A 72,089-nucleotide genomic window follows, 5' to 3' on the forward strand; every position below is an offset into this window, starting at 1 on the left:
GCTCCCTCGGGGAATCCTTTACTTGCTGCTATCTCAAAACTTTGCAGGACAACCTATGGTTTCTCTTGGCATCATTTTGGACTACATGCCACTTTTTCATCGTTTTTTATGATATTTTTTTTTTGGGGGGGGAATTGAATGACCCAAAAAGTACAATTCTGACATTTTGGCTTTTTTCTGACAACATAAATGATGCTGATTTTTTGAGAGTTCAAATTGTTATGGACACGAAGATACCAAATAGATTTTAGATGTTCTTATTTCATCACCAGTGCTCAGGAAAGATGTTACAGTATTGGAGGGGGTTCAAAGAAGAGCGACTAAACTAATACAGGGGACTCAGGCTAGCTGTGGTCCAGTTGCAAGGGCTGTGAAAAACCCTGTGGTAGACCCGGAGAGCTTGCCTTAGCTTGCTCGATGGGCCTGCCTTGATCTGGGAGGTCGAGGAGGGTCAACCGTTGAGGGCTGCGGGGTAGTGTAGGGACAGTTAGTAAAACAGACAGTTTCATTACTGCTAACCGTCATCAGAATATGCAGCATGATAGAAACACACGCTCATCATAACCTCAGGACACATTTTACCTGCACATAACCCTCAGGCGTCATTTGACGACACATTGCTCATTCTCGCCCCTGCCCTCTCCATCAAACTCAGAGAGATGGCGCTGATTTTGTACCTGAAACCACGTGATGTCGGACGTCCATGACTACAGCAACTCACGCAGGACCGGATGGAAAAAGACCATATTTGGACTACTCAATCCCATGCTTTGATTCCCAACCACGTATTGAATCTTCCTGCTGCCCATAAAGGGCAATTAACTCATCATGCTATATAAGATGCTATACGCCTACTAATAAACAGTCAGGAAGACTTTCTACACTGACAGTCTTGTCTCCGTGTGATCTCTTACATTGTGCGCACAATCTCTGAACATAAATCTGGAAGGGTACAAACATTCCTATTGATTACGCCGTAGACCCCAAAATAAATCCACATCATTGAGAAGCTCCACTGAAATCAATGGAGGTGTTTTACAGTGTTTACCGTGGCTTTTCAAACGCAGAGCTAAACGCTGTTAAAACTGTCTGTGTGAGAGTGGCCCTAGTGACGAAGTCTGTTTGCTCCTTAACCCCTTAGTGACTTCCTGCCTAAGTGGGCTTTAATCTCCAGGGCCGTAAAAAGACACTTGCTCTGGGGATTAAAGCCCTGGGGGCTGTGGACATGACAGCTCCCTGCTGTTGGCGCGACCACCAGTCACCCTTAAAAGTAAACAGAAAGTTAAAAAATGGTAAAATGTAATCTTCGCTCATATTCGTGAGGGGAGATGTAATTACATACCTAAGGCCCCCGGATTTACCCTTGGACCTCACCTCGGCTTCTGCGCACGCGCCCGTCGTCAACGTTGGCCGATGCAAGAGCCGCAGTTTGCCTGAGTAATTTAAGATATCCCTGCTCCTGGCTACCAAACATAGCCGAGAGCCTGGAGATTTCATGGTGGGCCGCAGTACATGGTCCCCAGTCACGTGATTGCCGTTAGCCAATGGATATCTATTCCGTAACGAATCCAATCCGTAAAGGAAGGTGAAAATATTTCTATAGGCCTCCGGCGATGTCCCCCGGGATCCTTATCCTCGGTTGGATAACGGCAATCATGTAAAAGTTAAGAAAAAGTTGAAGTTTAATCTCCCCTCTTCGATCGGTGAGAGGAGATGAAACTTCTTACCGGAGGCCTCCGTATTTGAACCTCAATGTGATCCTCCTCCGTGGACCTTCTCAGCAGCAGCAGCAGCTGGGGAGCCCGGTAAATTTTAAATCTCTGTGCTCCCGGCTACCAAAGGTCACCGAGAGCCTGGAGCAGTGATCGGTGGTCTCGTTGAGCTGTCCCTGGTCACGTGATAAAAAGGTAGTGATCTACCGAAGGCCGTTCTCACACGACTGGATATGTTATACAGCCAGCTGCGGCGAAGGGAAGATCCGGAGCAGGTGAGTAAATTCCGATTTTGTCTAGTAGTTTTATATTTAAGTTAGCTATCTATGAGTGGCAGGATATACTTGAAAAAGGCTTCCAACAGCCGAAACGCGTTGTATGTATATGCCGGGTCCCCTCAAAAAGGGACCTATTTGTGTTTGTTTAATAATAAAAACTATTTCCTGATATTGGATCGTGAGGAAGCAACTTTCGATTCTGGTGGAGGTAGTCTTCGGAGTTAACAATTGTTTAGAGCCATCTCGGACTCCTGAGGGGGGAGGCTGACACTCCCCTCTCCTAAGTGAGTATACATCATCTATCCTGTGTGTTCGCAGCGCAGCTTTATTGTGATCGTTACATGACTGGATATGTTATACAGCCAGCCGCGGCGAAGGGAAGATCCGGAGCAGGTGAGTAAATTCCGATCTTGGTCTCCCGCATGAAAATGGAGCATGGTCCATGTGAGCGCATGTGCCCATCAGCAAGATGGTGGACGCAAGCGCAGAAGCTGCAGAGGGCCTGGTAAATTTAAAGTCTCCTTGCTCATGGCTACTAAAAGGTAGCCGAGAGCCTGGAGCAGTGACTGAGGGCCGCAGTGAGCGGTCCCCGGTCATGTGATCGCCGTTATCCGATGGATAATGGCGATTACGTAAAAGTTAAGACACAGTTGACGTTTGATGCGCCTTTCGGTTTGGGCCCTGTTGTGCATACGGTCATAATATTAGGGCCACAATGGGTAGGTTTCTGAACACGGGACAAACGGGGATCCATTTTGGAGTGAAAGTCTTCATTCCTATGTACACTGTACAAAAAAATGCTTTTAAAATGACACAATTGCCCAAAAAATTAAAATTGTAATTTTTTTCCTTTTGCTTTGCTCAGATTCATTCAAATACTGTGGGTCAAAATACGCAGCACAGCCCTAGAAGAATTCGTTAAGGGGTCTAGTTTTTTTAACCCCTTAGTGACCAAGCCTGTTTGCGCCTTAATGACCAGGCCAAATTTTGCAAATCTGACACGTGTCATTTTAGCATGGAAAAACACCAGAAAGGATTTCCAAGCGATTCTGACATTGTTTTTTCGCCACATGTTGTACTTCATTTAGGTGGGAAAAAAAGACCGATAGAATTTGTGTTTATTTATTAAAAGCGTCAAAATTGGGAACATTTTGAAAAAAATCGTCATTTTTTCACATTTCCAACTGCAATATCTCAAATATGTGCAAACATAATATAGAAATTTTTGCTAAGATTTATATTTCCATCCGTTTACTTTATTTTGGGCGCACATTGGAAAAACTTTTTTTTTTTTTAACCATTTAGGAGACGTACAAATGTAACATTACTTTTCAGCATTTTGAGGAACACTTTGTTTTCCTACACCAAGCCAAGATTGGAAAGGCTCATAGGAGTCAAAATGATAGATACCCCCACAAGTGACCCCATTTTAAAAACTACACCCTTTAACGTATTCACTGAGGGGTGTCAGGAGTATTTTAACCCCACAGTTTTTTTCAGGAGTCAATGCAATTTAGTGAAAATTAGGATTTGCACCCCAGAATGGATACCCCTGTTTCTCCCGTGCTCAGAAACATACCCATTGTGGCCCTAATCGTATGTCTGGGGCCCAAAATGAAAGGAGCAACCGGTGGCTTTCGGAACAGAAATTTTGCTTGAAGGAGATTTAGTCCCCATTGCCCACTTGTAGAGCCATTGAGTGACCAAAACGATGGAGAACCCCCACAAGTGACCCCATTTTGAAAAGTATACCCCCTAACGAATTTATCTAGGGGTATGATGACTTTTTTGGCTTCACAGTTTTTGAATGAATCTAAGCCAAGCAGAAGGAAAAAATTATGATTTTCAATTTTTTGGCAATTGTGTCAATTTAAAAACTGGGTTTTTTGGACAGTGTACATAGGAATGAAGACATTCACCCCAAAATGGATACCCCCGCTGTCCCGTGTTCAGAAACATACCCATTGTGGCCCTAATCTACTTAAAGGACACATGGCTAGGCCTATAATGGAAGGAGCACCCATTGGATTTCAGGGTACAACGGAATAAATTCCAGTCCCCATTGCCCACTTGTAGAGACATTGGGCGGCCAAAATGAAAAAGAACCCTCACAAATGACCCTATTTTGTAAACTAGACCCCTTAACAAATTCATCTAGGGGTGTACTGCGTATTTTGACCCCACAGTATTTGACTGAATCTAAGCAAAGCAGAAGGAAAAAATTACGATTTTCATTTGTTTGGCAATTTTGTCAATTTAAAAACTGGGGTTTTTTTTACAGCACACATAGGAATGAAGACTTTCACCCCAAAATGGATCCCCCCGTTTGTCCCGTGTTCAGAAACATACCCATTGTGGCCCTAATCTACTTACAGGACACATGGCTAGGCCTATAATGGAGGGAATGCCCGCTGGATTTCTGGGCAGAACTGAATAATTTCCAGGCCCCATTGCCCACTTATACAGAAAAAAAAATTGACATCCTAAAAATAATCCCTCCCCCCGCCATCCCCATTTTTTGGCATTCCCTAAATATTAGATAAAGGTAATAATATAAACTGCGTTTTATGTCCGAAGACAGGGATAATTACGGAGGCTCCTTGGGATGGGCACATGGGGCAAGAAAACCGGGTATCCCCCCTCCTCTCATGTATTTTGGGGGGGATTTCGTAACCTCAGCAGCGGGTATGGGGTGTAAAAAGTGGCGCTCTGTGAGGCTTTGTAATTTTGCTGCGGTGCGGCGGTCTCACAGACAAGGCGCACAACAAGCTGCTCCTGGAACTGCAGGAAGGCGAGCGTTCCCGGGGCTTCTTGTAAATTACGGATTACAGGTAGCGGTCTGAATAACGCCGGGCTCACGTAGCCGTAGGCGGAATCTGCTTGCGGAGGCCCGCAGCGGATTCCAGCTGTGAGCCCGGCTGTGACCCTGCGTACGGCCGCGTAATGTTCTGCGCATAACTGCCTACTCACACAGGCAGTTTTTTGTTTATATTTCCCGTGCCGTCGCTTAGAGATGACCCGGGTACCCGCAGCCCGTACACAATGTGTTTGCATATGGGCTGCGGGTATATCCGTGGTCATAGAGCACAATGGGCTCTAGGTTGCGGATATCCGCGGTAAAATATAGCATGCCGTGTTCTGTTTCTGCGAGTGGATTACGCAATTCCGACCCGCTAATTGGGGGGAATTGTGTAATCCAATGCATGCGATTGATCCGTGGATTACCGTTGATCAAGCGCATGCAGAACCCGTAATTCCTCTCCGGTCATGTGTGACCGGCCTAATGTTAGTTCGCTACTTTATCATGTGACCGGGGACCGCTCAACGAGGCCCCCGGTCACTGCTCCAAGCACTCAGCAACCATTGGTCGCTGGGAGCAAGGAGATTTAAAATTTCCTGGGCTCCCCAGCTCCTGCGAATGTGTCCGGCATTTTGCCGGCGGGCGCATACCCAGGAGCTGGCAGGATCCATGGAGGATAATCGCATCTGGATTCAAATGCGGAAGCCTCCGAGAAGATGTTTCATCTCCTCTCACCGATCGCTTCGGTGAGGGGAGATGAAACTGCCACTTTTTAAAGAACTTTTACGTGATCGCCATTATGCATTGGATAACGGCGATCACGTGACCAGTAACCGTATACCGCGGCTCCCCGTGACATCTCCAGGCTCTTGGCGACCTTTGGTAGCCAGCAGCAGGGAGATGTTACATTTCTTGGGCAATCTTTCACTTTTGCGCATGTGTCCGCCATCATGCTGACGGGCGCATGCGCAGAAGATGGGGTAAGGTCCACGGATCAACATCCCACCAGGGAACAAATCCGGGACCTTGGGTATGTAATTTCATCCCCCTTACGGATACGATCCGTAAGGGGAGATGAAACTTTAACTTTTTAAACTTTTAACTTTTTTTTTTTTTTACTTTTTAACTTTATATGATCACTGTTATCCCAGTCATATCTCCCTGCACTCGGCTATCTGTGACAGCCGGGTGCAGGGAGATTTTGAATTTGCCGGGCTCGCCGGCTTCTGCGCATGCGCGCCACATTATTTAGATTCCACATTTTCAGGAATTAATGCAATTTAGATTAAAAAAAAAAAAAAAGTGTTCGGGTAATGTGCTATTCTAAAATTTTTTCCCCCAAAATCATTTTCATGTGCACTGACACCCCAAAATGGATACCCCTGTTTGTATTGTTTTCAGAAATGTACCATTGTGGCCCTAATGTTATGTTAGTATGCACAAATGGGACCCAAAATGTAATTAGTACTATGTGGCTTTCTGAACAGACTGTTATGATCGTGTGGGCAGATTTAGCAGACTGCCAACACCATCGTGACCAAAGGACTAGTAGTCTAGTAGTATACATGCACACAGGAAATTCACATGGAATCCATGCCACTGACCCTGTGCTAAAAGGGGGGGAGGGGGGGGGGGTCGACAGTGGCCCAACCTAAGCGTAGACATCGCCCAAATAAGAGGGCGGCCCAGCGGTCTTCGGAACTGGGCCATAGCTGATCCTAGGAGCCACAGAACAGGACACACGCATGGCATATAACAGAGACGGAACAGAATACACAGAGATAGAAAACACTGCATACAGAAGCCAAAAATGCAACCACTACTAACAGATAGGCTGATTATAAAGAACAGGTATTACTTGACATTTTAGACAAAACGTGAAGCTAGCGGGCGAACTTCTAAGCTCCTGGTTATACCGCTATTCCCTACACTAACCATGAGTCCAGGAGACCCGGACAACGATCACACAGGAGATCTCTAATAAATCTCTAAACCGCTATAAGCTACATACTGTCCCTGCTTTTCTTCACCACAACTTTAATAGATCCAGACATCTCATTTGGACAATTAGTATGTTTTTCCGAAGCTTTGTTAGCTGTGTGCTAATTTGGTACAGTATTGTGATGGCACCTGTACGTTTGCAAGAAAATAAATAAAAGCTATTAGTGTATCCAAAAATGCCAAATAAAAAATAAAAATTCAAAAATTTTATGTAATCTGTTATCCGGCCTATAAGATGAAATTTTAACACAGCAAATTATTGTCCAAATTCGACGTACGTGTACACACGCGTACGTACATACACACGCGTACGTACACATGCGTACGTACATACATACAAGTACGTACGCGTACATACATACACGCACGTACATACATAAACGCATGTACGTACATAAATGTACATACGTACATACATACACGCACGCACATACACGCACGTACATACACGCACGCACGTACGTACATACATACATGCACGTACATACATACACGCACGTACGTACATACATACATACATACACGCACGTACGTACATACATACATACATGCACGCACGTACGTACATACATACACGCACGTACTTACATACATACACGCACGTACGTACATACATACATACACGCACGCACGTACATACACACACGCACGTACATACACGCACGCACGTACATACACACACGCAGCTGATGACGAGTGCGCACCGCTGCCACTTCAGTCTATGCCAGACGCAGCACCATACATTTCCGGCTGTACACGCCTACATAGGATTGCATTTCAATACGCAATCCTATGCAGAAGGCCGTGGTTTGTCAGAAAACAAACCGCGCCATGCTCTAATTCTGTGCGGGGTTCGCAGAGCCCAGGACATAAACGTCACTCGCTGGCTGCCGGCTCTGCGCATGCGCCGTCTGCTGGCACATGAGTCAGAGCTGCGGGAGCGGGCGAGTTCCGCACTGCTCTCTGCAGGCGCTCAGGTCGGGTCCCGTTGCGAGCAGCTGGATGCGACACGGCCGTCTGCAGGCGGCCTTAGGCCTCATGTCCACTAGAAAAATACAATCCGCGTAGAATCAGGCGTCACGCGCTCGATTGCCCATGCGCGCTGAGGCGTCATGCGGGACTCCGAAACCGGAAGTATTGGGGTCTCTTGGGGCCGCCGTGACGGGCTCCGCCCCGGAATTCCATGGCAGAGCCCGTCACAGCCATGTGCAGCCGGCTTTACAGCGTGGGTAATCAGGAGTCTGAAAACATAAATAAGGTAAAACAAAAAAACAAATTCAAATCACGTTTTATTATTTATTAAAAATGTGGATTTTACACCAAGTGTCATTCCCTGATAAACCAAAGGCCGCTGTGTTTGGGTATCTTTTCTGTTTACTCAATCGGTGTAAAATATTGCGCAGTTTTTCAGGATCCTCCGTCATATTTCTTTGAAAGAAAAAGCTTATAAAAAAAAAAAGGTGAGTCACAGGCAAAAAGCAGTCCAATAGCCCTAAACAATATTGTTAAAGGGGTGTTCGAGGCTATCGCTCTTCATGACTGCGAAAGCTTCTTCCCAGGAGCGTGGGCGCAATACACTCGGCGGCACGAAGCGCAATTGTGCCTCGAGGAGAGCGATCCCTTGGCCGGCTTTACCGATACCACGCTACACAGCAGATGAAAGATATGGTTTTTTTTCAGACAGCATTCGCTAGTTGTTACCATGTACGTCAGGCGCAAACAGAGCTGTAAGTCACGGATGAGAATAACGGAGGAAAAGATTCCTGAAAGTCGCCCAAAGAAAATATGGCGGAGCGAGAAAACCAAACTAAAACGACGCAGACAGTTCTCAGCGAGGCACAGGATTTACTGAATGTAAAACTATTCGTCTGCAATACACCCCCCCCCCCCATATGAAATAGAGGAAAATGCACAGAAAAGTTGAATATCTATATATCTCTCTATAGGGGCCACAACAGCCATGATTATACAAGAGGCTTCTGTACCGCAATGCCTCATCAGTTACAGTAGTGATCATAGGTAATGGCAAGCAGGGACACCTGTTGTCATGGCAACCAATCGGCCCGCCACGATTACAAGGGCCAGACGACATAACATAGGGAGCACGCTCCCTCGGGGAATCCTCTACTTGCTTACATCTCAACAGAATGTAGGAGTTTAATAGTAGGGATCGCTATCCTTATGTACCCCGCTGTAGCAGTGGGAAGCCCGCTATCGGATGGTGTGAGCTCAGCTTCTGATCCCACGCCATCCACATGATGTACGGCCTATAATGGAGGGAACACCCGTTGGATTTCAGTGCACAACTAAATAAATTCCAGGCCCCATTGCCCACTTGTGCGGAAAAAAAATTTGACTTTCTAAAAATAATCCCCCTCTACAACCCCCCTCCCCCTGCCATCCCCAATTTTTAGCATTCCCTAAATCTTAGATAAAAGTAATAATGTAAACTGCGTTTTATGTCCGACGGCGGGGGTAATTACAGAGGCTGGTTGAGATGGGCACATGGGGCAAGAAAATCAGGTATCGGCCCTCCTCTCATGCTTTTTTGGGGGTATTTCTTGACCTCAGCGGCGGGTATGGGGTGTAAAAAGTGGCGCTCTGTGAGGCTTTGTATGCTTGCCATGGTGCGGAAGTCTCACACAGAAGACTCTCAACAAGCTGCTCTTGGAACTGCAGGAAGGCAAGCGTTCCCGGGGCTTCTTGTAAATTATGTATTCTAGGTAGTGGTCTGAATAACGCTGGGATCACACTGCCGTATGTAGAATCCACTTGTGGAGGCCGGCGGGCACATGCACAGAAGCCGGAAGGGTCCATGGAGGATAACCGGATCTGGATTCAAATGCGGAAGCCTCCGAGAAGATGTTTCATCTCCTCTCGCTGATGGCCGGGGTAAGGTCCGCGGATCAACATCCCATCAGGGGACAAATCCGGGGACCTTAGGTACGTAATTTCATCTCCCCTTATGGATACGAAGTGGGGTGACTATCTTCACCTTCCCTCATGGATCCGATCCATGAGGGGAGGTGAAACTTATGAATGTGTGTGTGTATGAATGTGTGTGTGTGTGTATGAGTGTGTGTGTGAAAATGAATGTGTGTGTGTGTGAAAATGAATGTGTGTGTGTATATATGTGTGTGTGTATGTATGAATGTGTGTGTGTGTGTGTGTGTATGTGTGTGTGTATGTATGTGTGTGTGTATGTATGTGTGTGTGTATGTATGTGTGTGTATGTATGTATGAATGTGTGTGTGTGTATGTATGAATGTGTGTGTGTGTATGTATGAATGTGTGTGTGTGTATGTATGAATGTGTGTGTATGTATGTATGAATGTGTGTGTGTGTGTGAGAATGTGTGTGTGTATGTGTGTGTGTGTGTGTGTGTGTGTGTGTGTATGTATGAGTGTGTGTGTGTGTGTATGTATGAGTGTGTGTGTGTGTATGTATGAGTGTGTGTGTGTGTGTGTATGTATGAGTGTGTGTGTGTGTGTGTATGTATGAGTGTGTGTGTGTATGTATGAGTGTGTGTGTGTGTGTGTGTGTGTCTGATAAAGAGCTGGTATGTGAGGTTGAAACGTCGCACTCCTTTTCATGCTTACATACTGGGAAAATAAAAGCTGATTTTTCTACGAAAAAGTTATCCAATGTGCTGGTCCTCCTTCTGAAACTTTCCTACACACTCTGCTCCTCACACAGCCGCCCGCCTGCTCACCCACTTACTCAGCCACCCCCTCTCTCTCACACACACACTTGCTGTGTTCAATTTGTCTTATTGGTCGAAAAAGACATTACATTAGATTAGATTTGAGTATTTAATTCCTTTTTTTTTTTTTTTAGCAAACGTACAGGTTCCATCACAATACTGTACCAAATTTCCACTAACTGAACAAACCTTCGGAGAAACATACCAATTGTCCAAATAAGATATCTTTATCTATTAAAGTAGGAGTGAAGAAAAGCAGGAACAGTGTGTTGCCTATAGATGTTTAGAGATGTATTAGGCAATAACTATGCAAACCCACGGAACTAAGCCAATTGCAGGGAATAGAGCCTCCTGAGTGTGAACAAGCTGGTGATGCCACCAGCTGCTTCCTTTCTGTAAGTGAGTGGAGCTACTGAAGAGAGGAGCCGCTCCAATCTAGTCTTGTGGAGCTAGTGAGCGCTATATTACCTTCAGAGGGGAAGGATGGGTGGGGGGCTGCTGGATCCTGATGGGTGGGGCGCTGTTGGATCCTGGGGGTGGGGGGGGGTTGTTGGATCCTGACAGTCATCAAAGGGATGACAAACAGCTAGAACTAGAAGTAATAGATGCAATATAGACCATCCACCATAACACTGATACATATGGTTGGTGAGGAGACAAACTGCTATAGGCGTGCCGCGCGCCGGGCACATCCGCCGGGCCGAAGAAAGAAGATCCGGCCGCAAAGAAGAGGAGATCTGCCCGATCCGCTACGGGTAAGTTATTCTTATTTTAGGTCTCCCGCGGATCCGGACGGCTTCCATAGGCTTCAATAGAAGCCTGCGGGAGCCGTCCCCGCGGGAGACCCGCACCTAAATGGAGCATGTCCATTTTTTTTCATGCTCCACATTTTTTTTTATTCACTTTTATTGACCATTCGCGGGTATTTATCTACCCGCGGGTGGTCAATGCATCCCTACGGGGTGCGGATCCGCGTGCAGGTGATCCGCTGCGGATTTTAATTCTTTTCCCCGTGGACATGAGGCCTAAAGGTATGACAGGGTACCAGAGCCTTCATGCCTGCCTGTATCACATCTTGTATCCAAGCTAAAGGTGGTACAAAAGGGAACTTGAGCCTCTGTGCCTGTCTGCATCACATCTTGTATCCATTTGTTCGGCGGATGCATCATTTTGTAGTTGAACACGCTTGCTCGTAATGCCTTTTGCTTTCGTGCTTGAAATGGAAGCGACTGCCAAGGCTAAAGCCTGTGTATATTCCATAGACTATAGCTATCTCCAGGACAGGAGGACAGCTGTACAGCCTACTGGGTGCGGAGAGTGCGCAGCGTTCCTTTGTGTCATTTGGACGAGACCCTTTTGGACGTGTAAATCCTCGGACCGTCATGTATTGCAGACGAATAGTTTTACATTCATTAAATCCCATGCCTCACTGAAAACTGTCTGCGTCAGTTTAGTTTGGTTTTCTCGCTCCGCCATATTTACTTTGGGCGACTTTCAGGAATCTTTTCATCTGGATATAATGTATGTCTATAATCTACACCAGTGGTGGCGAACCTATGGCACGCGTGCCAGAGGCGGCACGCAGAGCCCTCCCTACTGGCACGCGCCCCATCGGCCGCTCACCACTTGTGAATACCAGCAGGGGCCGCGGCTCCGCTGCCGGCATTCACAAACGGCACTGCTAGCCGCGCTGATCCCAGCACACAGTGACTTCAGTGTGCAGCTGGAATCCCTCTCCCCCTGCCCCGACGTCTCCTACTACTTGGTTCCGCCGGGAGGGGGGGGGAGGCGTCCAGCAGCGTGTGTGTCAGAGTGTATGTCGGGAGCATGTTAACACTTTCTTCCCCACTTCTGCAGCAATCAGCAATTCCCAGCAACCTGATTGGTTGTTTGGGTTGGTTGATTCACCAAACAACCAATCAGGTTGCTGGGAATTACCTATTGAGGCAGAAGTGGGTAAGAAAAAGTTAATATGCATGCCAGACCATGCTGACCAGAAGAGGAGCATCAGCTTTCAGGAGGAGGAGCTAAGTATGTGGGTCTTGGGAGGGGCACTGTGCGATGTCACTACTGCACTGGGGGGCCACTGTGGGGTATCACTACTGCACTGGGGGGTGTCACTACTGTACTGGGTGGCCGCTGGGGGGTGTCACTACTGCACTGGGGGGTGTCACTACTGCGCTGGGGGGGGGGCGTCACTACTGCACTGGAGGCCGCTGGGGGGTGTCCCTAATGCACTGGGGGCCACTGGGGGGTGTCACTACTGCACTGGGTGGCCGCTGGGGGCCATCACTACTGCGCTGGGGGGCGTCACTACTGCGCTGGGGGGCGTCACTACTGCACTGGGGGGGGCGTCCCTACTGCACTGGGGGCCGCTGGGGGGTGTCCCTAATGCACTGGGGGCCGCTGGGGGGTGTCATTACTGCACTGGATGGCCGCTGGGGGGTGTCACTACTGCACTGGGGGGGTGTCACTACTGCACTGGGGGGGCGTCACTACTGCAATGGGGGCCGCTGGGGGGTGTCCCTAATGCACTGGGGGTCGCTGGGGGGTGTCCCTAATGCACTGGGGGCCGCTGGGGGGTGTCACTACTGCACTGGGGGCCGCTGGGGGGTGTCACTACTGCACTGGGGGGCTAAGTATGTGGGTCTCGGGAGGGGCACTGTGCGGTGTCACTACTGCACTGGGGGGCCACTGTGGGGGAAAAGAAACCATTCATTTGGACGGCTTAATGCACACGAGTTTTTGACACGGATTTTGACATAGTTTTTAGAAGCGGGATTCACCGTGAAAAATTTTACAGTGATTCTGCGGTGTGAACAGACCATAATGCCCATGAACGTATCCCTAAACAGCATTTCATACGCAGCCTATACAAATGTATCGGGCTTACACTGCATACCGGTAGTACATGGGGAAATAGAGCATGCTGCCATCTATTTCTCGTGCGTATCGATATGCAGTGTCTACACACACATGTGTAAGATCAGTGAAAGTCCATTGACTCCATTCAGCATGTATCACACAGCCGTGCAAAACACGTGTAAGACAGTGAAAACAGTTGTGGACATGAGCCCGTAGACCGATAGACCGAGTTCTCTGCATGGCTTATTCTTGTGCAAGAATCGGCCATTATTTTCTGTGGGAGTGTAAAAATAAACACATTGCAATCACATGTTGTGCAGTTTACATGAGTCCATGAGGGGTTTTTAATGCAGGTTGCTATGGGGACCACATGGAAAAAAAGAACCAAGGAAGTGCGAAGCAGAGAAAAACGTACGGGAAAAAAACGCAGCATGTCCTATCTTTGGGTGATCTGAGACTTATACTTCATGGTGCTGTTCCTTTAAGTTACTGACAGACACTCCCTGCATGTAACCACGCCGCCACCACACTCCCTGCACGTAACCAAGCCGTCACCACTCTCCCCGCACGTAACCCCTCCGTCACCACACTCTCTGCATGTAACCCCACCGTCACCACACTCTCTGCATGTAACCCCACCGTCACCACACTCTCTGCATGTAACCCCACCTTCTCCACACTCCCTGCATGTAACCCCACCGTCGCCACATTTCCCTCATAAAAACCCACTTCTCTCGCGTAACCATAACACCACCACACTCCCCTTATATAACTGTACCATCACCACACACCTCGTGTAACCCCACATAGGAATGTATATAAGAAAGATGGAGAGACCACACCATTCCCTGACTCACTTACACCCTAGGTGTCTCCACACACTTTTTGGGAGCTCACCTTAAGGAGATAGGACACCGCTTATAATCCACATCATAGGCCCCTCACAGACTAAGCCAGAAGCCTGCTGCACACCTCCCCACCCATCACAATTGTGGGGTGCATTAAAACCGCTTTACCATGCGTTCAAAAGTGCTGCTCAAAATTGAGGTAAAAAACCCACGATTTTAAGCTGTGTTTTCTGAACGCACGTCTTAGAGCAGCCTTAGGCCCCGTGCACACGGGCGGAAATTCCGCTGCCGGATTTCCCGCAGAATTTCCACCCATGGAAGCTGCCATAGGATTGCTCTATTTCTGTGCGGGGTTCGCACAGCCCCGCACAGAAACGTCACTCGCCGGCCGCTGGCACCGGTCTGCGCATTTAGGACGGCAACTCCCACAGCCTAGAAGTTTGTATGATCTAGAGGCTCAGTCACAGCAAATGTGGACACATAATACCATATGGAACATGTATGCCTATCTCCTTAAAGTGAGTCAGGGAATAGTGGGGTCTCTCCATCTTTCTTATATACATTCCTATGTGGGGTTACACGAGGTGTGTGGTGATGGTACGGTTATATAAGGGGAGTGTGGTAGTGTTATGCACAGGTCCTTTCCTTAGGGTACTAGTGTATCTTGACGCCACCAGGATTTACTGGAGGAGTCAAGATTGACAGTGGTTGACGCCCCCTGTATCTGATTGGCTGGAACAGCTTGCTCTGCAGCAGGTCCTGTTAGTCCAGTAAGCTGAGGCAGCCGAAATGTTGGGATTCCTTTAGCTCCGTTTATTGCTGATCAATGCATTGGGACACCTAAAACCCACTCCCCTTGCCCGGCAACAAGAACGGACCCCGCTGCTATGCAAGCCAGCTGAAACACCCTCGTCGTCGGCCCAAAAAAAGAATCCCCGCTTACATTCATGGAGGGCTGCACATATCTTTCTTGTTGGCCCCGCGCAGGAGGCGCGCATTGGTGTAGCTGAATGGGGCTCTCCGGCGGCAGGCAAGAGCAACGCACCCCGCTGTGTGTGACAGCGCTGAGCGGGGTGGCCTTCAGGGAACCCACAGGGCCGTGAAGCACGTTTCCCGGCGGCGGGGCTGAAGGGCCGCAGGTGGATTTGCCGTGGCCTAACACTGGACGGAATTTCCGCGACAAATCCGCCCTGTGTGAACCCAGCCTTCTGATCACGGGATATTTGCTAAAATTTTTTTTACTAAAGCACTGGTGAGATGCGGTGAACTAGACCGATCTGCACCAAATTCAGCACATGGGTCAATCGGGGGCTTTGGAAGGTTACAGGCTGTGTATCGGCTCTCCAGAACCAAGACTCCAAAATAACGGGAGAGACGCGGCCAAACGACTGTTACACTTGCTGCCCATTTGTGCAGAAGCTCCAATAACTCACCAGCAATGTTCTAGAAGTAGATTACTGATTAAATACTTAAAAAAACTGTCTTTGTTGCCCCTAGCAACCAGGGGGGCTTTCATTGTTGCAAACTGCTCTAGTAAAAGCAAAGTTGCCCTGTGATTGGTTGCTGCGGACAACAGAGTTTTTCTTGTAGCTAGTTCTAATAAATGAGGCCTACTGTATATCAAACCAATGCTAGGTATTAGTGTACCTTGACGCCACCGGAAGCAAGGGGTTTGACAGGAAGAGGGAGGGGAGCGGAAGAAGACCAGAGACGAGAGACACGAGGAGAAGAAGGAAGATAGGAGCCGAGAAGACGAGCAGCAGAAAGAAAGAAAGCAACAGAAGACAGAAAATTGAGCAAGATCAGCAAAAGATCAGGACAGCGAAAAGAAGGCGAAATTCAGCAAAAGATCAGGACAGCGAAAAGAAGGCGAAATTCAGCAAAAGATCAGGACAGTGAAAAGAAGGCGAAATTCGCTTCAAGCGGCGAAAGCAAGCAAGAAGAGGGAGAGTGTGCCAGAGTGGTCCGTGGAAGCAAGAAGACCCAAGACTGAGGATGGAAGATTTGCGGCTACAGATTCAAAAAGCAATCCAGCGGGATGGCGCCGAGTGGCTGGAGGAGTTAATCGCCAGCTGCAGGTCGGGATCGGAGTCGGGGAGGCCACTCGAGCCAGCAGCAAGGGAGCCGGTATCCGGAGAGGGAGCAGCACAAGAGGGGGATGCCGGGCGAGGCCGCCCCGGCGCGACTCAGCCCGAGTCCCGCTGCAAAGAGAGGCGGCCGTAAGAGCAGTCGCGGCATTGTTTGCCTGACACTCGTTTTGTGTAAAAGGAGCCTTGGACCTCCCTCACACAGGTGTTTTTGTACAGTTTTTAGTGCTGCGCTAAACGCTGTACAACGCACCCATACATTTCAATGGGGCTGCTCACACAAGGCTGAAAACGCTGTGTCTTCAACGCTGCGCTTTAACAGCGTTGCATGTTCTATTTTGGGACGTTTTCAGCCCTGTGTCACCCATTGAAATGAATGGGCAGCGGCCCGGGCTTCCCCTGCACTGACAAATGATCTATTGCTGTAAGCGAGGTTTGAGAACTCTCCTCCAGCAATAGATTGCTGTGATTGCTTCTAGGCGCTGGCTCGATGTCCAATCACAGCCATTCATGGCTGTCCCAGGCAATCAGAGCCAGCAAAGGGAAGGGGGGGCCCTGAGCTGAACTTTTGCACCCGGGCCCTTGAGCCTTTAGGTACGCCCCTGACCCTAAGGGTGTTTCTCACCTCATCTTTCTGCGTTTTACATACAAAAATGACAGGAAAGGGTTGTGACCCGGCGGCCGTCGCAGGCAGAAGATGACCATCGCCACTGTATGCCACGGAAAGGGGTGAACGCGCGTGTGAACTGGCATTTCAAGCGCAACCCGATTACTGTGGCATTACGCTGCGGATTTAAAATTCGAATTTGCCCGTGGACATGAGGCCTAAGGCGGATTTTAACTCTTCTCCTGCCCGCGGATCCGCATCCCATAGGATGCTCCCTGCTGTTGGCGCGACCAGCAGTCACCCTTAAAAGTAAACAGAAAGTTAAAAAATGGTAAAATGTAATCTTCGCTCATATTCGTGAGGGGAGATGCAATTACATACCTAAGGCCCCCGGATTTACCCTTGGACCTCACCTCGGCTTCTGCGCACGCGCCCGTCGTCAACGTTGGCCGATGCAAGAGCCGCAGATCCCTGCTCCTGGCTACCAAACATAGCCGAGAGCCTGGAGATTTCATGGTGGGCCGCAGTACGTGGTCCCCAGTCACGTGATTGCCATTAGCCAATGGATAACGGCGATCATGTGCAATAGTGACACCCTCCCCCCGCGGCCCCCCAGTGCAATACTGACACCCCCCCAGCGCAATAGTGACACCCTCCCCCAGCGGCCCCCCAGTGCAATAGTGACACCCTCCCCCAGCGGCCCCCCAGTGCAATAGTGACACCCTCCCCCAGCGGCCCCCCAGTGCAATAGTGACACCCTCCCCCAGCGGCCCCCCAGTGCAATAGTGACACCCTCCCCCAGCGGCCCCCCAGTGCAATAGTGACACCCCCCCCCCCAGCAGCCCCCCAGTGCAATAGTGACCCCCCCCAGCGGCCCCCCAGTGCAATAGTGCCCCCCCCCAGCGGCCCCCCAGTGCAATAGTGACACCCTCCCCCAGCGGCCCCCCAGTGCAATAGTGACACCCTCCCCCAGCGGCCCCCCAGTGCAATAGTGACACCCTCCCCCAGCGGCCCCCCAGTGCAATAGTGACACCCTCCCCCAGCGGCCCCCCAGTGCAATAGTGACACCCCCCCTCCCAGCGGCCCCCCAGTGCAATAGTGACACCCCCCCCTCCCAGCGGCCCCCCAGTGCAATAGTGACACCCCCCCTCCCAGCGGCCCCCCAGTGCAATAGTGACACCCCCCCCTCCCAGCGGCCCCCCAGTGCAATAGTGACACCACCCCCCCAGCGGCCCTCCAGTGCAATAGTGACACCCCCCCCAGCGGCCCCCCCAGTGCAATAGTGACACCCTCCCCCAGCGGCCCCCCAGTGCAATAGTGACACCCTCCCCCAGCGGCCCCCCAGTGCAATAGTGACACACACCCCCAGCGGCCCCCCAGTTCAATAGTGACACCCCCCCCCAGCGGCCCCCCAGTGCAATAGTGACACCCCCTCCCCCAGTGCAATAGTGACACCCCCACCCCCAGCGGCCCCCCAGTGCAATAGTGACACCCCCCCCCCCAGCGGCCCCCCAGTGCAATAGTGACACCCCCCCCCAGCGGCCCCCCTGTGCAATAGTGACACCCCCCCACCAGCGGCCCCCCAGTGCAATAGTGACACCCCCCCACCAGCGGCCCCCCAGTGCAATAGTGACACCCCCCCCAGCGGCCCCCCAGTGCAATAGTGACACCCCCCCCCAGTGCTATTGCGGCCCCCCACTGCAATAGTGACACCCCCCCACCAGCGGCCCCCCAGTGCAATAGTGACACCCTCCCCCAGCGGCCCCCCAGTGCAATAGTGACACCCTCCCCCAGCGGCCCCCCACTGCAATAGTGACACCCCCCCCAGCGGCCCCCCAGCGCAATAGTGTCACCCCCCCTCCCCCAGCGGCCCCCCAGCGCAATAGTGTCACCCCCCCCCAGCCCAATAGTGTCACCCCCCCCAGCGGCCCCCCGATGCAATAGTGACACCCCCCCCAGCGGCCCCCCAGTGCAATAGTGACACCCTCCCCCAGTGCATATACCCGGCCCTTGAGCTGAGGGGGCCCGGGGGATCGACGCTGTCGGCCGCATGATGGCTGAGGAGAGAGAAGAGAGACGGGAGGCAGCGTCGGCAAGAGCAGAGGGGAGGGGAGGGCTGTTACACGTGGAGCCGGCAGCTAATTACAGGCTGCAGACTCCCACGGCGCGGCCCTCCAACTGATAGACTGCAGCTGTGAGTGGTCACAGCTGCAGTCTATCAGTCTCTGCCGGCTAGCGATTACCAGGGGGAGGGGCTACTGCGGCTCTACTCACCTCCGGAGCGCTGTATGCACAGGACCTGTGGCTGCAGATCACATGACCAAAAGACGGGGGACTTTCCATTACAGGCTGCCCAGAGACTGCTGCAGAGGTGAGTAGAGAAGGAATTATAATTATATATGTATAGCTGGTATAAGTTATATCAGCTGTATATATATAATTATATACAGGGAATACACAGGTTACACCAGCATGGGACATGCCACTATATACAGGGGGATACACAAACACACACACATTATATATATATATATATATATATATATATATATATATATATATATATATATATATATATATATATATATATGACACACACATACATATACACACACACACACACACATATATATATATATATATATATACACACACACACACACACAAGGCTCTCACCCTGCAGCTGCTCCTCCTCAGCGATGCTCTCCTTGCTGCAGAGATCATGTTCTCTGCACTCCCCTTCCCTCCTCCGCGGCCATTGTCAGTCTGCTATCGGCACTCCTCTATTACTGTCTGCATTAGACAGAACAAGCCGAGAGCAGACTGCCTACTGACAGCAGCACGGAGGAGTGAGGGAACTTACTGCATAGGCGGCGGGCCGGATTCGGCCCGCGGGCATTGTTTGACACCTGTGCTCTAGATCATACAAACTTCTAGGCTGTGGGAGTTGCCGTCCTAAATGCGCAGACCAGTGCCCACGGCCGGCGAGTGACGTTTCTGTGCGGGGCTCTGCGATCCCCGCACAGAAATAGAGCATGCCGCGGTTTGTTTTCCACGTGTGATTTCGCGCGGACAAACCGCGGCCGTCTGCCTAGGATTGCGTTTTCTAACGCAATCCTATGGCAGCTTCCATGGGTGGAAATTCTGCGGGAAATCCGGCAGCGGAATTTCCGCCCGTGTGCACGGGGCCTAAGGCTGCTCTAAGACGTGCATTCAGAAAACACAGCTTAAAATCGTGGGTTTTTTACCTCAATTTTTAGCAGCACTTTTGAACGCATGGTAAAGCGGTTTTAATGCACCCCACAATTGTGATGGGTGGGGAGGTGCGTTAGAAAACGCAAATACAGGACAGATAGCGCTTAAAAATCACCGCTTCCGAGCTCACGTCTGAGTAATCGCATTCAAATCAATGGAAGCAGTATACCGCAATAAAAAGCACCAAGGGGCTAGATCATGTTTGTAAATTAGCACGGTTTAGGTATAGGTACGGGTACAGATGGAGGGGGGCCCAGCTGAACTTTTGCACCCGGGCCCCTTAGGCTTTAGGTACGCCCCTGCTAATGAGCAACCAGTTTTTCAGTCTTTATTTTTGTGCATTCCTGGGATCAGAACTTTTTTTTTTTGCCTACTCATTAGGGTAAATAACCATTTAAGTCAGGTTAAGGCTTGTGATAAATCACTTGGATTTGAAGCAATGCTGCATCCAATAGATGGCGCTATAGAGGTATTTTCTCATCCTTATTTGCATAGATATCCCAGAGGAGCTAGCATCACCTTATAAGTGTTCTTACTCATTTTTTAGGTTTTCAAATGCCTCTTCTGTGTGCAGTGCTTGGGTAGTGACTATACCATTCCCTGACCCATTTACCCCTTAGGTGTCTCCACATACTTTTTGGGTGCTCTCCTTAAGGAGACACAACACCGCTTCTGACCCACATAGGAATGTGAACCACAGGCCAACAAGGGCTGAGGATAGGTGCATTGTCCAGTATCGCATGTGTAGTCTAACAGAGCTTCATGAGTGTGGACAAGCTGGTGATGTCACCAGCTGCTTCCTTTGGGTAAGTGAGAGTTTTGGCCCATGTGAAAGGGGAATTACTGTATGCTAAACTGTTCACTTCATTTTCATTACCTTCTATGACATTTATGGAAATGACACGGCACAGATTATTGTTAGGGGTTCCATCACACAAGGGGGAGACAGCGGCCTACCAAAATCTACTGGGTCATATGACGTGGCTGGCGGTGGGCGGGGAAGCGGTTTTTACTCTATCTTCCGCTGTGCTACAGCGGAAGATAGCGTGACGGACGGCTTCCATTGACTAGAATGGAGGCCGGCCACGCTTACACCCACGGCAAATAAAGCATACCGCGGGTGAGGTCGGGTGATTTCACGGTGCGGAAATCCGCAATGGAATGCCGCACCATGAGCATTGAGCTATTAGGTTCAATAGAACCTAATAGCTGCGGGCAATGCAGCGGACTTACGCAGCGTATTACGCAGCGGAAATCCCTCCGTGGGAAGGAGCCCTAACTTTAGCCAGCAGAAGGCGCCATAGTATAAGGCAGAAAAAGAAAAGCCCCTAGGCAACCCCGAATCCAAAATTGGATTGCAGAGGGTTAAAGAGGCCCTGTCCTTTTTAGAACGACGGGGTAAAATCATACGTCCTGATCAGCCCCGCCCCTGACACGTTGGCACTTTGCGATAAATAAGTGGCTTCTGTGTTGCAGTTTGGGTACCCAGTCTCTAAAAGGTTCGCCATCACTGATATAGAGGAAGCCCCGACATGTTGGACATGTTGGATACACATGGGAGTGCAGCGCCAAAAACACATGGAACCGTAGTGAGAGGAAAAACAGTGTGAAAATGGCCTTATAAAGATATATTTTTACATTTAGGCTGGATTCCGACGAGCTTACGCATATTTGCACAGACAAAGAAATAACACGCAACGATTATCTCAGCTAGTAAAATAGACAATTAGTATAATATGCGTTCTTTCCCTATGAGAATGTACGAGAAAATATAGTATGCTGCGTATTTTTTTGTGCGATCGAAATGCACATGGAAAATACGCGCCTGTGAACAAACCCATTGAAATCAATCATTTCTATTTTCTGTGACTTTCGTAGGTGCAACTGCCCCAGAACAAATGGAATCCTGTCCCCTTCACCAGCAGTTTACACTCCGTGCCAGTGCGCAGAAGTTTGGAAATTGCTACGGGATGACAGGCGCCGCCCGATCTTCCCTGCAGGTACTGTCACTACATGATAGGGCAGGTCTTATCTTTTCCCGAGCGCACAAATAACGGCCGGGAAAAGAAGTGGTAAAAACAAAACCGCAGAAATTCCATTGAGATCAGCGGTTTCTATTGTTCGGTTATATGGTGGTGATTATCGCGGCAGTATAAGGGGGCAAAACCGTGTTCGTCTGAATCCGCCATAAGAGAAAGGGTTCTGTCTGTGTATCTGTCCAGCTTCTAATGAGCGTATACACATTTGTGCGCACTTCAGCGCAACTTTTTTTGTGCCCTGAACAAGGCTTTTTTTTACTGTCCTTTTTCCACTCGCAAGGCATGTTTATTTGCGTGCGTAAAAAAAGATGCTCCTCTTGAAATGGTAAATTTAGTGTAATTTGTTTCAGACGTTTTCTTTTCTCAATGGAATTACGCAGCATATTACACACCTCTGCATACTGTGCGCGCATTTGTGCACCATTAACTAATGGGGACCTTTAGTGCGCAAATGTGCAGAAAAGTAGGAGCATGCCGCAGGCGAAGGGGCATGTATGTGCAGAAATGTGAAAAACCCCATTGAAATCCACCGGTTCTGTTCGCTACATGTAAATGCGCTGATGTGAAAGAGTTCTATCTGCATCTGTCCACCCTGTCCTGTCACACAGCCACCATTATCAGCCCTGGGGTAATAGGTGGGCACCGCACTGCTGGTCCATGTATAGTCTGTCACTGAGCAGCACACCCCCAGCTACATGTCTCCCTGCTGTCCTGTCACACAGCCGCCATTATCAGCCCTGAGGGTAATAGGTGGGCACAGCACTGTTGCACCAGCTCCCTGTATAGTCTGTCACTGAGCAGCACACCCCCATCTACATGTCTCCCCTGTCCTGTCACACAGACGCCATTATCAGCCCTGAGGGTAATAGGTGGGCACTGCACTGCTGGTCCATGTATAGTCTGTCACTAAGCAGCACACCCCCAGCTACATGTCTCCCCGCTGTCCTGTCACACAGCCACCATTATCAGTCCTGGGGGTAATAGGTGGGCACCACACTGCTGGCCCATGTATAGTCTGTCAATCAGCAGCACACCCCCAGCTACATGTCTCCCCACTGTCTTGTCATAATTTCCTCCATTTGATATTGTATTTAGCTGGCGACGCTTAGCGATGACGCGGGTACCCACTGCCCGTACACAATGTAGTAACGTATGGGCTGTGGGTATATCCGTGACCATGAAGCACAATGGCCTCTATGTTGTGGATATCTGTGGTAAAATAGAACATGCTGCGTTCTGTTTCCTACGAGTGGATTACTTAATTCCGACCTGCTAATGTGAGCGGAAATGTGTAATCCAATGCATTTGATTGATCCGTGTATTAGCACGGATCAAATGCGTGCGAATCCGCAATTTTTTATTAGGTCGTGTGAGACCGGCGTAAGGTAGATTGCTACCTTTTTATCACATGACCGGGGACCGCTGAACAAGGCTGCCGGTCACTGCTCCAGGCTCTCGGTTACCTTTAGTAGTCGGGAGCAGGAAGATTTTAAGTTTCCTGGACCCTCCCCGGCTCCTACGCATGTTTCCGGTATTTTGCAGGCAGATGTATGCGCAGAAGACGGCGAAGGTCCGAGGAGCAGGGTTGTGTCTGTGTTCAAATGCGGAGGCCTCAGGTAAGACGTTTCATCTGCTCTCACCAATCGCAACGGAGAGGGGAGATTAAACTTCAACTTTTACGTGATCACCATTATCATTTGGATAATGGTTGATCATGTGATGAAGGATAAAGATCCCGTCGGGGACATTGCCGGAGGCTTTAGGGAAATATTTTCATCTCCCCCTCACTGATTGGAGCCATGACGGGAGATGAAACATTAACTTTTTTATTTTTACACGTAACCAGAGACCGCGGCCCATCGTGAAATCTCCAGGCTTTCAGCTACGTATGCTAGCCAGCAACAGGGAGATTTTAAATTATCCCAGCAATCTGGGGTAAGGTCCGCAGATAAATCCGGGGGGTTTAGGTATGTAATTTCATCTCCACTCACGGATATGAGGAAAGATGAAATTTTTAATTTTAACTGTTTACTTGGATAACGGCAATAGCGTGACTGGGGGTCACTGCGGCAGCTTTCAACAAGGAGCTGTCATGTCCACAGCCCCCAGGGCTTTAATCCTCAGAGTGAGCATGTTTTTATGGCTGTGGGGATTAAAAACACTATAGGGCGGTCAATAAGGGGTTAAGGAGAAAACAGACGTTGTCACTAAGGCCTCTTTCACACAGAATGTTTTTTACAGCATTTAGCGTGGTTTGTGAAAAGCCGCAAAAAAACCCACTGATTGATCACAATGGAGCTTCTCAGGGAGCGTTCGAACACTACAATTTTCTAACGCTATCTGCTCTAGTTTAGTTTGTTTCAGCCCTTCTTAATGCCCCATATCACCCATTGTAATGATGGAGTGCGTTACACAACGCTGTTGAACACATTTAAAAATGGCGTTCGAAAACGCTTTAAAATGCAGCATTTTAACAGACGCCTGTGTGAAAGCAACCTTAGGGCTCATGTCCACGGGCGTATACGTAATACACTGTGGGTCTCCCGCGGTGTTTTACAAATTACAACCAATACTCTCTGCCGGCAGAGGTCGTGTATGTGGCAAGTATAGCACTGCGCATGCCCACTAATCTCACATCACGGACATGCGCAGTGTGATTTTTTTTTTTTTAATTCCCGCTCTGTTCAGAGCAGGAATGTGTATCGAAACACTGCCCTCTCGCAATGTGTGCGTATGGACAGCGTATCATACGCAATCCATAAAAGGGCTGCATATCATGTGCAGAGAAATAGAGCATGTCCACTGACTTTCATTGCCTGCATTCACTGCGTGTCATGCAACGCACACTTGATACTCCATAAAAACACAGTCGTGGACATGAGCCCTGAGGCCAATTCACACGGGCGAGCGTGATGTGGGGCCGTGAATCCCGCCTCCATATTGTGCTGCTTACCATGTGATTTCCCCAGGGATGCGAGAGTTTTCATTGGAAAACAGCCTCGCATCCCTTCAGGGTCACAATTATCGCTGGGGGGTCACTATTACTGCCGCAGAGGTTTAGCCATTGCTTTCAATGAAGCCGACGATGCTGCAGCCGACCCCATTAACCTCTTAGTGACCAAGCCTGTTTGCGCCTTAAAGGGGTTGTCTCGCGAAAGCAAGTGGGGTTATACACTTCTGTATGGCCATATTAATGCACTTTGTAATATACATCGTGCATTAAATATGAGCCATACAGAAGTTATTCACTTACCTGCTCCGTTGCTGGCGTCCCCGTCTCCATGGCTCCGTCTAATTTCGCTGGCTTCTTGCTTTTTTAGACGCGCTTGCGCTGTGCGGTCTTCTGCCTGGTGAATGGGGCTGCTCGTGCCGGAGAGCTGCTCACCGCGTCGTCATCGTAGCTCTGCCCCGTCACGTGTGCCGATTCCAGCCAATCAGGAGGCTGGAATCGGCAATGGAACGCAAGGAAGGAGAAGAAAATCCACGGTGCACCGTGGGAGAAGACCAGCGGCGCCATCTTTAAAAGAAGAATAGAAGAAGCTGCAGAACGCTGATGCAGGTAAGTGCAATGTGCTTTTTAAAAACTAACCTATGCTTTCTTTTTAACAGACTTTAAATGCACACAAAAGTAGAGCATGCAGCGTTTTTTTCGCATTTGGGCAAAAAAAGGAAACGAAAACCAATCCGTTGAAATCAATGGGTTTTATTCTCTGCATATTGTGCTCAGAAAGTTTGCGCATGCTAACACACGCGTGTAAATGTCCATGTGAAGGAACTCTTAAGCCTGGCTTCACATGGGTGTGTTTGTGTGCATTTATGCAGCGAATAGAGCCCTAACGAACGGGTTCGTTCACAAGTGCGCATCTTTACATTTCATGCAAAAAAAAAAAATGCAGCATACTCTATTTTGCGGCACTTTTGCACACCAAAAGTCCCCATAGAAGTCAATGGGGATGCACAAATATACATGTGATATGCCAGGAGGTGCGTGATACGCTGCGTAATTGCGCAGGAAAGGAACACATCCAGAACTCGTTAGACTAATTCCATACATATTTTTAGGTGACTTGGACATTTTCGTTCCTAAGATCTGAGTTCGACCAACAGACCGGCCTAATGTCACACGATGTCAATAGTAAGTAGCTTGTGCCTCTTAATACTAGTAAGTAGCTTGTGTTCTCCTGCAGGGTTTTGAACGATAATTGTCCCATGTAAAAACATGCAGAAACTGAACGACTGGATCAGAATCGTCCAGTTGTTCACTTTTAAGCAGCTTAAAATCCAAACACATTTCTCGGTGTAAGCAGCAGCCGTCCAGTACTGAACGTCTGCTGCTTACAGTGAATGGAGGTGAGCAGAACTCTCCTCCAGCTGCCCCGCCTCCCTGCTGGCTGCGCTGTCAGCGATCCAGCAATGCTCGCTCCTGTGCAGAGCGAGCACCACAGGGATTAATGTCGGGCATTGTTTGCCTGACACTCGTTTTGTGTAAAAGGAGCCTTGGACCTCCCTCACACAGGTGTTTTTGTACAGTTTTTAGTGCTGCGCTAAACGCTGTACAACGCACCCATACATTTCAATGGGGCTGCTCACACAAGGCTAAAAACGCTGTGTCTTCAACGCTGCGCTTTAACAGCGTTGCATGTTCTATTTTGGGACGTTTTCAGCCCTGTGTCACCCATTGAAATGAATGGGCAGCGGCCCGGGCTTCCCCTGCACTGACAAATGATCTATTGCTGTAAGCGAGGTTTGAGAACTCTCCTCCAGCAATAGATTGCTGTGATTGGACATCGAGCCAGCGTCGAGAAGCAATCACAGCCATTCATGGCTGTCCCAGGCAATCACAGCAGTCTATTGCTGGAGGCGAGTTCTCAAACCTTGTTTACAGCAATAGATCATTTGTCAGTGCAGGGGAAGCCCGGAGTAGTGGCAGAGATCCGTGGCCAGGACCCGGACGGCACATGCTTTTTTTTTTTCCAGCATCCTTGGCTGCTTTTTCAGCTGTGTGAGGGAAGCCTTAGACTGGTGTATAAAATGCTGGTTTAAGTAAATATCCTACAAAATGTTTAAAATTTGGAGACATGCTTTATTGTATACATATTTTTGATCAAATCAAAAAATGAAATACAATCCTATATAGATTTGGTTACATACTGTGCCATGTAATCTCGAACATTGTTTGCATATAAAAAATAATCCTTCTCCTCCTCCTCAGAGGGAACATAAACAGGCAGAAACTAAAAGGGAAAGATAAGGTCCAGTTAAAGGGAACATATCAGCACCCACATTATGGGGCTCAAAGCTGAGGGAGGAACTTGTAGAGGGGGGGGGTGCTTTTTATACTCTCCAGGTCCCTCATTCCAGCGCTGTAACCCTGAGAAATCGGAGAAGCAGACAGCACGACTCTGCAGACGGCTCTGTAAGCATGCGCTCTCGTATAGAGTTTAATGAGAGAGCACATGCGCATTATCTTCTAAAAAGGGTCACGCTGCGCGTGTTCTGATTTCTCAGAGACACAGTGCTGGAAAAGAGGAACCTGGTGAGTATAAAGAGCAGCTCCCTGTTACCCCCAATCCCTTACCTTTCAGCCCCATAGCATAGTTTACTTTAATAAACAGGAATGATTCTACTACAGATCTCCGCTAAAACGTTTTGGGAACATTATATTTCATATAGTATTCCTTACCTCTACTTCTACATTGGTACAGACTTGACACACGGTCATGAGTAAAAGTTTTGCCCCGAGAATTGTAAGTAGAAGAAAAGATGAATAAATAAATAAGTAAATAAATATAATAAGGGATCTTCCCATAGGATTATCATGTCCGTATGGGATACCTACTCCACTTAGCCAGAGGGGAGAGATGCCATCAAGCAAGCAATAGCTCTCGCTCAGGTAGACATTGGCCTTCTATGTAATACATGGCATTCATGTACTGGTCAGTAACACTAATACAGCTCTGTACTCCCAGAATACTGTAAACGTACAGGCCTATTGAACATTGAAGCTTCTAAGACTATGGCCAAAGACAAAAACTTGCTTGGTAGATCTCAGGGTAGGGCTTATATTTCAAGCCCCATTGAAAAATAATGGTAGAGCTTATTTTGTAGGTAGTTCTTATTTTTGGGGAAACAGGGTAGTTACTCCCATTCTCCACACCCTTTTTAGAGGACAGGATGTGTTAATGTAGAATATCCTAGCATCCCCGAAGGAAACAGACAGGCCTGGACAAGCTGATTTCTCCTGCGGAAACAAAGGCAAACCCCCATAGATTAAGGGCTCACTCAGACGGGAGTATGTGTCCCACGTATTTTTCATATGCACATTTACTACGCCTGTTAAATCCCCAAAAACTAGATAAGGTGCATATTCCGCACCAAAATAGGACACGTTGCAATTTTTTTTCCACAGACGTGAATAAAAAACGCTGGTGTGAGAAGCCCTAGACAAATCAGTGGGCTTTTAGCACTGCTTACTACGCATGTATTTTTCACATTGGGAGACATATGTCCATGTGAATTAGCCCTAAGGGTGTGTGTTCAGAGAAGAGTGCGCACAAGATACAAGCAGACCATGAGCATTTAGAATAGGGTTTTCCAACATTCCTTGGCCAAGTATTCCCTTCTCAAATAAATTACTTAAAAATTCAGCAAAGGTTATCATGGCACTATGTGTTGTACCTACCTTTATCACAATACCAGGACAGACTAAGTACTCCCTAGAGGCAATGACTGTACTCCTAGTCACTCTCCTGCCACACTAGTATTATAAATGGCACATGGTGGGGAAAGCCCTGTTAGGGCCCTAGAAGCTTCAAGGTACATCTCTAGCCCATGAGATACATATATGACTGGTTCAGAGCCAACCATCCGATGGTTTAACCCCTTAACGACCAGCCCATAGTGTTTTTACGTCCGATTAAATTGATACAACTGCCAAAATAATGAAAATTGAAATTTTTCCTACTGCTTAGATTTATTCAAAAATTGTGCGGTAAAAATACGCAGTACACCACTAGATGAATTCGTTAAGGGGTCTAGTTTTCAAAATGGGGTCATTTGTAGGGGTTCTCTGTCGTTTTGGCCGCTCAAGGGCTCTACAAGTGTGCTATGGGGCCGAAATCCCCTTCATGCTAAATTTCAGTTCTGAAAGCCACCGACTACTCCTTACATTTTTGGCCCCTTTGTGCATCCAGACATAAGATTAGGGCCACAATGGGTATGTCTCTGAACACTGGACAAACAGGGGTATCTATTTTGGGGTGCAAATCTTAATTCATGTGTGTGCTGTACAAAAATGCTGTTTTTAAAATGACAAAATTGCCAAAAAACGAAAATCACAATTTTTTTCCTTTTGCTTTGCTTGAATTCATTTAAAAGCTATGGGGTCAAAATGTGCAGTACACCCCTAGATAAATTTGTTCTGGGGTCTAGTTTTCAAAATGGGGTCACTTGTGGGCGTTCTCTATGTAATGTGCAGGGGAGGGGGGGATGGAAGAGCCAGGAGAAGGAACTGAGCTCCCGTCCCCCTCTCCGCCCCTCTGCACTATTTGCAATGGGAAGAGGCAGGGCGGGGCTAAGTTCCGAGAGGAGGCAGAGAGGGGGGGCGGGAGCTCAGTTCCTGCTCCTGGCTCTTCCATCCCCCCCCCCCCCTGCACACGAGGACAACATATATCTGTGCATGGGGGAAGGGGGGAGAAAAAAAACCCCGCAGCTTTTGGCCTCTTTCATACAAGCGTTGCATTCACCCGCACCCGGCTTAGGTAGTTAACCATGTGCTGCCTGCTTGCTGGAGGAGAACCCCTCTGTCTGCTGGGAGTCCCCCAAACTATTGCAGATTTACATGCAATTCACCTAACAACCCTCCATCTGTAACCTCACTGACCAGCAGTGAATGCCCGCAGTTAACTCCTTCATGACTGACCTGGTTTAAGCACTAATGAGCAACCAGTTTTTCAGTCTTTATTTTTGTGCATTCCTGGGATCAGAACTATAAGGGGACTAAAGTACATTCGTGTGAAGGAGCCCTCGGCGCAATTTTATGCATATGAGAGCGAATTTGCTTACCCCCTTAGACTCTAATGGAATATCGGGAGCGCAAATGCACGTAAAAATCATTGCGGTTTCTGCGACCGCTTTTCTGCTAAATTTAGCACGCCGTGTGAAAGAGGCCCTAGGGCTTCGGCAGACGAATGTACACGCCAAGACTATTGTCGCAGTGGAGCGTATTTGTGCATAAACAAGGTTTACAGTAATCGGGTTGCGCTTGAAATGCCAGTTCACACGCACGTTCACCCCTTTCCGTGGCATACAGTGGCGATGGTCATCTTCTCCCTGCGACGGCCGCCGGGTCACAACCCTTTCCTGTCATTTTTGTATGTAAAACGCAGAAAGATGAGGTGAGAAACACCCTTAGGGTCAGGGGCGTACCTAAAGGCTCAAGGGCCCGGGTGCAAAAGTTCAGCTCAGGGGCCCCCCTTACCTTTCTCACCGCGTACCCATACCTAAATCATGCTGCATACAGCTGCAAAATGAATTTCCATACATGAATTATTTACACTGGGAAGAGCCCACTAACTAATTTTAAACATAAAATATAACTTTTATTCACTCTGTTAAAAATTGAGCTCACTGACAAACATACACAGATATATATCAATCTAAATGATCAATTTACGATCAGTAAAGTATCAACACTGTAGTTCCAATATTAATAGATTCTGTTGGTGGACAAAAAGTATATAAATTATGCACGATCAACTTGTTTTTGTGTATCGTGCAGAAATTAATTTATTCTCCCACAGTCGACGCGTTTCTTCAGTCACCTCCAACCTGTGACTGATTCATCAGGATGGGGAGACAGTATATTACAGAAATAGGTCCACTTTGATGATGGATAGTGAGGATGTATTAACCCCTTAACGACGGCCCTATCGGGAAACTACGTCCTCAGAAAGTGGGCCTTAATCCTAGAGGACGTAGTTTTATGCATCCTCTTTGGATTGATGCCCACTGGCCTGAGGACGTGACAGCTCCATGCTGTCGGTGCCCGCAGGTAGGCGACAGCATGGAGCTGTCATCCTAGGATGCGGGCAGTCCCCCCCGGAATTGCGATCGGCGCTATAAAATGAATAGCGCCGATCGCAAAAAAGTAAATAAAACAGTGTAAAAAAGTAGTAATTCAGCTGCTATGATGGATCGGATCCATCACGGCAGCTGAAAATACTCACACGGCTTGTCGGCGGTGTCCCCCGGAGATCTGGTCCTACCGGACCCGCCGGCGGCCTTCTGCGCATGCGCGCCTGACGATGACGTCACGCGCACGCGCAGAAGCCCGGGTGTCCCCGGCAAATTTAAAATCTCCTGGCTCCCGGCTCCTGAAGGTAGCCGGGAACCAGGAGGTGTTACCGGGGACCACTGTGAGCGGTCCCCGGGCCCGCGATCACCGCTATCCATTGCGATAGCGGTGATCGCGAAAAAGTTTAAAAAGTAAAACAAAAGTAAAGTTTCACCTCCCCTCATGGATCGGATCCATGAGGGGAGGTGAAGATACTCACCCCCGGTCCTCTGCGATGTCCCGGGACCCGAAATCCCCGTCTGCGCATGCGCGCCCGATGATTGACATCGGGCGCGTGCACAGAGGGGCTCGAGCCCCGGGAAATTCAAAATTGCTCTGCTCCTGGCTGCCATGTGTAGCCCGGAGCAGAGGGATGTCACCAGGGACATGATCACTGTCATCCAATGGATGACAGTGATCATGTAAAGTAAAAAAAAAAGTGCAAAAAGTAAAAAAATAAAAATAAAAAAAGGGGTAAAAGGTAAAAAAAAAAAAGTGCAAAAAGTAAAAAAAAAGTTTTAAAAAGTTTAAAAAAGCTTGCGTTTCATCTCCCCCCACGGATCATATCCGTGAGGGAGGATGAAATGACGTACCTAAGGCCTGCGGATTTATCCGCGGACCTCAACCCAGCTTCTGCGCACGCGCCCGTCACCAATGTGGCAGGCGCATGCGCAAAAGCCGTAGTTTTTTAAAATCTCCCTGCTCCTGGCTACAAAACTTAGCCGAGAGCCTGGAGATTTCACGGAGAGCCGCGGTGAGCGGTTCCTGATCACGTGTTCGCCGTTATCCAAAGAATAATGGCGATCACGTAAAAGTTAAAAAAAGGTGAAGCTTCATCTCCCCTCACTGATGCGATCGGTGAGAGGAGATAAAATTTTTTACCGGAGGTCTCCATATTTGCACCCCGACGCAATCTTCTTCCGTGAACTTTCCCGGATTCTGCGCATGCGACCGCCGGCAAAACACCACACACATGCGCAGGAGTCGGGGAGCCCAGGAAACTTAATATCTCCTTGCTCCCAGCGACCACCGGTCACCGAGAGCCTGGAGCAGTGACGAGTGGCCGTGTTGAGCGGTCCCCGGTCACGTGAAAAAATGGTAGCGATCTACCTTAGGCCGGTCTCACATGACCGGATAGGAATTACGGATTCCGCATGCGTTTGATTAGTGGTAATACGCAGATCAATCACATTGGATTACACAATTCCGCTCACATTAGCGGGTTGGAATTGCGTAATCCACTCGCAGAAAAGAGAACGCAGCAGGTTCTATTCTACTGCGGATATTGGCAACATAGAGCCCATTGTGCTCCATGGATATACCCACAGCCCGTACGCAACTACCTTGTATACGGGCTGCGTGTACCTGTGTCATCGCTAAGCGACGGTGCGGGAAATACAAACAACAAAAAAAAAAAAGTGTACTGCGCATGACCGCCCGTGTAAGTACGCAGTTATGCGCAGTGCATTACGCGGCCGTATGCAGGGTCACAGCCGGGCTCACAGCCGGGATCCACCTACGGCTGCGTGAGCCCGGCGTTATTCAGACTGCTGCCTGTAATACGCAATTTACAAGAAGCCCCGGGAACGCTCGCCTTCCTGCAGTTCCAGGAGCAGCTTGTTGAGCGTCTTCTGTGTGAGACCGCCACACCTCCGCAAGATTACGGAGACTCACAGAGCGCCACTTTTTACACCCCATCCCCGCCACTGAGGTCAAAAAATGACTCCCAAAAAGCATGAGAGGAGGGGGGATACCCGGTTTTATTGCCCCATGTGCCCATCCCAACCAGCCTCCATAATTACCCGTCTTTGGAAATACTACACAGTTCACATTATTACTTTTATCTAAGATTTGGGGAACGCCGAAAAGGGCGTGGAGGGGGGGGGGATTTTAGGGAGTCAATTTTTATTCCGTACAAATGAGCAATGGGGCCTGGAATGTATTCAGTTGTGCCCTGCAATCCATCCGGCATTCCCTCTATTACAGGCCTTGCCATGTTTCCTGTAAGTAGATTAGGGCCACAATGCGTATGTTTTTGAACACGGGACAAAAGGGGGTATCCATTTTGGGGTGAATGTCTTCATTCCTATGTAAACTGTACAAAAAAAAAAGTTTTTAAATTGACAAAATTGCCAAAAAAATGAAAATTGTAATTTTTTTCTTCTGCTTTGCTGAAATTTATTCAAATACTGTGTGGTCAAAATACGCAGTACACCCCTAGATGAATTCGTTAAGGGGTCTAGTTTTTAAAATGGGATCATTTGTGGGGGTTCTTTATAGTTTTGGACGCTCAATGGCTCTATAAGTGGGCAATGGGGCCTGGAATTTATTCCGTTGTACCCTAAAATCCAACGGGTGCTCCTTCCATTATAGACCTAGCCATGCGTCCTTTAAGTAGATTAGGGCCACAAGGGGTATGGTTCTGAACACGGGACAAACAGGGGTATCCATTTTGGGGTGAAAGTCTTCATCCCTATGTGTGCTGTACAAAAAAAAAACAGTTTTTAAATTGATACAACTGCCAAAAAAATGAAAATTGTAATTTTTTTCCTTCTGCTTTGCTTAGATTTATTCAAAAATTGTAGGGTAAAAATACACAGTACACCCCTAGATAAATTCGTTAGGGGGTCTAGTTTTCAAAATGGGATCATTTGTGGGGGTTCTCTGTCGTTTTGGCTGCTCAAGGGCTCTACAAGTGGGCAATGGGGCCTAAATCACCTTCATGCTAAATTTCTGTTCTGAAAGCCACCGACTACTCCTTTCATTTTGGGCCCCGTTGTGCATCCAGACAAAAGATTAGGGCCACAATGAGTATGTCTCTGAACACGGGACAAACAGGGGTATCCACTTTGGGGTGCAAGTCTTCATTCATGTGTGTGCTGTACCAAAAAAGCAGTTTTTAAAACGACTGAATTGCCAAAAAAACGAAAATCACAATTTTTTCCTTTTGCTTTGCTTCAATTCATTCAAAAACTGTGGGCTCAAAATACGCAGTACACCCCTAGATAAATTCATTCAGGGGTCTAGTTTTCAAAATGGGGTCACTTGTGGGGGTTCTCTTTGATTTTGGCCGCTCAAGAGCTCTACAAAAGTGCTATGGGCCTAAAACTCCTTCAAGGAAAATCTATGTTCTTAAAGCCACCGACTACTCCTTTCGTTTTGGGCCCCATTGTGCATCCAGACATAAGATTAGGGCCACAATGGGTATGTCTCTGAACACGGGAGAAACAGGAGTATCCATTTTGGGATGAAAGGCTTCATTCATGCGTGTGCTGTACAAAAAAAGCTGTTTTTAAAATGACAGAATTGACAAAAAAATGAAAATCACAATTTTTTCCTTTTGCTTGGCTTGAATTAATTCAAAAGCTGTGGGGTCAAAATGGTCAGTACACCCCTAGATAAATTCGTTAAGGGGTCTAGTTTTCAAAATGGGGTCACTTGTGGGGGTTCTCTTTGGTTTTGGCCACTCAAGAGCTCTACAAAAGTGCTATGGGGCCTAAATCGCCTTCAAGCAAAATTTATGTTCTGAAAGACACCGACTACTCCTTTCATTTTGGCTCCCGTTATGCATCCAGACATAAGATTAGGGCCACAATGGGTATGTTTCTGAACACGGGAGAAACAGGGGTATCCATTTTGGTGTGTAAATCCTCATTTTCATGGGCTCTATAGGAAAAAAATATGTCTTTAAAATGACATATTTGCAAAAATATGAAATTTTATTTTTGTCCCCTAAATTGAACTAATTCCTGAAAAAAACTGGTGGGGTCAAAATACTCATGACACCCCTCAGTGAATACAATAAGGGGTGTAGTTTTTAAAATGGGGTCATTTGTGGGTGTATCTATTATTCTGACACTTATGAGCCTCTGCAAACTTGGCTTGGTGCAGGAAAACAAAGTGCTCCTCAAAATGCTGAAAAGTAATGTTAAATTTGTACGTCCTCTAAATGGTTAAAAAAAACACAAAAGTTTTTCAAGTGTGCATTCAGAATAAAGTAAACAGATGGAAATACATATCTTATCAAAAATTTGTACAGTATGTTTGGACATATTTGAGATATTACGGTTGAAAATGTGAAAAAATGACAATTTTTTCAAAATTTTTCCAATATTGGTGCTTTTAATAAATATACACAAATTATATCGGTCTCTTTTTACAATCTAAATGAAGTACTACATGTGGCGAAAAAACAATGTCAGAATCACTGGGATATGTAAAGCCTTTACGGAGTTATGCCACGTTGAACGACGCATGTCAGATTTCCAAAATTTGGCTCCGCCACTAAGGCGCAAACAGGCTTCGTCACTAAGGGGTTAATCACTTATCAAAAACTCCCTTTTTTTTCTTTTCCTGTGGATTTTTATATAGTACGGGAGTTTTCTTTTCCCCAAAATTTGATGATACTTGTGTTGCAAATGGTCTGAATTATGATATTAATTGGTTTCAGCTCAGTACTTGAAGTATCCAGCCCAGATTGATTTAGGTTTAATCATGGTTAACGGATGCCATCCGAGCTAGATCTCTAACCACATTAATGATATCATTCAGGAATCATGTGGTTACGATAATACACGGACTGGCATCCAACTGATGTATGTATCTTCACTGTGACTCTGTTAGACTAATGGTCATCAGTGTGATCTTATTCCATAAATTATTCTAGTAACTTACTGGGGTACTTCTGTGTAGCTGTCCCTGATGTTTGTTTATAAACCATCAGTAAGTAGCTAACAGATGTTACACAGCTACTTGAAATGTTTTTATATAGGCGGTCATAAACACAGTTGGGCCTCAATATTATGAGCCCATTGATAAACTGTGTTATCATTAGTGTCCTTAGTGCAGCTTTAGGTTAGTCTAAGTCAAAAGAGCTAGATACTTTGGCTCAATTGCAGTGACTGAACACTAAAGCTGACTTAGTTTGCTGCCCAGATCACTAAAGAGAGCTGTAACATAGTACTGGAATCGGATGTGATATCTGATAGCACCCTTCAACCTTTCCCACACAGCACAGCATGTGCAACCGCTGGGATCAATGTCCCACAATAAACTGACAGACCTGGTATCCTCTGGTTTGCCAGGGTTTAAGTATACCAAACTCCTCCCCTCTCATTGGGGGCTCGTCTCTGTTTGCACCTATCACAAGATATCCGGCCCTGAAGTGGGCGTTCCCATCTGCTGCAATCATGTGACCACTAGTGTCCCATGACTCAAATCATGTGGCTGCGGATGTCATGTGACCTATTAACTCACGAGGCGCCACTCAGGTCCTTAACTATTGCAGAAATTCAGCATTATATCCTGAGTACCGCTGTCTTGCTTGACAGTTTGTTGTTTATGTCTCACTAGCTGTCTGCTTGTTCAACGCCCATACTCACTGTCCCCTTATTAGTTTGAAATCGCTCACTTTTAACGGAGAAACTATCTCCAACTGTTTTATTATATGAATGATGTATTAAATAGGCGATCCTATTGTTTTATGATCACACTACCTAGCAAACCATTATGAGCAATAAAACATTAGAACAGGGCTGTCGTGTCATTTCTATGATTTGTGCAGTGATATTTATTTGGAGTGGTATATTTTAATTGTAGCTCAAGCTAACAGCAAATGAACTGATTTTTCTTGCTGAACAAGATAAGTGTTTCCATAAAAAGACTACACCATTGTCTTAATTAAGGTTTTTTATTTTTATTTGATCCATTCATCTCAAAATGTTGCTACTATAACCTGTGTGTTATTACAACCATATTTATTTTACAGATGTATTTTTGAGGTCCTCACATTATATTCATGGTATCTATTAACACTTAAATGAAAGGAGCAAACGACAAACATTCATTCAAGCCATTTGGAGCCACTGAATTCAAGCGATGGATCCATCTTGATTCCTTCTGAAGTAGATCACGATCTACATTGCCTCTACGTGCCGTCAAACGCAGGGTCTCAATTCCTCTAAATACCACCTTATGGGGATCATTCCCATGTACGTCTCGGATGTGGTTTGCTAAACTAGTGCTCTCATTCCTGTTTATGTTTCCTATATGTGAGAGCACTCTTCTTCGCAGTTCTTGTATCGTCTTACCTACATAGTCCTTTGGACAAGGACATGTTGCGACATATATAACGGCTGTGGTTCTGCAGTTTATGAAGCTCCTAATAGAGTAGGTTTTACCCGTTGCTGCACCAGTGAAGGTTTTGGTCCTCTCCATAAAAGGACAGGCTTTGCACCCCGAACATCTGAAAGAGCCTGAAATTGGGTGTTGATCCAGCCAGTTTTGTGGGTCCACTTTGGGAATATAGTGGCTGTGCACCAATCTGTCCCTCACGCTCCTCCCCCTCCGGTATGTAATAGAGGGTTGCTCAGATAAACATCTTGTGAGGTCAGTGTCCCTTCTTAGAATGTTCCAATATTTTTGGAAAATTCCCCTAACTTTGGCGGATTTTTCATCGTATGTTGCTATCATCCGTATTAAACCTTCACCCTGTTCTTTCACTTTTCTTGATAGGAGCTCAGTTCTTGTTCTTACTGCCGCTGCCGTTTGCGCCTCTCTAATCACGTTCTCTGGATAACCTCGTCTTGTGAATCTATCCGCCATTTCTCTAGCTTTTACTTCGAATTCCTGGGGTTCAGAGCAATTTCTTTTCGTCCTCAAAATCTGCCCTTTTGGAATGCCCTTTTTAAGGGCCCATGGATGGTGACTTTGATAATGGAGGAGATTGTTGGTAGCTGTGGGCTTCCTATAGATAGTAGTTGCCAAGGTGCCAGTCGAGGTTTTGGAAATTTGGAGGTCCAAGAACGTGATTGATTGGGAGTTAATCTCTGATGTGAACCTCAACCCAAGATCGTTTTTATTCAACATGTTGACGAAATCTTGAAAGGAATCAGTATCCCCTGACCACAGTATAAGCACATCGTCTATGTACCTCAGCCAGATGTCTACCATGTTTGTCCATTTTAAGTTGGATTCTTCAAAGACAAATTTTTCCTCCCACCAGCCCAGGTAAAGATTTGCATAAGTGGGCGCACATGGACTCCCCATTGCGGTACCCCTGAGCTGGTGGGAGAATTTGCCATTAAAAAGAAAATAATTATGTTCAAGGACGAACTGTAATAGTTCTATTATGAACATGTTATGCAGACTGAAATGTTGACCCCTTTGGCTGAGGAAGTGCTTTATTGCTTTGAGGCCACCATGATGGGGAATAGATGTATAAAGAGCTTCTACATCTAAGCTTGCAAGATAAACTGTTTCTGGGATGCAGATGCCATCCAGTTTCCTGAGTACGTCCGTGGTGTCTTGGACGTATGAAGGTAATGCCTCTACGAAATTCCGAAGAACTTTGTCGATATAGACACTTGGATTTTGTGTAATGCTGTTAATCCCAGAGACTATTGGGCGACCTTTAAGCGGGGACAGGCCCTTATGAACTTTGGGTATGGCGTAGAACGTCGCCACCTGAGGATAACTGATATGTAAGAACTCAAATTCTCTGTTGTCAATTAAGTGATTTTCTAAAGCCTTGGTTAATATTTCTTTTAATTGTTGTGAGAATTCTTCAGTAGGATCCTTTGAGAGTTTACCATAGCTTGAAGTATCTTTTAAGAGCTGTAAACACATTTCTTGGTAATCTGATTTATCCATGATGACAATGTTTCCTCCTTTATCTGATTGTTTTATTACAATATTGTGATCTTTTTCTAAGGAGACCAAGGCTTTTTTTTCCGTTACTGAGAGATTTTGGTGATGGAAACACTTTTCTTGTGATAGTAATTGAAGTTCTTGTTTTACCAGAGTCTCAAATATATCAATGTGTGGATTATCACCAACAGGCGGCATACTAGTACTTTTATTCTTCAAGTTCGTAAAGGGGCCTTCCCCTATGGGTCTGCGAGCTTCTTGTGAGAGCTGGTCTAGGTCGTTAAGAGCAGTGATGTCGCTCGGATCAAGATTCAATTCAGCGCTTTTCTTACGCTCTTGAATGGCGTAATACTTACGCCAGCGTAGCTTTCTAAGAAATAGCGCTAAGTCTTTCTCCCACGTAAACAGATCAAACTGATGTGTAGGCACGAATGACAGACCTTTTTTGAGGACTGTAATTTCGTCCAAAGACAGAATCTTCTTTGACAAATTAATGATAGTCATATCTTTCTCAGGATCCGGTAGAGTCCCTGTACTCTTATTAGTGGTCCCTTCATCCATTAAGTTTATTGAGGTAGTCCCCTGCGTTCGCGTAGTAGATAGGTAGACATTGGGCCTAAAAAACGATCTCCAGTCGGATTATATATTCTTCCCCTACCCCTGGTTCTACCACGTGAGAAGTTTCTGCCTTTTGTCCTTTCAAAGTATTGTCCTCTGCGTACCGATTCGTTCCCAGATAATTCACTTTCTGAGGTGCTGGCCTCTGATTCAGTTTGTGATCTGTAGTCATAAGCCTTATTCTCAGAGAAATCTCGATGGTCTCGGTTAAATTGATGGTGTTTTCTCTCTTTCAAGTAGTTGGTATATTTATCAATTGTTTGTTTGAGGGTCTTCTCTTTTTTGTCAAAATCAATTTCTTCAGAGAAGTTGTTGGCTTCTTTTATCGCCTCATCTAATAGCTTTTTGTTTTTCTCATGTGAGTTTTTTTCTTCGTGTAGGAGTAAACGCATGAACCGAAAGGAACACTCAGATGCTTCCCTTTCCCACTGCTGCATAAATGATGTTGTCCGCAGTTTGGGTGGTGGTAGTGTCTGAATTCTCAACCCGCGTGGGATGATTTTATGCTCAAGGTACTTTGTTAAACCTTGGACCTCCCACCATGAGCGGGTGAACTCTTTATAGGTTGAAGTGAGACGTTTAAAGGCTTGATTTATGGAAACACTAGAACCGCTCGGTTGAAAATTTTCATTTGAGAATACCGTGTTGGCTTCAACAAGCCAGGGGGACGTATCAACGCCTCCTGACAAAAAACCTGTCATACTTTTTATTTCACTAATCACTGTGACAGTAGGGTTCTTTTTAAACGTAATTATTTACACTGGGAAGAGCCCACTAACTAATTTTAAACATAAAATATAACTTTTATTCACTCTGTTAAAAATTGAGCTCACTGACAAACATACACAGATATATATCAATCTAAATGATCAATTTACGATCAGTAAAGTATCAACACTGTAGTTCCAATATTAATAGATTCTGTTGGTGGACAAAAAGTATATAAATTATGCACGATCAACTTGTTTTTGTGTATCGTGCAGAAATTAATTTATTCTCCCACAGTCGACGCGTTTCTTCAGTCACCTCCAACCTGTGACTGATTCATCAGGATGGGGAGACAGTATATTACAGAAATAGGTCCACTTTGATGATGGATAGTGAGGATGTATTAATCAATTATCAAAAACTCCCTTTTTTTTCTTTTCCTGTGGATTTTTATATAGTACGGGAGTTTTCTTTTCCCCAAAATTTGATGATACTTGTGTTGCAAATGGTCTGAATTATGATATTAATTGGTTTCAGCTCAGTACTTGAAGTATCCAGCCCAGATTGATTTAGGTTTAATCATGGTTAACGGATGCCATCCGAGCTAGATCTCTAACCACATTAATGATATCATTCAGGAATCATGTGGTTACGATAATACACGGACTGGCATCCAACTGATGTATGTATCTTCACTGTGACTCTGTTAGACTAATGGTCATCAGTGTGATCTTATTCCATAAATTATTCTAGTAACTTACTGGGGTACTTCTGTGTAGCTGTCCCTGATGTTTGTTTATAAACCATCAGTAAGTAGCTAACAGATGTTACACAGCTACTTGAAATGTTTTTATATAGGCGGTCATAAACACAGTTGGGCCTCAATATTATGAGCCCATTGATAAACTGTGTTATCATTAGTGTCCTTAGTGCAGCTTTAGGTTAGTCTAAGTCAAAAGAGCTAGATACTTTGGCTCAATTGCAGTGACTGAACACTAAAGCTGACTTAGTTTGCTGCCCAGATCACTAAAGAGAGCTGTAACATAGTACTGGAATCGGATGTGATATCTGATAGCACCCTTCAACCTTTCCCACACAGCACAGCATGTGCAACCGCTGGGATCAATGTCCCACAATAAACTGACAGACCTGGTATCCTCTGGTTTGCCAGGGTTTAAGTATACCAAACTCCTCCCCTCTCATTGGGGGCTCGTCTCTGTTTGCACCTATCACAAGATATCCGGCCCTGAAGTGGGCGTTCCCATCTGCTGCAATCATGTGACCACTAGTGTCCCATGACTCAAATCATGTGGCTGCGGATGTCATGTGACCTATTAACTCACGAGGCGCCACACAGGTCCTTAACTATTGCAGAAATTCAGCATTATATCCTGAGTACCGCTGTCTTGCTTGACAGTTTGTTGTTTATGTCTCACTAGCTGTCTGCTTGTTCAACGCCCATACTCACTGTCCCCTTATTAGTTTGAAATCGCTCACTTTTAACGGAGAAACTATCTCCAACTGTTTTATTATATGAATGATGTATTAAATAGGCGATCCTATTGTTTTATGATCACACTACCTAGCAAACCATTATGAGCAATAAAACATTAGAACAGGGCTGTCGTGTCATTTCTATGATTTGTGCAGTGATATTTATTTGGAGTGGTATATTTTAATTGTAGCTCAAGCTAACAGCAAATAAACTGATTTTTCTTGCTGAACAAGATAAGTGTTTCCATAAAAAGGCTACACCATTGTCTTAATTAAGGTTTTTTATTTTTATTTGATCCATTCATCTCAAAATGTTGCTACTATAACCTGTGTGTTATTACAACCATATTTATTTTACAGATGTATTTTTGAGGTCCTCACATTATATTCATGGTATCTATTAACACTTAAATGAAAGGAGCAAACAACAAACATTCATTCAAGCCATTTGGAGCCACTGAATTCAAGCGATGGATCCATCTTGATTCCTTCTGAAGTAGATCACGATCTACATTGCCTCTACGTGCCGTCAAACGCAGGGTCTCAATTCCTCTAAAATACCACCTTATGGGGATCATTCCCATGTACGTCTCGGATGTGGTTTGCTAAACTAGTGCTCTCATTCCTGTTTATGTTTCCTATATGTGAGAGCACTCTTCTTCGCAGTTCTTGTATCGTCTTACCTACATAGTCCTTTGGACAAGGACATGTTGCGACATATATAACGGCTGTGGTTCTGCAGTTTATGAAGCTCCTAATAGAGTAGGTTTTACCCGTTGCTGCACCAGTGAAGGTTTTGGTCCTCTCCATAAAAGGACAGGCTTTGCAGCCCGAACATCTGAAAGAGCCTGAAATTGGGTGTTGATCCAGCCAGTTTTGTGGGTCCACTTTGGGAATATAGTGGCTGTGCACCAATCTGTCCCTCACGCTCCTCCCCCTCCGGTATGTAATAGAGGGTTGCTCAGATAAACATCTTGTGAGGTCAGTGTCCCTTCTTAGAATGTTCCAATATTTTTGGAAAATTCCCCTAACTTTGGCGGATTTTTCATCGTATGTTGCTATCATCCGTATTAAACCTTCACCCTGTTCTTTCACTTTTCTTGATAGGAGCTCAGTTCTTGTTCTTACTGCCGCTTTCCACAGGAAAAGAAAAAAAAGGGAGTTTTTGATAATTGATTAATACATCCTCACTATCCATCATCAAAGTGGACCTATTTCTGTAATATACTGTCTCCCCATCCTGATGAATCAGTCACAGGTTGGAGGTGACTGAAGAAACGCGTCGACTGTGGGAGAATAAATTAATTTCTGCACGATACACAAAAACAAGTTGATCGTGCATAATTTATATACTTTTTGTCCACCAACAGAATCTATTAATATTGGAACTACAGTGTTGATACTTTACTGATCGTAAATTGATCATTTAGATTGATATATATCTGTGTATGTTTGTCAGTGAGCTCAATTTTTAACAGAGTGAATAAAAGTTATATTTTATGTTTAAAATTAGTTAGTGGGCTCTTCCCAGTGTAAATAATTAAGTTTAAAAAGAACCCTACTGTCACAGTGATTAGTCCATACATGAATTAGCCCTATTAACGCGTTTCCTGCACTAGATGAAAATCACACACACACACCGCTTTTTATTGCGGTATACTGCTTCCATTGATTTGAATGCGATTACTCAGACGTGAGCTCGGAAGCGGTGATTTTTAAGCGCTATCTGTCCTGTATTTGCGTTTTCTAACGCACCTCCCCACCCATCACAATTGTGGGGTGCATTAAAACCGCTTTACCATGCGTTCAAAAGTGCTGCTCAAAATTGAGGTAAAAAACCCACGATTTTAAGCTGTGTTTTCTGAATGCACGTCTTAGAGCAGCCTTAGGCCCCGTGCACACGGGCGGAAATTCCGCTGCCGGATTTCCCGCAGAATTTCCACCCATGGAAGCTGCCATAGGATTGCGTTAGAAAACGCAATCCTAGGCAGACGGCCGCGGTTTGTCCGCGCGAAATCACACGTGGAAAACAAACCGCGGCATGCTCTATTTCTGAGCGGGGTTCGCAGAGCCCCGCACAGAAACGTCACTCGCCGGCCGCTGGCACCGGTCTGCGCATTTAGGACGGCAACTCCCACAGCCTAGAAGTTTGTATGATCTAGAGGCTCAGTCACAGCAAATGTGGACACATAATACCATATGGAACCTGTATGCCTCAATTGCCCCCCATATCACATCTTGTATCCAAGCTAGAGGCGGTACAACAAAGTACTAGAGCCTCCATACTCGCCTGTATCACATCTTGTATCCAAGCTAGAGGTGGGACAACAGGGTACTAGAGCCTCCATGTTCTGTTCGCCTGTATCACATCATCTTTTTTTATGATCGCAGGGAGAGAAAACGCATCAATTCTGCCATAGAATTTTGATTTTCTTTTTATAGCGTTAATCATGCAGCATAAATGATACACTACATTTTTTTCTGCGGGATGGTACGGTTACAATGATACCAAAATTCTTATATTTTTTTTAGGTTTTTCCACAATAAAAAGCCTTTTTTTGGAAATTATTATTTTTTTCTTAACTCACTGCATTCCAAGTCCTATAACTTTTTTATTTTCCCATGGACGGAGCTCTCTGAGGGCTTATTTTTTGCGGGACGAGCTGTAGTTTTTATTTGTACCATTTTTTAATCACTTTTATTGCGTTTTTTTGTGAGGCAAAATGCTAAAATGCTTACTATAGCAATCTTAGGCGCTGGCAATACAGGACGCCAGTATCTGGCGTCCTGTTGCCATAACAACCAGCCGGGCTCTGCGATATGAATTCCTTTGGGTAAGTGAGATTTTTGGCCCGTGTGAAAGGGGCATTACTGTATGCTAAACTGTTCACTTCATTTTCATTGCCTTCTATGACATTTATGGAAATGGCACGGCAAAAATTATTGTTAGGGGTTCCATCACAGGTGCGAAAATCAGCATCCCCATCACACTCCCCTTGTGCAGCTGTACCGCCTCCACACTCCCCGCATGTAACCGCGCCGCCTCCACACTCCCCGCATGTAACCGCGCCGCCTCCACACTCCCCGCATGTAACCGTGCCGCCTCCACACTCCCCGCATGTAAACGCACCGTCAATACACTCCCCAGCATGTAACCACACCGTCACCACACTCCCCGCATGTAACCCCACCATCACCACACCGCCCTTATGTAACCGTACCGCCACCACACTCCCAGCATGTAACCGTACCATCACCACACCTTCCTCATGTAACCATTGCGCCTCCACACTCTCCGCACATAACCGCACCGTCACCACACTCCCCGCTCGTAACCGCACCGTCACCACAATTCCCTCATGTTACCATGCCGCCACCACACTCCCTGCACGTAACCGCGCCGCCACCACACTCCCTGCACGTAACCGCGCCGCCACCACACTCCCTGCACGTAACCGCGCCGCCACCACTCTCCCCGCACGTAACCGCGCCGTCACCACTCTCCCCGCACGTAACCGCGCCGTCACCACTCTCCCCGCACGTAACCGCGCCGTCACCACTCTCCCCGCACGTAACCGCGCCGTCACCACTCTCCCCGCACGTAACCCCGCCGTCACCACACTCCCCGCACGTAACCCCACCGTCACCACACTCCCTGCATGTAACCCCACCATCACCACACTCTCTGCATGTAACCCCACCGTCTCCACACTCCCTGCATGTAACTGTACCGTCACCACACTCCCTGCATGTAACCCCAGGTCGCCACATTTCCCTCATGAAAACCCACTTCTCTCGCGTAACAATAACACCACCACACTCCCCTTATATAACCGTACCATCACCACACACCTCGTGTAACCCCACATAGGAATGTATATAAGAAAGATGGAGAGACCACACCATTCCCTGACTCACTTACACCCTAGGTGTCTCCACACACTTTTTGGGTGCTCACCTTAAGGAGAAAGGACACCGCTTATAATTCACATCATAGGCCCCTCACAGACTAAGCCAGAAGCCTGCTGCACACCTCCCCACCCATCACAATTGTGGGGTGCATTAAAACCGCTTTACCATGCGTTCAAAAGTGCTGCTCAAAATTGAGGTAAAAAACCCACGATTTTAAGCTGTGTTTTCTGAACGCACGTCTTAGAGCAGCCTTAGGCCCCGTGCACACGGGCGCAAATTCCGCTGCCGGATTTCCCGCAGAATTTCCACCCATGGAAGCTGCCATAGGATTGCGTTAGAAAACGCAATCCTAGGCAGACGGCCGCGGTTTGTCTGCGCGAAATCACACGTGGAAAACAAACCGCGGCATGCTCTATTTCTGTGCGGGGTTCGCAGAGCCCCGCACAGAAACGTCACTCGCCGGCCGCGGGCACCTGTCTGCGCATTTAGGACGGCAACTCCCACAGCCTAGAAGTTTGTATGATCTAGAGGCTCAGTCACAGCAAATGTGGACACATAATACCATATGGAACATGTATGCCTCAATTGCCCCCAATATCACATCTTGTATTCAAGCTAGAGGCGGTACAACAAAGTACTAGAGCCTCCATGCTCGCCTGTATCACATCTTGTATCCAAGCTAGAGGTGGGACAACAGGGTACTAGAGCCTCCATGTTCGCCTGTATCACATCTTTTTTTATGATCGCAGGGAGAGAAAACGCATCAATTCTGCCATAGAATTTTGAGGTTTATTTATAGCGTTAATCATGCAGCACATGGTTAACTACCTGAGCCGGGTGCGGGTGGGTGCTGTCTGTCAAGGACCTCTGATGTCACCCAAAAAATGAGTAAGGAGACTTATAAGGTGATGCTAGCTCCTCTGGGATATCTATGCAAATAAGGATGGGAAAATACCTCTCTAGCGCCATCTATTGGATGACAGCATTCCTTCAAATCCAAGTGATTTATAACAAGCCTTAACAATGACTGGGAATATTAAACCAAGCCAGGAAGCCATGCTCAGACAGATTGTTTCATGGTGATTGCCCCTCCTCAGTGTGCAGCAGGCTTCTGGCTTAGTCTGTGAGTGGCCTATCATGTGGATTATAAGCGGTGTCCTATCTCCTTAAGGTGAGTATCCAAAAAGTGTGTGGAGACACCTAGGGGGTAAGTGAGTCAGGGAATAGTGGGGTCTCTCCATCTTTCTTATATACATTCCTATGTGGGGTTACACGAGGTGTGTGGTGATGGTACGGTTATATAAGGGGAGTGTGGTAGTGTTATGCACAGGTCCTTTCCTTAGGGTACTAGTGTATCTTGACGCTACCAGGATTTACTGGAGGAGTCAAGATTGACAGTGGTTGACGCCCCCTGTATCTGATTGGCTGGAACAGCTTGCTCTGCAGCAGGTCCTGTTAGTCCAGTAAGCTGAGGCAGCCGAAATGTTGGGATTCCTTTAGCTCCGTTTATTGCTGATCCGTGCATTGGGACACCTAAAACCCACTCCCCTTGCTCGGCAACAAGAACGGACCCCGCTGCTATGCAAGCCAGCTGAAACACCCTCGTCGTCGGCCCAAAAAAAGAATCCCCGCTTACATTCATGGAGGGCTGCACATATCTTTCTTGTTGGCCCCGCGCAGGAGGCGCGCATTGGTGTAGCTGAACGGGGCTCTCCGGCGGCAGGCAAGAGCAACGCACCCCGCTGTGTGTGACAGCGCTGAGCGGGGTGGCCTTCAGGGAACCCACAGGGGCGTGAAGCACGTTTCCTGGCAGCGGGGCTGAAGGGCCGCAGGTGGATTTGCCGCGGCCTAACACTGGACGGAATTTCCGTGACAAATCCGCCCTGTGTGAACCCAGCTGGTGAGATGCGGTGAACTAGACCGATCTGCACCAAATTCAGCACATGGGTCAATCGGGGGCTTTGGAAGGTTACAGACTGTGTATCGGCTCTCCAGAACCAAGACTACAAAATAATGGGAGAGACGCGGCCAAACGACTGTTACACTTGCTGCCCATTTATGCAGAAGCTCCAATAACTCGCCAGCAATGTTCTAGAAGTAGATTACTGATTAAATACTTTAAAAAAACTGTCTTTGTTGCCCCTAGCAACCAGGGGGGCTTTCATTGTTGCAAACTGCTCTAGTAAAAGCAAAGTTGCCCTGTGATTGGTTGCTGCGGACAACAGAGTTTTTCTTGTAGCTAGTTCTAATAAATGAGGCCTGCTGTATATCAAACCAATGCTAGGTATTAGTGTACCTTGACGCCACCGGAAGCAAGGGGTTTGACAGGAAGAGGGAGGGGAGCGGAAGAAGACCAGAGACGAGAGACACAAGGAGAAGAAGGAAGATAGGAGCCGAGAAGACGAGCAGCAGAAAGAAAGAAAGCAACAGAAGACAGAAAATTGAGCAAGATCAGCAAAAGATCAGGACAGCGAAAAGAAGGCGAAATTCAGCAAAAGATCAGGACAGCGAAAAGAAGGCGAAATTCGCTTCAAGCGGCGAAAGCAAGCAAGAAGAGGGAGAGTGTGCCAGAGTGGTCCGTGGAAGCAAGAAGACCCAAGACTGAGGATGGAAGATTTGCGGCTACAGATTCAAGAAGCAATCCAGCGGGATGGCGCCGAGTGGCTGGAGGAGTTAATCGCCAGCTGCAGGTTGGGATCGGAGTCGGGGAGGCCACTCGAGCCAGCAGCAAGGGAGCCGGTATCCGGAGAGGGAGCAGCACAAGAGGGGGATGCCGGGCGAGGCCGCCCGAAGTGAAGAAACCCCCCCTTCCCCCCGGCGCGACTCAGCCCGAGTCCCGCTGCAAAGAGAGGTGGTCGTAAGAGCAGTCGCGGCGGCGAGAGGCCCCAAGGAGCAGGACGCGCCATGAGGTTTTTGGCGCCAAATTCAAACCGGGTGTCGGGGAGAGCGCCGGGACCGGTGCCCATCGTGAAATCTCCAGGCTTTCAGCTATGTTTGCTAGCCAGCAACAGGGAGATTTTAAATTACCCCGGCAATCTGGGGTAAGGTCCGCGGATAAATCCGGGGGCTTTAGGTATGTAATTTCATCTCCACTCACGGATATGAGGAAAGATGAAATTTTAAAGTTTTTAACTGTTTACTTGGATAACGGCAATAGCGTGACTGGGGGTCACTCGGGCAGCTGACAACAAAGAGCTGTCATGTCCACAGCCCTCAGGGCTGTAATCCTCAGCATGAGCAGGTTCTTATGGCTGTGGGGATTAAAAACACTATAGGGCGGTCAATAAGGGGTTAAGGAGCAAACAGACTTTGTCACTAAGGCCTCTTTCACACAGAATGTTTTTTACAGCATTTAGCGTGGTTTGTGAAAAGCCGCAAAAAAACCCACTGATTGATCACAATGGAGCTTCTCAGGGAGCGTTCGAACACTACAATTTTCTAACGCTATCTGCTCTAGTTTAGTTTGTTTCAGCCCTTCTTAATGCCCCATATCACCCATTGTAATGATGGAGTGCGTTACACAACGCTGTTGAACACATTTAAAAATGGCGTTCGAAAACGCTTTAAAATGCAGCATTTTAACAGACGCCTGTGTGAAAGCAACCTTAGGGCTCATGTCCACGGGCGTATACGTAATACACTGTGGGTCTCCCGCGGTGTTTTACAAATTACAACCAATACTCTCTGCCGGCAGAGGTCGTGTATGTGGCAAGTATAGCACTGCGCATGCCCACTAATCTCACATCACGGACATGCGCAGTGTGATTTTTTTTTTTTAAATTCCCGCTCTGTTCAGAGCAGATTCATGCTCTAGGCTGGGAGCGCAAGCGTAATGCTTTTTCAAACACGGTCTGCACCTCTCAGGTGCCGAGTTACAGGACGGTGAAAACAGTGAGTTTGTGTTAGACGCGAATTGTGCTCTGATTCATGCTCTAGGCTGGTAGCGCAAGCGTAATGCTTTTTCAAACACGGTCTGCACCTCTCAGGTGCCGAGTTACAGGACGGTGAAAACAGTGAGTTTGTGTTAGACGCGAATTGTGCTCTGATTCATGCTCTAGGCTGGGAGCGCAAGCGTAATGCTTTTTCAAACACGGTCTGCACCTCTCAGGTGCCGAGTTACAGGACGGTGAAAACAGTGAGTTTGTGTTAGACGCGAATTGTGCTCTGATTCATGCTCTAGGCTGGGAGCGCAAGCGTAATGCTTTTTCAAACACGGTCTGCACCTCTCAGGTGCCGAGTTACAGGACGGTGAAAACAGTTAGTTTGTGTTAGATGTGAATCGTGCTGGGATTCATGCTCTAGGCTGGGAGCGCAAGCTTTTTGCTTTTTCAAACACGGTCTGCACCTCTCAGGTGCCGAGTTACAGGACGGTGAAAACAGTGAGTTTGTGTTAGACGCGAATCGTGCTGGGATTCATGCTCTAGGCTGGGAGCGTAAGCTTATTGCTTTTTCAAACACGGTCTGCACCTCTCAGGTGCCGAGTTACAGGACGGTGAAAACAGTGAGTTTGTGTTAGACGCGAATTGTGCTCTGATTCATGCTCTAGGCTGGGAGCGCAAGCGTAATGCTTTTTCAAACACGGTCTGCACCTCTCAGGTGCCGAGTTACAGGACGGTGAAAACAGTGAGTTTGTGTTAGACGCGAATTGTGCTCTGATTCATGCTCTAGGCTTGGAGCGCAAGCGTAATGCTTTTTCAAACACGGTCTGCACCTCTCAGGTGCCGAGTTACAGGACGGTGAAAACAGTGAGTTTGTGTTAGACGCGAATTGTGCTCTGATTCATGCTCTAGGCTGGGAGCGCAAGCGTAATGCTTTTTCAAACACGGTCTGCATCTCTCAGGTGCCGAGTTACAGGACGGTGAAAAATGTGAGTTTGTGTTAGACGCGAATTGTGCTCTGATTCATGCTCTAGGCTGGGAGCGCAAGCGTAATGCTTTTTCAAACACGGTCTGCACCTCTCAGGTGCCGAGTTACAGGACGGTGAAAACAGTGAGTTTGTGTTAGACGCGAATTGTGCTCTGATTCATGCTCTAGGCTGGGAGCGCAAGCGTAATGCTTTTTCAAACACGGTCTACAACTCTCAGGTGCCGAGTTACAGGACGGTGAAAACAGTGAGTTTGTGTTAGATGCGAATTGTGCTCTGATTCATGCTCTAGGCTGGGAGCGCAAGTGTAATGCTTTTTCAAACACGGTCTGCACCTCTCAGGTGCCGAGTTACAGGACGGTGAAAACAGTGAGTTTGTGTTAGACGCGAATTGTGCTCTGATTCATGCTCTAGGCTGGGAGCGCAAGTGTAATGCTTTTTCAAACACGGTCTGCACCTCTCAGGTGCCGAGTTACAGGACGGTGAAAACAGTGAGTTTGTGTTAGACGCGAATTGTGCTCTGATTCATGCTCTAGGCTGGGAGCGCAAGCGTAATGCTTTTTCAAACACGGTCTGCACCTCTCAGGTGCCGAGTTACAGGACGGTGAAAACAGTGAGTTTGTGTTAGACGCGAATTGTGCTCTGATTCATGCTCTAGGCTGGGAGCGCAAGCGTAATGCTTTTTCAAACACGGTCTGCACCTCTCAGGTGCCGAGTTACAGGACGGTGAAAACAGTGAGTTTGTGTTAGACGCGAATTGTGCTCTGATTCATGCTCTAGGCTGGGAGCGCAAGTGTAATGCTTTTTCAAACACGGTCTGCACCTCTCAGGTGCCGAGTTACAGGACGGTGAAAACAGTGAGTTTGTGTTAGACGCGAATTGTGCTCTGATTCATGCTCTAGGCTGGGAGCGCAAGCGTAATGCTTTTTCAAACACGGTCTGCACCTCTCAGGTGCCGAGCTACAGGACGGTGAAAACAGTGAGTTTGTGTTAGACGCGAATTGTGCTCTGATTCATGCTCTAGGCTGGGAGCGCAAGTGTAATGCTTTTTCAAACACGGTCTGCACCTCTCAGGTGCCGAGTTACAGGACGGTGAAAACAGTGAGTTTGTGTTAGACGCGAATTGTGCTCTGATTCATGCTCTAGGCTGGGAGCGCAAGCGTAATGCTTTTTCAAACACGGTCTGCACATCTCAGGTGCCGAGTTACAGGACGGTGAAAACAGTGAGTTTGTGTTAGACGCGAATTGTGCTCTGATTCATGCTCTAGGCTGGGAGCGCAAGCGTAATGCTTTTTCAAACACGGTCTGCACCTCTCGGGTGCCGAGTTACAGGACGGTGAAAAATGTGAGTTTGTGTTAGACGCGAATTGTGCTCTGATTCATGCTCTAGGCTGGGAGCGCAAGCGTAATGCTTTTTCAAACACGGTCTGCACCTCTCAGGTGCCGAGTTACAGGACGGTGAAAACAGTGAGTTTGTGTTAGACGCGAATTGTGCTCTGATTCATGCTCTAGGCTGGGAGCGCAAGTGTAATGCTTTTTCAAACACGGTCTGCACCTCTCAGGTGCCGAGTTACAGGACGGTGAAAACAGTGAGTTTGTGTTAGACGCGAATTGTGCTCTGATTCATGCTCTAGGCTGGGAGCGCAAGCGTAATGCTTTTTCAAACACAGTCTGCACCTCTCAGGTGCCGAGTTACAGGACGGTGAAAACAGTGAGTTTGTGTTAGACGCGAATTGTGCTCTGATTCATGCTCTAGGCTGGGAGCACAAGCGTAATGCTTTTTCAAACACGGTCTGCACCTCTCAGGTGCCGAGTTACAGGACGGTGAAAACAGTGAGTTTGTGTTAGACGCGAATCGTGCTCTGATTCATGCTCTAGGCTGGGAGCGCAAGCGTAATGCTTTTTCAAACACGGTCTGCACCTCTCAGGTGCCGAGTTACAGGACGGTGAAAACAATGAGTTTGTGTTAGACGCGAATTGTGCTCTGATTCATGCTCTAGGCTGGGAGCACAAGCGTAATGCTTTTTCAAACACGGTCTGCATCTCTCAGGTGCCGAGTTACAGGACGGTGAAAACAGTGAGTTTGTGTTAGACGCAAATCGTGCTCTGATTCATGCTCTAGGCTGGGAGAGTAAGCTTATTGCTTTTTCAAACACGGTCTGCACCTCTCAGGTGCCGAGTTACAGGACGGTGAAAACAGTGAGTTTGTGTTAGACGCGAATTGTGCTCTGATTCATGCTCTAGGCTGGGAGCGCAAGCGTAAGGCTTTTTCAAACACGGTCTGCACCTCTCAGGTGCCGAGTTACAGGACGGTGAAAATAGTGAGTTTGTGTTAGACGCGAATTGTGCTCTTATACATGCTCTAGGCTGGTAGCGCAAGCGTAATGCTTTTTCAAACACGGTCTGCACCTCTCAGGTGCCGAGTTACAGGACGGTGAAAACAGTGAGTTTGTGTTAGACGCGAATTGTGCTCTGATTCATGCTCTAGGCTGGGAGCGCAAGCGTAATGCTTTTTCAAACACGGTCTGCACCTCTCAGGTGCCGAGTTACAGGACGGTGAAAACAGTGAGTTTGTGTTAGACGCGAATGGTGCTGGGATTCATGCTCTAGGCTGGGAGATAGATTCATTCATTCATTAATTCATAGATGAGCCATGTGTCTGGCAGGCTGATGTCACTGCATTGTGATGTCATCAATTTAGAAGTATAAATACCAGACTAGGCAGCCATGTTAGTCAGTCTCCGCTGCAGCTCGGAGACGGGTGGTGGGGGAACCCCTATTCTCCTCCGAGAAGTCACAGAACTGGATCCTTTTTATTTTTAGCAGAGTGCATTTTGAATGCAGCACACAAGGGGGAGACAGCGGCCTACCAAAATCCAGTTGGCTGCCGCTGTGGCCTATTTTTTTTTTTTTTTATTAAAGGTAGGTTCTGTCCTTCCACAGTGAGGAATAGGCAGGGAGGTTCCGTTTTTGCCAGCTGGGGAATGCTTATAGGCAAGGTCTTATTCCTGGTGGTGCATGTAACGTCAGACCAAGTTTCAGACATGCAGCAGCGGCACCAGCAGCATTCAGTCAGTGGCTCGCAAACGTTTCCCATGCAAGTTTACATTAAACAGACACATTTCTTTATTTGCTTTATTGACTGCGGTCTTTATCGAGCGGTTGAACTGTTGCTGTGTCTAGGCATTGAATAAAGCAATACATCCTTTTAAAGTAGACATCCGTTCATTGGAGTTCTTTGCTCCCCGAATGTCGCTCCATCTATAAGCGTTGGCTCTGAAGCACGCATCAGGGGCCAGCCTGCATGCTTGCCGCTTTTGAACTAGCAGCGACTGTAGGTCACTCACACAGGCTGGTTGGAATGGCCTAGCATTATCCTAATCCGGAGGTGTAACTTGAAGCTGCAGGGCCCCAGTACGAAGTCTGGAACTGGGCCCCCAACTATAAAGCTTCATTGATAGCATTGGTTTACAATGTGGGAAAGAGAGACTTTATTGGCCCCCTAGGGCTCCGGGCCCCAGGTGCGACCACACCCACTGTACATACACCCATGACTCGAATACGTGGAGCATACAGACGTAGGGTGTGTGTGTTGTTGTTTTGCTTCCAGTTAAAATCGCGATTTCGCGGTAAATTGCGATTTTGCGCGATTGCGATTTTAACATTACAAGTCCCATAGACCCCTGCAGAAAAAAAACTGCTGCAAATTTTGCAGTGAAAAAAAAAACTGTAGTGGGTAGTCACCCTTATGGGCTGAATAAAACAGCCATTCTGTCGAACATACAATTTGTCCGGCTGCTGTGGCGTCTTGGGAAGATAGGCCAGTACATTTCTGCCCACTTCCATCTCCAATGGAGACTGGCTGTAAATGGCTGCCGTGCTGTAGTATTTATGGTTCCAAGCTGTACGTGTCATAATAGAGCCTTAATGACATCACCAGTCAGCTTCAACTGTCCGACATCCAGGGTTATTGCATACAGTCTATTTATCTATCTATCTGTCTCTGTGTATAGATAAATATCTATATAAATATATAGAAATACATATATATCGATATATATTTTTATGGATTTGTACCCAAATATATGGATGTATACATATATAGATATATAGTCATGTAAGGCTGAAGAAAAGACGTGCCGTGCGTATAATTTCTTCAGCCTATGATGCGTTTTATTTTCATTATTCTCAGTATTGCTAGGATCTTCCCGGTATAATATATAGCAACCAATCGCAGCACAGCTTTCATGTAACCTGAGTAGTATAAGAAGTATCAACCAATCACAGCATAGCTTTCATGTTGCCTCAGCAGTATAATATATAGCAACCAATCACAGCGAAGCTTTCATGTTACCTCAACAGTATAAAAAATAGCAACCAATCACAGCACAGCTTTCATTTTACCTCAGCATTGGCTGCGGAATCTGCTTTTTTTTTTTCAATAACCAACACATCGGGTAAAAATGGCGCGATTTTCCCGCCGGTTTGAAACCACCCTAGAGAAAATTAGGGCAAAAAGATGGAGAACTGGGAGGTGACCCGCTAATCTCTATGGTGCTGTAAGTTTGGGTAAATCCAATAGGAGGTGCAGCACGTTTCTGTAAAACCAATAGAGGGCGCTGCAATGTTACTGTAGAAACCAATGGACAGCATGGCAGAGGGGCGGAGAGGGGGGGGGAGAGGAGGCAGAGAGGAGGTGGGAGCTCAGTTCCTGCTCCTGGCTCTTCCAGCCCCCCCCCCCCCCTGCAGATGAGGACGACGTATATCGGCTCAGCGTGAAAACCGAGCCAATATACATTCGTGTGAATGCACCCTCAGTCTGTGAGGGGCCTGTGATGTGGATTATAAGCGGTGTTGTATCTCCGTATCCCCTGACTCACTCACCCCCTAGGTGTCTCCACACACTTTTCGGGTGCTCACCTTAAAGGGGTTGTCCCGAGGCAGCAAGTGCGTCTATACACTTCTGCATGGCCATAATAATGCACTTTGTAATGTACATTGTGCATTAATTATGAGCCATACAGAAGTTATAAAAAGTTTTATACTTACCTGCTCCGTTGCTGGCGTCCTCGTCTCCATGGTGCCGACTAATTTTCGCCCTCCGATGGCCAAATTAGCCGCGCTTGCGCAGTCCGGGTCTTCTTCTTTTCTGAATGGGGCTCCGTGTAGCTCCGTGTAGCTCCGCCCCGTCACGTGCCGATTCCAGCCAATCAGGAGGCTGGAATCGGCAATGGACCGCACAGAAGCCCTGCGGTCCATGAAGACAGAGGATCCCGGCGGCCATCTTCAGCAGGTGAGTATGAAGACGCCGGACCGCCGGGATTCAGGTAAGCGCTGTGCGGGTGGTTTTTTTAACCCCTGCATCGGGGTTGTCTCGCGCCGAACGGGGGGGGGGGGTTTAAAAAAAAAAAAAACCCGTTTCGGCGCGGGACAACCCCTTTAAGGAGATACGACACCGCTTATAAAATCCACATCACAGGCTCCTCACAGACTAAGCCAGAAGCCTGCTGCACACTGAGGAGGGGCAATCACCATGAAACAGTCTGTCTGTGCATGGCTTCCTGGCTAGCATCCAATAGATGGCGCTATAGAGGTATTTTCTCATCCTTATTTGCATAGATATCCCAGAGGAGCTAGCATCCCCTTATAAGTTTTCTTACTCATTTTTTAGGTTTTCTAACCCCTCTTCTGTGTGCAGTGCTTGGGTAGTGACTATACCATCCCCTGACCCATTTACCCCATGGGTGTCTCCACATACTTTTTGGGTGCTCTCCTTAAGGAGACACAACACTGATTCTGACCCACATAGGAATGTGAACCACAAGCCAACTAGGGCTGAGCATGGGTGCATTGTCCAGTATCACATGTGTAGTCTAACAGAGCTTACTTTGGGTAAGTGAGAATAGTGAGAGTTTTGGCCCATGTGAAAGGGGAATTACTGTATGCTAAACTGTTCACTTCATTTTCATTACCTTCTATGACATTTATGGAAATGACACGGCACAGATTATTGTTAGTGGTTCCATCACAGTCCCCTTGTGTAGCCGCACCGCCTCCACGCTCCCCTCATGTAAGCCCACTTTCCTAGTGTAACCGTATTGTCACCACACTCCCCACATGTAACCATACCACGGTTCGAAAAGTGTCATAATAGAGCCTTAAAGGGGTTCTGTCATTAAAAACAAAAAAATATATACTTACCTATTGCTCCCCAGGCAGCCCGCTTACCTCTTCTTCTTATCCCAAATCTTCTCCTGGAGCCGCTTGTCACTTCGGTCACGTGACCTCCAGCAACCCGATTTTCCTCCATCCGGTCAAAAAGCGTACATTGCGCTACCTTCCGCTTCCTTCAGGTCAATGTACGCATACGTCACTAGTGACGTATGCGTACATTGCCTTGTCAGGAAGCGCGGAATGAAAGCAGCTGTGCGAGACAATGGCGCGACTGCGCATGCAGCTATCCTGGAGATAGCTATAGTCTATGAAATATACACGGGCTTTAGCCTTGGCAGTCGTTCTCATTAAAATCTATGTATAGCTACCTGCCATGCTGTCCATTGGTTTCTACAGTAACATTGCAGCGCCCTCTATTGGTTTTACAGAAACGTGCTGCACCTATGCTCCCCTTAATATATGATCCCCAGATAGGGGACGTATCAGATGCAACACGCTCAGGCAGCACTCCGGGCGCACCCACAATGCACTGAGGGAGCTGGAAGACCTTTGCATAGCCCCACCCAACGCTTTCTCAACCGCGCCCCCTCACATCCTCCTCAGTCCTTCCTCTTGCACCGTGCTCACGCATCCTAGGCTTGCAGAGACTGCAGGACTCGTCACCTCCCTACGCAGGATGGTTAAGTAGGCGATGACACTAGAAGCAAGCACTAGTTTGCCTCTGAAGGTGCGTCCGTCGGTCGTTTTGAGAGATCTCTTTTGGTGGACGCATTTCGAGTGGGGACGGACGGAAACGTTTTCCCAAAAATGAGGAAAATTGGCTTCGACCCCATAGTGCTTTATTGGCTTCCCCTGGGCTGGCATTAGTAGACCCTAGTAAGAATAAGAATAGATCAGCATGGTCATCTGAAGAAGTTTAAATGTACAGCAGGCCTTTTTTTTTTTTTTCCCGCCATACATAAATAAATCCATCCATCCATCCATAACTATAGATTATATAAATAAATCTTGCTATTTGTATAGCGATAGATAGATAGTGTAGATTATAGACATACATTATATCCAGATGATAGATTTTAGATTATTTATATCTATGTAGATTCTATCATCTATATTAATTATATAATAGATCTATGGATTATCTATCTATCAATCAATAGATCTATTATATAATCAACATACATTATAGAATCTACATATATACATAATACAGCTATATGTGTTTGTGTATGTATGTAGATATATAAATATATATATATATATATCTCATCTAAAATCTATCTTTTATCTATATGCACAAAATCTATAATTCAGATATAATCTATATCTAAAATCTGCATAATTAATAAATAGATAGATTCATTCATTCATTCATACATACATACATACACACTGTATGCAAATGAGCCAGGTGTCTGGCAGGCTGATGTCACTGCATTGTGATGTCATCAATTTAGAAGTATAAATACCAGACTAGGCAGCCATGTTGATCAGTCTCCGCTGCAGCTCGGAGACGGGAGGTGGGGGAACCCCTATTCTCCTCCGAGAAGTCACAGAACTGGATCCTTTTTATTTTTAGCAGAGTGCATTTTGAATGCAGCACACAAGGGGGAGACAGCGGCCTACCAAAATCCAGTTGGCTGCCGCTCTGGCCTATTTTTATTTTTTTTTTTTAAAGGTAGGTTCTGTCCTTCCACAGTGAGGAATAGGCAGGGAGGTTCCGTTTTTGCCAGCTGGGGAATGCTTATAGGCAAGGTCTTATTCCTGGTGGTGCATGTAACGTCAGACCAAGTTTCAGACATGCAGCAGCGGCACCAGCAGCATTCAGTCAGTGGCTCGCAAACGTTTCCCATGCAAGTTTACATTAAACAGACACATTTCTTTATTTGCTTTATTGACTGCGGTCTTTATCGAGCGGTTGAACTGTTGCTGTGTCTAGGCATTGAATAAAGCAATACATCCTTTTAAAGTAGACATCCGTTCATTGGAGTTCTTTGCTCCCCGAATGTCGCTCCATCTATAAGCGTTGGCTCTGAAGCACGCATCAGGGGCCAGCCTGCATGCTTGCCGCTTTTGAACTAGCAGCGACTGTAGGTCACTCACACAGGCTGGTTGGAATGGCCTAGCATTATCCTAATCCGGAGGTGTAACTTGAAGCTGCAGGGCCCCAGTACGAAGTCTGGAACTGGGCCCCCAACTATAAAGCTTCATTGATAGCATTGGTTTACAATGTGGGAAAGAGAGACTTTATGGGCCCCCTAGGGCTCCGGGCCCCAGGTGCGACCACACCCACTGTACATACACCCATGACTCGAATACGTGGAGCATACAGACGTAGGGTGTGTGTGTTGTTGTTTTGCTTCCAGTTAAAATCGCGATTTCGCGGTAAATTGCGATTTTGCGCGATTGCGATTTTAACATTACAAGTCCCATAGACCCCTGCAGAAAAAAAACTGCTGCAAATTTTGCAGTGAAAAAAAAAACTGTAGTGGGTAGTCACCCTTATGGGCTGAATAAAACAGCCATTCTGTCGAACATACAATTTGTCCGGCTGCTGTGGCGTCTTGGGAAGATAGGCCAGTACATTTCTGCCCACTTCCATCTCCAATGGAGACTGGCTGTAAATGGCTGCCGTGCTGTAGTATTTATGGTTCCAAGCTGTACGTGTCATAATAGAGCCTTAATGACATCACCAGTCAGCTTCAACTGTCCGACATCCAGGGTTATTGCATACAGTCTATCTGTCTATCTATCTATCTATCTGTCTCTGTGTATAGATAAATATCTATATAAATATATAGAAATACATATATATCGATATATATTTTTATGGATTTGTACCCAAATATATGGATGTATACATATATAGATATATAGTCATGTAAGGCTGAAGAAAAGACGTGCCGTGCGTATAATTTCTTCAGCCTATGATGCGTTTTATTTTCATTATTCTCAGTATTGCTAGGATCTTCCCGGTATAATATATAGCAACCAATCGCAGCACAGCTTTCATGTAACCTGAGTAGTATAAGAAGTATCAACCAATCACAGCATAGCTTTCATGTTGCCTCAGCAGTATAATATATAGCAACCAATCACAGCGAAGCTTTCATGTTACCTCAACAGTATAAAAAATAGCAACCAATCACAGCACAGCTTTCATTTTACCTCAGCATTGGCTGCGGAATCTGCTTTTTTTTTTCAATAACCAACACATCGGGTAAAAATGGCGCGATTTTCCCGCCGGTTTGAAACCACCCTAGAGAAAATTAGGGCAAAAAGATGGAGAACTGGGAGGTGACCCGCTAATCTCTATGGTGCTGTAAGTTTGGGTAAATCCAATAGGAGGTGCAGCACGTTTCTGTAAAACCAATAGAGGGCGCTGCAATGTTACTGTAGAAACCAATGGACAGCATGGCAGAGGGGCGGAGAGGGGGGGGGGAGAGGAGGCAGAGAGGAGGTGGGAGCTCAGTTCCTGCTCCTGGCTCTTCCAGCCCCCCCCCCCCCCTGCAGATGAGGACGACGTATATCAGCGTGAAAACCGAGCCAATATACATTCGTGTGAATGCACCCTCAGTCTGTGAGGGGCCTGTGATGTGGATTATAAGCGGTGTTGTATCTCCGTATCCCCTGACTCACTCACCCCCTAGGTGTCTCCACACACTTTTCGGGTGCTCACCTTAAGGAGATACGACACCGCTTATAAAATCCACATCACAGGCTCCTCACAGACTAAGCCAGAAGCCTGCTGCACACTGAGGAGGGGCAATCACCATGAAACAGTCTGTCTGTGCATGGCTTCCTGGCTAGCATCCAATAGATGGCGCTATAGAGGTATTTTCTCATCCTTATTTGCATAGATATCCCAGAGGAGCTAGCATCCCCTTATAAGTTTTCTTACTCATTTTTTAGGTTTTCAAACCCCTCTTCTGTGTGCAGTGCTTGGGTAGTGACTATACCATCCCCTGACCCATTTACCCCATGGGTGTCTCCACATACTTTTTGGGTGCTCTCCTTAAGGAGACACAACACTGATTCTGACCCACATAGGAATGTGAACCACAAGCCAACTAGGGCTGAGGATGGGTGCATTGTCCAGTATCACATGTGTAGTCTAACAGAGCTTACTTTGGGTAAGTGAGAATAGTGAGAGTTTTGGCCCATGTGAAAGGGGAATTACTGTATGCTAAACTGTTCACTTCATTTTCATTACCTTCTATGACATTTATGGAAATGACACGGCACAGATTATTGTTAGTGGTTCCATCACAGTCCCCTTGTGTAGCCGCACCGCCTCCACGCTCCCCTCATGTAAGCCCACTTTCCTAGTGTAACCGTATTGTCACCACACTCCCCACATATAACCATACCACGGTTCGAAAAGTGTCATAATAGAGCCTTAAAGGGGTTCTGTCATTAAAAACAAAAAAATATATACTTACCTATTGCTCCCCAGGCAGCCCGCTTACCTCTTCTTTAGAGATGAGCGAACGTGTTCTTCCGAGCTTGATATTCGTGCGAATATTAGGGTGTTCGGGATGTTCGTTATTCGTAACGAACACCATGCGGTGTTCTGGTTATTTTCACTTCCTTCCCTGAGACGTTAGCGCGCTTTTCTGGCCAATTGAAAGACAGGGAAGGCATTACAACTTCCCCCTGTGACGTTCAAGCCCTATACCACCCCCCTGCTGTGAGTGGCTGGGAAGATCAGGTGTCACCCGAACATAAAAGTCGGCCCCTCCCGCGGTTCGCCTCAGATGCGGTGTGAGTTAGATGAGGGACAGTGCTGTTTGTACCGGAGCTGCTGTAGGGAAAGAATTGGTAGTTAGTGTAGGCTTCAAGACCCCCCAAAGGTCCTTATTAGGGCCACTGATAGCTGTGTGTTGGCTGCTGTTAGCAGTGGCAATTTTTTTTTTCTCAAAATCGCCTCTGCAGACCGTTGCACCTGGCATTAGGGACAGAAGTGTTGCATAGGCAGGGAGAGTGTTAGGAGTGAGTGTAGCCTTCAAGAACCTCAACGGTCCTTTCTAGGGCCATATTTATCCGTGTGCAGTACTGTCCAGGCTGCTGTTAGCTGTGCTGCATTTTTTTTTGCTTCTCAAAATCGCTTCTGCAGAGCATTGCACCCTCCATTGATACTGCAGGGAAAGAATTGTATAGGCAGGGCCACAACACAGTTATTATTCATTGAATATACGCAGTGCTGCCTTTTGCTTGTAAAACAAGTGAAAATAATTCTATTTGTCCTGCCTCTGTCCGTCCTAAGGGCGGTGGACACGTGTCGGCTGCGTGTGACACCTTTAAAAATCATACGCACCCAGCTACGTTTTACTCCTGGCTTCGCCATTTGCTTTCCTTAATTGGGAAAAAAAATACCTGCTCTGCCACAGTTAATAACTCTGCTACCCTCACGTTCTGTGACACATTAGCAGGGACACAGCACAGTTATTAAACTTCTCATGTTCATAGAATATACGCAGTGCTGCCTTTTGGTGCCAAAAAACAGAAAATAATTCTATTTGTCCGGCCTCTGTCCGTCCTAAGGGCGGTGGACACGTGTCGGCTGCGTGTGACACCTTTAAAAATCATACGCACCCAGCTACGTTTTACTCCTGGCTTCGCCATTTGCTTTCCTTAATTGGGAAAAAAAATACCTGCTCTGCCACAGTTAATAACTCTGCTACCCTCACGTTCTGTGACACATTAGCAGGGACACAGCACAGTTATTAAACTTCTCATGTTCATAGAATATACGCAGTGCTGCCTTTTGGTGCCAAAAAACGGAAAATAATTCTATTTGTCCGGCCTCTGTCCGTCCTAAGGGCGGTGGACACGTGTCGGCTGCGTGTGACACCTTTAAAAATCATACGCACCCAGCTACGTTTTACTCCTGGCTTCGCCATTTGCTTTCCTTAATTGGGAAAAAAAATACCTGCTCTGCCACAGTTAATAACTCTGCTACCCTCACGTTCTGTGACACATTAGCAGGGACACAGCACAGTTATTAAACTTCTCATGTTCATAGAATATACGCAGTGCTGCCTTTTGGTGCCAAAAAACGGAAAATAATTCTATTTGTCCGGCCTCTGTCCGTCCTAAGGGCGGTGGACACGTGTCGGCTGCGTGTGACACCTTTAAAAATCATACGCACCCAGCTACGTTTTACTCCTGGCTTCGCCATTTGCTTTCCTTAATTGGGAAAAAAAATACCTGCTCTGCCACAGTTAATAACTCTGCTACCCTCACGTTCTGTGACACATTAGCAGGAAAACAGCACAGTTATTAAACTTAGATTATTCATTCACTAGAGGCAGTGGGGCCTTTCGTTTTCAAAAAAGGTAAAAAATTATATTTGGCCTGCAGTCTTGCGCCAATTTATTTCCTGCCTGTGAAATCAAATCACTGGTAATACAGCATGCTGAGGGTTAGGGGTAGGCCTAGAGGACGTGGACGCGGCCGAGGACGCGGAGGGCCAAGTCAGGGTGTGGGCACAGGCCAAGCTCCTGATCCAGGTGTGTCGCAGCCGACTGCTGCGCGATTAGGAGAGAGGCACGTTTCTGGCGTCCCCACATTCATCGCCCAATTAATGGGTCCACGCGGGAGACGGTTATTAGAAAATGAGCAGTGTGAGCAGGTCCTGTCCTGGATGGCAGAAAGTGCTTCGAGCAACCTATCGTCTACCCGCAGTTCTGCGCCGTCCACTGCTGCCAATCCGAATCCTCTGTCTGCTGCTCCTCCTTCCTCCCAGCCTCCTCACTCCACTACAATAACACCTGCTCAGGAGCGGGAGCACTCCCAGGAACTGTTCTCGGGCCCCTGCTTAGATTGGGCAGCAGCGGTTCCTCTCCCACCAGAGGAGTTTATCGTCACTGATGCCCAACCATTCGAAAGTTCCCGGGGTCCGGGGGAAGAGGCTGGGGACTTCCGCCAACTGTCTCAACAACTTTCTGTGGGTGAGGAGGACGATGACGATCAGACACAGTTGTCTTGCAGTGAGGTAGTAGTAAGGGCAGTAAGTCCGAGGGAGCAGCGCACAGAGGATTCGGAGGAAGAGCAGCAGGACGATGAGGTGACTGACCCCACCTGGTGTGCAACGCTTACTCAGGAGGACAGGTCTTCAGAGGGGGAGTCAAGGGCATCAGCAGGGCAGGTTGCAAGAGGCAGTGCGGTGGCCAGGGGTAGAGGCAGGGCCAGACCGAATAATCCACCAACTGTTTCCCAAAGGGCCCCCTCGCGCCATGCCACCCTGCAGAGGCCGAGGTGCTCTAAGGTCTGGCAGTTTTTCACAGAGACGCCTGACGACCGACGAACAGTGGTGTGCAACCTTTGTCGCGCAAAGCTCAGCCGGGGAGCCAACACCAACAGCCTCACCACCACCACCAGGCGCAGACATATGATGGCCAAGCACCCCGCAAGGTGGGACGAAGGCCGTTCAGCGCCTCCGGTTTGCACCCCTGCCTCTCCCCCTGTGCCCCAACCTGCCACTGAGATGCAACCCCCCTCTCAGGACACAGGCACTACCGTCTCCTGGCCTGCACCCACACCCTCACCTCCGCTGTCCTCGGCCCCATCCAGCAGTGTAGTTCAGCGCACCGTCCAGCCGTCGCTTGCGCAACTGTTGGAGCGCAAGCGCAAGTACGCCGCCACGCACCCGCACGCTCAAACGTTAACCGTCCGCATAGCAAAATTCATCAGCCTTGAGATGCTGCCGTATAGGGTTGTGGAAACGGAGTCCTTCAAAAGTATCATGGAGGCGGCGGCCCCGCGCTACTCAGTTCCCAGTCGCCACTACTTTTCCCGATGTGCCGTCCCAGCCCTGCACGACCACGTCTCCCGCAACATTGTACGCGCCCTCACCAACGCGGTTACTGCCACGGTCCACTTAACTACGGACACGTGGACAAGCACAGGCGGGCAGGGCCACTACATCTCCCTGACGGCACATTGGGTGAATTTAGTGGAGGCTGGGACAGAGTCAGAGCCCGGGACCGCTCACGTCCTACCCACCCCCAGAATTGCGGGCCCCAGCTCGGTGGTGGTATCTGCGGAGGTGTATGCTTCCTCCACTAAAGCACCCTCCTCCTCCTCCTCCTCCTCCTCCTCTGTCTCGCAATCAAGATGTGTTAGCAGCAGCATGTCGCCAGCAGTCGGTGTCGCGCGGTGTGGCAGCACAGCGGTGGGCAAGCGTCAGCAGGCCATGCTGAAACTACTCAGCTTAGGCGATAAGAGGCACACTGCCCACGAACTGCTGCAGGGTCTGACACAGCAGACCGACCGCTGGCTTGCGCCGCTGAGCCTCCAACCGGGCATGGTCGTGTGTGACAACGGCCGTAACCTGGTGGCGGCTCTGCAGCTCGGCAGCCTCACGCACGTGCCATGCCTGGCCCACGTCTTTAATTTGGTGGTTCAGCGCTTTCTGAAAAGCTACCCACGCTTGTCAGACCTGCTCGTAAAGGCGCGCCGGCTCTGTGCACATTTTCGCAAGTCCCACACGGACGCTGCCACCCTGCGCACCCTGCAACATCACTTTAAGCTGCCAGTGCACCGACTGCTGTGCGACGTGCCCACACGGTGGAACTCTACGCTCCACATGTTGGCCAGGCTCTATGAACAGCGTAGAGCTATAGTCGAATACCAACTCCAACATGGGCGGCGCAGTGGGAGTCAGCCTCCTCAATTCCTTTCAGAAGAGTGGGCCTGGTTGGCAGACATCTGCCATGTCCTTGGTAATTTTGAGGAGTCTACCCAGGTGGTGAGCGGCGATGCTACAATCATTAGCGTCACCATTCCTCTGCTATGCATCTTGAGAAATTCCCTGCAAACCATAAAGGCAGCTGCTTTGCGCTCGGAAACGGGGGCAGGGGAAGACAGTATGCCGCTGGATAGTCAGGGCACCCTCCTGTCTATTTCTCAGCGCGTACAGGAGGAGGAGGAGCATGAGGAGGATGAGGAGGAGGGGGAAGAGACAGCTTGGGCCGCTGCTGACGGTACACCGGCTGATTGCCTGTCATCCTTTCAGCGTGTATGGCCTGAGGAGGAGGAGGAGGAGGAGGAGGATCCTGAAAGTGATCTTCCTAGTGACGACAGCCATGTGTTGCGTACAGGTACCCTGGCACACATGGCTGACTTCATGTTAGGATGCCTTTCTCGTGACCCTCGCGTTGCACGCATTCTGGCCACGACGGATTACTGGGTGTACACACTGCTCGATCCACGGTATAAGGAGAACCTGCCCACTCTGATTCCCGAAGAGGAAAGGGGTTCGAGAGTGTTGCTATACCACAGGACCCTTGCGGACAAGCTGATGGTAAAATTCCCAGCCGACAGCGCTAGTGGCAGAAGGCGCAGTACCGAGGGCAAGGTAGCAGGGGATGTGCGTAGATCGAGCAGCAACAGTGCAACAGTCTTTAACCCCTTAATGACATGGCCTATTTTGGCGTTGAGGACCAAGCGATTTTTTGGTATTTTTCCATCTCCATTTTTCAAAAGCCATAACTTTTTTATTTTTCCGTGGACGCGGCCGTGTAAGGGCTTGTTTTTTGCGTGGCGATCTGTAGTTTTTATCGGTGCCACTTTTGGGTATATAGACAATATCGTAAATTTTTTTTTTTTTTTTTTTAATGATAACAGGGAGAGAAAACGCATCAATTCTGCCATAGATTTTTTTTTTTTTTTTTACAGCGTTAATCATGCAGCATAAATGACACACTAAAATTTTTCTGCGGGTCGGTACGGTAACAACGATACCAAAATTGTTATATATTTTTTTAGGTTTTTACACTTTTTTGCAATAAAACCCCCTTTTTTTGGAAATCTTTTTTTTTTCTCTATAGCTGCATTCAAAGTCCTGTAACTTTTTTATTTTTCTATGTACGGAGCTCTATGAGGGCTTATTTTTTGCGAGACGAGCTGTAGTTTTTATTGGTACCATTTTGGGAAATGTACGGCTTTTTTGATCACTTTTATTGCATTTTTTGTGAGGCAAAATGCTAAATATTAGCATTTTGCCTCTGTTTTTTAGCGTTTTTTTTTACGCTTTTTGTCGTACAAAATAAAAAGCGTGTTCAACTTTTTGTACACGTCGTTACGGACGCGTCAATACCCAATATGTGGGGTTTTAGTTTTTTTTCCCTTTTTTTATGCTAATATTAGAAAAAGCATAAAAAAGGGGTTTTTTACTTTTTTTTTTTTACATTTTTATTTTTTTTACACTTTTCTTTTCTTTTTTTTAATACTATTTGAGTCCCTCTGAGGGACTTACATCACTGTGCCTATGATCGCTGTCATAAGGCATGGCAGAGCTACTGCTCTGCCATGCCTTATCGCTTGTACAGCGATAATAGGCACAGGCAATACAGGACGCCAGTGTCTGGCGTCCTGTTGCCATGGTGACAGGCCGGGCTCTCGCGATAACATCGCGAGTTCCGGCCGGAGACACACAGGGATCGCGATCCCTCTGTGAACTCTTTCCCTGCCGCGATCTACTTAGATCGCGGCAGGGAAGGGGTTAACAGCGGCGGGCGCATCTCCGATGCCCCCCCGCTGTTGGAGCGGGACGCCGGCTGTGACTGACAGCCGGCTCCCGCTGCGGGATAGCGCGGGATCACATGTGATCCCGTGCTATCTCCAGGACGTACCAGGTACGTCATGTTGCGGGAAGTACCAGGCTGCCATGACGTACCAGGTACGTCCAGGAGCGGGAAGGGGTTAAGGGCCTGGCCAGCTTTATGGCTCCCCACCAAGACTGTGTCACCGCTCCCCAGTCACGGCTGACTCGGCGGGAGCACTGTAAAAGGATGGTGAGGGAGTACGTAGCGGATCGCACGACCATCCTTGGTGACGCCTCTGCCCCCTACAACTACTGGGTGTCGAAGCTGGACACGTGGCCTGAACTAGCGCTGTATGTCCTGGAGGTGCTTGCTTGTCCTGCGGCTAGCGTCTTGTCGGAGAGGGTGTTTAGTGCGGCTGGGGGAATCATCACAGATAAGCGTAGCCGCTTGTCAACCGACAGTGCCGACAGGCTAACACTCATCAAGATGAACAAAGGCTGGATTTCCCCAGACTTCTGTTCTCCACCAGCGGACAGCAGCAATACGTAAGCAATACGTAGGCTGCACCCGCGGATGGAAGCTACGTTCTCTCTCACCATCCAAAACGGGGACATTTCTGCTTCATCAATCTGTGTCTAATATTCCTCCTCCTCCTCCTGCTCCTCCTCCTGAAACCTCACGTAATCACGCTGAACGGGCAATTTTTCTTAGGGCCACAAGGCTCACTCAAATAATTTTTCTGAACAATTTTTATAAGTTTCAATGCGCTTAAAAGCGTTGGAACTTTAACTTGAACCAATTTTTCGTTACACTGGGCTGCCTCCAGGCCTAGTTACCACTTAAGCCACATTAACCAAAGCGATTCACCTGCCATCTTGGTTGGGCATGGCCAATTTTTACTGAGGTACATTAGTACTGTTGGTACACCAAATTTTTGGGGCCCTCACCTACAGTGTAATCATAGCAATTTGTATGTTCTTCGCCTGCACTCATGGTACAGAAAGGTGTGTGGGGTTGGCCTACACTTTAGCTACATAAATGTAACTTGGGCCTTGGCTATACTAAGGCTACTAACATGGAACGAAGACTGCGCTCCCGCTATACTGCTTCGGAATTGTTACTGGGGCCTGTCTTGAGTGCTACTATTGCTGACATGGAACGAAGACTGCGCTCCCGCTATACTGCTTCGGAATTGTTACTGGGGCCTGTCTTGAGTGCTACTATTCCTGACATGGAACGAAGACTGCGCTCCCGCTATACTGCTTCGGAATTGTTACTGGGGCCTGTCTTGAGTGCTACTATTGCTGACATGGAACGAAGACTGCGCTCCCGCTGTACTGCTTCGGAATTGTTACTGGGGCCTGTCTTGAGTGCTACTATTGCTAACATGGAACGAAGACTGCGCTCCCGCTATACTGCTTCGGAATTGTTACTGGGGCCTGTCTTGAGTGCTACTATTGCTGACATGGAACGAAGACTGCGCTCCCGCTATACTGCTTCGGAATTGTTACTGGGGCCTGTCTTGAGTGCTACTATTGCTGACATGGAACGAAGACTGCGCTCCTCCTATAATGCTGCTAGTGATATGTTAGTGGGGCCTGTCCTAATGCTACGGCTGAAATGTTACGAATTCTGGCCTCTGCCTATACCGCTGCTAATGGTATGTCTCTGGGGTGTGGAAACAGAGGCTTCCCAAAGACATGATAGCGGCGAGGCCATTTCCCACCAACGCGGTTACTGTAAAGGTGCATATAACCACGGACACGTGGAGAGGACACGTAGTGCCTCAAAAACATCCCCCTCCTCCTCCAACAGGGAAAACATTCTTGGCAAATGCCTTTACATTGGTTCGTCTGGTGGCAGTCCAAGAATTTCACCTTTACCGACACAACGAGAGCCCCCACACCATCCCCCCGCCACGGCCCACTTAATCCTGGCCGCATTCCGAAAACCAACAAAATACAACCGTGCTACTAGGTCCTCAGTCACCACCACATTACCACCAACGCGGTTACTGTTAAGGTACATATTACCAGTCTGACTGGGGCATGCAGACACCTTGACAGAATGAATAGTGTGTGGCACATAGGTTCCCCATTGCTATGCCCACGTGTGCAGCTCCTGATGGCGGTGGCACAGGATTCTATTTCTCATTGCTTCTGTACAGCATTGTGGGCTATCGCCCCGCCCCTTTTAAAGAGGGCCGCTGCCTAGCCATGCCAACCCTCTGCAGTGTGTGCCTGCGGTTCCTCCTCATGGCAGACGCACTTCTAAATAGACATGAGTGTGGCGTGGCATGAGGGCAGCTGAAGGCTGCGCAGGGACACTTTGGTGTGCGCTGTGGGGGGGAGGGGGGGCGGTTGGTCAGCATGTAACCCAGGAGAAGTGGCAGCGGAGTGTCATCCAGGCAGTGATTGTGCTTTGTTGTAGCTAGTGTGGTGCTTAGCAAAGGTATGCCATGCTAATGAGGGCTTTTCAGAAGTAAAAGTTGTTGGGAGGGGGGGGGGGCCCACTCTTGCCGGTATTGTGGCTTAATAGTGGGACCTGTGAACTTGAGATGCAGCCCAACATGTAGCCCCTCGCCTGCCCTATCCGTTTCTGTGTCATTCCCATCACTTTCTTGAGTTGCCCAGATTTTCACACATGAAAACTTTAGCGAGCATCGGCGAAATACAAAAATGCTCTGGTCGCCCATTGACTTCAATGGGGTTCGTTGTTCGCAACGAACCCTCGAGCATCGCGGGAAGTTCGTTCCGAATAACGAACACCCGAACATTTTGGTGTTCGCTCATCTCTACTCTTCTTCTTATCCCAAATCTTCTCCTGGAGCCGCTTGTCACTTCGGTCACGTGACCTCCAGCAACCCGATTTTCCTCCATCCGGTCAAAAAGCGTACATTGCGCTACCTTCCGCTTCCTTCAGGTCAATGTACGCATACGTCACTAGTGACGTATGCGTACATTGCCTTGTCAGGAAGCGCGGAATGAAAGCAGCCGTGCGAGACAATGGCGCGACTGCGCATGCAGCTATCCTGGAGATAGCTATAGTCTATGGAATATACACGGGCTTTAGCCTTGGCAGTCGTCCTCATTAAAATCTATGTATAGCTACCTGCCATGCTGTCCATTGGTTTCTACAGTAACATTGCAGCGCCCTCTATTGGTTTTACAGAAACGTGCTGCACCTATGCTTCCCTTAATATATGATCCCCAGATAGGGGACGTATCAGATGCAACACGCTCAGGCAGCACTCGGGGCGCACCCACAATGCACAGAGGGAGCTGGAATACCTTTGCATAGCCCCACCCAACGCTTTCTCAACCGCGCCCCCTCACATCCTCCTCAGTCCTTCCTCTTGCACCGTGCTCACGCATCCTAGGCTTGCAGAGCCTGCAGGACTCATCACCTCCCTACGCAGGATGGTTAAGCAGGCGATGACACTAGAAGCAAGCACTAGTTTGCCTCTGAAGGTGCGTCCGTCGGTCGTTTTGAGAGATCTCTTTTGGTGGACGCATTTCGAGTGGGGACGGACGGAAACATTTTCCCAAAAATGAGGAAAATTGGCTTCGACCCCATAGTGCTTTATTGGCTTCCCCTGGGCTGGCATTAGTAGACCCTAGTAAGAATAAGAATAGATCAGCATGGTCATCTGAAGAAGTTTAAATGTACAGCAGGCCTTTTTTTTTTTTTCCCGCCATACATAAATAAATCCATCCATCCATAACTATAGATTATATAAATAAATCTTGCTATTTGTATAGCGATAGATAGATAGATAGTGTAGATTATAGACATACATTATATCCAGATGATAGATTTTAGATTATTTATATCTATGTAGATTCTATCATCTATATTAATTATATAATAGATCTATGGATTATCTATCTATCAATCAATAGATCTATTATATAATCAACATACATTATAGAATCTACATATATACATAATACAGCTATATGTGTTTGTGTATGTATGTAGATATATATATATATATCTCATCTAAAATCTATCTTTTATCTATATGCACAAAATCTATAATTCAGATATAATCTATATCTATAATCTACATAATTAATAAATAGATAGATTCATTCATTCATTCATTCATAGATACATACATACATACACACTGTATGCAAATGAGCCAGGTGTCTGGCAGGCTGATGTCACTGCATTGTGATGTCATCAATTTAGAAGTATAAATACCAGACTAGGCAGCCATGTTGATCAGTCTCCGCTGCAGCTCGGAGACGAGAGGTGGGGGAACCCCTATTCTCCTCCGAGAAGTCACAGAACTGGATCCTTTTTATTTTTAGCAGAGTGCATTTTGAATGCAGCACACAAGGGGGAAACAGCGGCCTACCAAAATCCAGTTGGCTGCCGCTCTGGCCTATTTTATTTTTTTAAAGGTAGGTTCTGTCCTTCCACAGTGAGGAATAGGCAGGGAGGTTCCGTTTTTGCCAGCTGGGGAATGCTTATAGGCAAGGTCTTATTCCTGGTGGTGCATGTAACGTCAGACCAAGTTTCAGACATGCAGCAGCGGCACCAGCAGCATTCAGTCAGTGGCTCGCAAACGTTTCCCATGCAAGT

This window comes from Eleutherodactylus coqui, chromosome 8 (assembly GCF_035609145.1).
Source record: "Eleutherodactylus coqui strain aEleCoq1 chromosome 8, aEleCoq1.hap1, whole genome shotgun sequence".
NCBI lineage: Eukaryota > Metazoa > Chordata > Amphibia > Anura > Eleutherodactylidae > Eleutherodactylus > Eleutherodactylus coqui.